The following is a 72,089-nucleotide window of genomic DNA, read 5'->3' as shown; positions in this document are numbered from 1 at the left end:
TGTTATCGGACTGGTGGTATTGTTGGTACTGGGGGGGGATTTTTTTTCCGGCATTAGTATCTGTATCTGTTGGTTTGGAGTGGAGGCCATCGACTGTTTACCTGGAGTTTACCTGGAGAGAGTTTCGGGGGTCAACGCCCCCGCGGCCCGGTCTGTGACCAGGCCTCCTGGTGGATCAGCGCCTGATCAACCAGGCTGTTGCTGCTGGCTGCACGCAAACCAACGTACGAGCCACAGCCCGGCTGATCAGGAACTGACTTTAGTTGCTTGTCCAGTGCCAGCTTGAAGACTGCCAGGGGTCTGTTGGTAATCCCCCTTATGTGTGCTGGGAGGCAGTTGAACAGTCTCGGGCCCCTGACACTTATTGTATGGTCTCTTAACGTGCTAGTGACACCCCTGCTTTTCATTGGGGGGATGGTGCATCGTCTGCCAAGTCTTTTGCTTTCGTAGTGAGTGATTTTCGTGTGCAAGTTTGGTACTAGTCCCTCTAGGATTTTCCAGGTGTATATAATCATGTATCTCTCCCTCCTGCGTTCCAGGGAATACAGGTTTAGAAACCTCAAGCGCTCCCAGTAATTGAGGTGTTTTATCTCCGTTATGCGCGCCGTGAAAGTTCTCTGTACATTTTCTAGGTCGGCAATTTCACCTGCCTTGAAAGGTGCTGTTAGAGTGCAGCAATATTCCAGCCTAGATAGAACAAGTGACCTGAAGAGTGTCATCATGGGCTTGGCCTCCCTAGTTTTGAAGGTTCTCATTATCCATCCTGTCATTTTTCTAGCAGATGCGATTGATACAATGTTATGGTCCTTGAAGGTGAGATCCTCCGACATAATCACTCCTAGGTCTTTGACGTTGGTGTTTCGCTCTATTTTGTGGCCAGAATTTGTTTTGTACTCTGATGAAGATTTAATTTCCTCATGTTTACCATATCTGAGTAATTGAAATTTCTCATCGTTGAACTTCATATTGTTTTCTGCAGCCCACTGAAAGATTTGGTTGATGTCCGCCTGGAGCCTTTCAGTGTCTGCAATGGAAGACACTGTCATGCAGATTCGGGTGTCATCTGCAAAGGAAGACACGGTGCTGTGGCTGACATCCTTGTCTATGTCGGATATGAGGATGAGGAACAAGATGGGAGCTAGTACTGTGCCTTGTGGGACAGAGCTTTTCACCGTAGCTGCCTCGGACTTTACTCTGTTGACGACTACTCTCTGTGTTCTGTTAGTGAGGAAATTATAGATCCATCGACCGACTTTTCCTGTTATTCCTTTAGCGCGCATTTTGTGCGCTATTACGCCATGGTCACACTTGTCGAAGGCTTTTGCAAAGTCTGTATATATTACATCTGCATTCTTTTTGTCTTCTAGTGCATTTAGGACCTTGTCGTAGTGATCCAGTAGTTGAGACAGACAGGAGCGACCTGTTCTAAACCCATGTTGCCCTGGGTTGTGTAACTGATGGGTTTCTAGATGGGTGGTGATCTTGCTTCTTAGGACCCTTTCAAAGATTTTTATGATATGGGATGTTAGTGCTATTGGTCTGTAGTTCTTTGCTGTTGCTTTACTGCCCCCTTTGTGGAGTGGGGCTATGTCTGTTGTTTTTAGTAACTGAGGGACGACCCCCGTGTCCATGCTCCCTCTCCATAGGATGGAAAAGGCTCGTGATAGGGGCTTCTTGCAGTTCTTGATGAACACAGAGTTCCATGAGTCTGGCCCTGGGGCAGAGTGCATGGGCATGTCATTTATCGCCTGTTCGAAGTCATTTGGCGTCAGGATAACATCGGATAGGCTTGTGTTAGTCAAATTTTGTGGCTCTCTCATAAAAAATTCATTTTGGTCTTCGACTCTCAGTCTGGTTAGCGGCTTGCTAAAAACTGAGTCATATTGGGACTTGAGTAGCTCACTCATTTCCTTGCTGTCATCTGTGTAGGACCCATCTTGTTTAAGTAGGGGCCCAATACTGGACGTTGTTCTCGATTTTGATTTGGCATAGGAGAAGAAATACTTTGGGTTTCTTTCGATTTCATTTATGGCTTTTAGTTCTTCCCGCGATTCCTGACTCCTAAAGGATTCTTTTAGCTTAAGTTCGATGCTTGCTATTTCTCTGACCAGTGTCTCCCTGCGCATTTCAGATATATTGACCTCTTTTAGCCGCTCTGTTATTCTTTTCCGTCGCCTGTAAAGGGAGCGCCTGTCTCTTTCTATTTTACATCTACTCCTCCTTTTTCTTAGAGGAATAAGCCTTGTGCATACATCGAGTGCCACCGAGTTAATCTGTTCTAGGCATAAGTTTGGGTCTGTGTTGCTTAGTATATCTTCCCAGCTTATATCGGTTAGGACTTGGTTTACTTGGTCCCACTTTATGTTTTTGTTATTGAAGTTGAATTTGGTGAATGCTCCCTCGTGACTAGTCTCATTTTGTCGGTCTGGGGCTCCATGCATACATGTCTGAACCTCAATTATGTTGTGATCTGAGTATATTGTTTTTGATATGGTGACATTTCTTATCAGATCATCATTGTTAGTGAAGATGAGGTCTAGTGTATTCTCCAGTCTTGTAGGCTCTATTATTTGCTGGTTCCACTCCAGGAATGACTGGATTTGGTGTACGATTTCTGCCATTTCCTGCCAGTTTTTTTTCCTTCCTGGCACTAAAAAACCTCTCCCTCTTGAGTGGCTGTGGCTACCCAGGTTTTCCCATGGCCTGGATGTTTTGTATCTTTTTGTCCCCTTGTGATCTGAGTATATTGTTTTTGATATGGTGACATTTCTTATCAGATCATCATTGTTTGTGAAGATGAGGTCTAGTGTATTCTCCAGTCTAGTTTACCTGGAGTTTACCTGGAGAGAGTTCCGGGGGTCAACGCCCCCGCGGCCCGGTCTGTGACCAGGCCTCCTGGTGGATCAGAGCCTGATCAACCAGGCTGTTGCTGCTGGCTGCACGCAAACCAACGTACGAGCCACAGCCCGGCTGATCAGGAACTGACTTTAGGTGCTTGTCCAGTGCCAGCTTGAAGACTGCCAGGGGTCTGTTGGTAATCCCCCTTATGTGTGCTGGGAGGCAGTTGAACAGTCTCGGGCCCCTGACACTTATTGTATGGTCTCTTAACGTGCTAGTGACACCCCTGCTTTTCATTGGGGGGATGGTGCATCGTCTGCCAAGTCTTTTGCTTTCGTAGTGAGTGATTTTCGTGTGCAAGTTCGGTACTAGTCCCTCTAGGATTTTCCAGGTGTATATAATTATGTATCTCTCCCTCCTGCGTTCCAGGGAATACAGGTTTAGGAACCTCAAGCGCTCCCAATAATTGAGGTGTTTTATCTCCGTTATGCGCGCCGTGAAAGTTCTCTGTACATTTTCTAGGTCGGCAATTTCACTTGCCTTGAAAGGTGCTGTTAGTGTGCAGCAATATTCCAGCCTAGATAGAACAAGTGCTCTAGAACAAGTAGGCTCTATTATTTGCTGGTTTAAATTGAATTTTGTGCAGAGATTTAAAAGCTCGTGTGAGTTTGAGTTTTCATCAGAGCTGCCTCCTGGTGTTATTACTGCAACAATCTTATTTGCTATATTCCTCCATTTTAGGTGCCTTAAGTTGAAATCCCTCCGGAGCAAGATGTTGGGTGCAGGAGCTGGAAGATTTTCCAGACAGTGGTCAATTTTTAACAGCTGTTCCTGGAATTGCTGGGATGTTGCATCCGGAGGCTTGTAGACTACCACAATGCTAGGTTTTGGTTCTCGACCTTTACTGCTAAAACTTCCACTACATCATTTGAGGCATTTAGCAGTTCTGTGCAAACAAGTGACTCTGCAATGTACAAGCCAACCCCCCCCCCCCTTTTGCCTGTTCACTCTGTCACATCTGTATAGGTTGTAACCTGGGATCCATATTTCGTTGTCCAAGTGATCCTTTATGTGGGTCTCATTGAAAGCCGCGAACATTGCCTTTGCCTCTGCAAGCAGTCCACGGATGAAAGGTATTTTGTTGTTTGTTGCTGGCTTTAGACCCTGTATATTTGCAAAGAAGAATGTTATCGGACTGGTGGTATTGTTGGTACTGGGGGGGGGGATTTTTTTTCCGGCATTAGTATCTGTATCTGTTGGTTTGGAGTGGAGGCCATCGACTGTGGTTCCACTCCAGGAATGACTTTATTTGGTGTACGATTTCTGCCATTTCCTGCCAGTTTTTTTTTCCTTCCTGGCACTAAAAAACCTCTCCCTCTTGAGTGGCTGTGGTTACCCAGGTTTTCCCATGGCCTGGATGTTTTGTATCTTTTTGTCCCCTTTAGATGGTGTGCCTGGCAATTTAAGTTATAGCACAGTCCTTCCTGTGCTGAAGAGGTACACATTTCAGGGTGAAAAAGCTTACAGGAAGGGAGTTTGCATTTTCCTGTTGTCATATGGGCATGGCATTTTCTAGGGTGGTCATAGTTGCACGTCCCGTCTGTTTTTCCAGATTTCCCATGTCTGCAGATACCAAGTGCATAGTATGTGCACAGGCTTGGTTTCCGTTTGCCTTGGGTTTCTGTGACTGTATTCCCTGTTGGTGCATGTTTCCCCTGTCTTATTCCTATCCTCCCTAGCACCAACAATGGAGCTCCCACCAGTTGTTTTTGGTAATATATCCTCACTATTGCTAATGGAGTCCTCTTGTTTGTTATTTCCTGTGGTATTTCTAGTTTGCAATATTGGTTTTATCCTATCTTTGACTACACTTGTTTCCCCACTACGGCTCCTGTCCCCAATGAGGTCATTTATATGTATTCCTTCCTGCGTATAATTCCCGACTACCTGGACAAAATCTCCAGCTTCACCATTACTGTCTCCCAGGACAGCACCTCCAGCTCCACCATTACTGTCTCCCAGAACAGCACCTCCAGCTTCACCATTACTGTCTCCCAGGAGAGCACCTCCAGCTTCACCATTACTGTCTCCCAGGACAGCACCTCCAGCTTCACCATTACTGTCTCCCAGGACAGCACCTCCAGCTCCACCATTACTGTCTCCCAGAACAGCACCTCCAGCTTCACCATTACTGTCTCCCAGGACAGCACCTCCAGCTTCACCATTACTGTCTCCCAGGACAGCACTATCAGCCCCACATTTACTGACTACCAGGACATCATCTCCAGCCTTACAGTTTCTGACTACATGGCCAGTATCAAGGGCAGTACCATTCAGTCGAGACTTTTTATGTTCCCATCTGTTGTAGAAAGCTTCCAGGTTGTCTATGAAAGCAGCTTTGGTATATGCAGCTGTTTGCCTACGTTCTTGATCTTGCCGTTGTGAATGCATGGCTTCTTTACTGCCGTGATTGTCAGTCACTAAAAACCAAATGCATGCCACTGAAGCTATTCAGGCTTGAAATTAACAAATCATATAGTTAAATCAGACAAAATATTTTATTACATTCAGTCAATCTATATGTCCTGATTGTAAATTTGTTAATTGTGTATTATGTTCCAATCAAAATCAATTTAAGCGTTATATGATCTGTCACTGCAAGATCCAATGGACAAAAGTTTAGCTGCAGCAACATAAGAACAAGTCCAAAAGGTTCACCAAGTACTTCCAGTGGTGACCCCTCAAGGAAGGTTCCTTGATGTTGGTGAGGGGCTCTTGATTTAGGGAATTGGATCTGTGCTCCAGTTCCCCGAATTAAACCATACCCCCGGCCGGGATTGAACCCGCGGTCATAGTCTCAAAACTCCAGCCTGTCGCGCTAGCAATCGTGTCATTACGATTTCTTAAGCCCCGAATTAAGCCTGAATGCCTTCCACATCCCCCCCCCCAGGCGCTGCATAATCCTCCGGGTTTAACGCTCCCCCCTTGATTATAATAATAATAATTCCGGTGGTGACAGTAATGCTCATGATTTGTCAACCTTGTAATTGCCATCTGCAATGCAGTACCAACATGCAGAAAGGCCTGATAACAGTGTGAAGTTTGATAAATTGCTTGGTCACTGGCCAGTGGTAGGCAAGCTACTTAAATGCAAGTATTGCAGCAAAAAGAAAAATCATGGCACATCCTCAATTTCCTGTGCCATATGCAAAGTAAATCTATGCATCAAGAAGGATAGAAATTGCTTTATAGACTTTCATTGTAGCAATTAATAATCTAGAATGATTGTTCTTTCTCAGGAAACTCAGGAATATGGGACTTAAAAGTTTTATCCCTTTGCAATGTGTCCATGCTGCTATTTGGTTCATTCCTATATATTTTTAATGCTTACAGAATGTTTGGAAACAAGTTCCATTTATGTTTTTGATATTGTCTATTTGTATAATAAATTAAAAAAGTAGTTATTTGGTGTTTTATTAACAATTTCAACTTTGCAATAGTACAATCGGTCCTCGAATATTAGCAATTGATCGAAAACTAACTTTTAGAAATCCATTTATATGGGCGCATTTTCCTTACATTGAGATACTCTATCCAGTCATAGGAAATACATTTCGAAATTTGCATTTTCCTAGGCGTGCCCGGTTAAGGGATTAATTAACATTAAGGAACCTCCCTGGAGGGGGGGGGGGGTCCACCATGATCATAATGCCAATACCCCATCAGAAAATGCTGCCCTGAGCCTCCATCATTCAATAATTTTTCTTCATTGTGGTATAAACCCTGATGCTAAGATACAACACTTAATACCCAAGTTAAACAGCCACATTGTGTGCCTTAGTTAACAACTGTACACACTGCAGTTTGTGCCTTTGTTGGTACACATTCCTCTCATGAGTTATATAAGGATTATTACTCAATTCGTGAAGGTTGTAAAAAAATTCTGATGATTATAATCATACCCATGATTTATAAAGAGGTGGACCGATAAGCCAGTGGAAGGTCTCGATGAGATGACCATTATTATTATAATTAAAAAAGAAGCACTAAACCTTCTAGGGTCTAGGGTCATGGTCAGATGACCATTAGCTCCAACTATGGGTCATCATATGACTAAGACCTGCATCAGGAAACACATGTCCTGTTACCTGACAATATACCTATTTACCTACCAGTTTGTTGCCTAGACAGCGGCTGAGGAGGACACATAATTATAATTATGGGGGAGTGCTAAGCCCATAGGATCATACAGCACATGTTCAGGGAACTGGAGTACAAATCCAATTTCCTAGATCAAGAGCCCGTCACCAGCATCAAGGAACCTTCCTTGAGGGCTGGGGAGGACGTGTGGCTGGAGCTCCTCCAACCTTTCCCCTCAAGGAAGGTTCCTTGATGTTGGTGAGGGGCTCTTGATTTAGGGAATTGGATCTGTGCTCCAGTTCCCCGAATTAAGCCTGAATGCCTTCCACATCCCCCCCCCAGGCGCTGTATAATCCTCCGGGTTTAGCGCTTCCCCCTTGATTATAATAATAATAATCCTCCAACCTTTTAAATGTGTGGTCGGCTAATGTGCACAATGGCATCAGGTTTGAGGAATCCTGTGAACACAGCATTGATGCCAGATGTGACCAATGTGTTGCTGCCAGTCAAAATTGAGAACACACATGGGAGTGAAGACGAGGACCTCTATGGTGTATCCTTGAATAGGAACACAAGGACACCAGTGGAAATAATCACTTTGACTATTTTGAGTTATCCTATGTTCCCTACACATATGCTGCTATGTATGATAATGTAACTGTATTCATGTATGCCTGAATAAACTTACTAATAACACAGCCAGGTACGTGGGCAACTGGTGTGTACACTGGTTTACCTGAGGGAAAGTATGTACTCCTTCAAGATGTCAGTAAAGTATCCGATAATGTCCTATGTTATCTTGCCGGGTTTCAGATCCCAGGTGTTGTCCTATGCTAGACAACGAAGAATGTGTAGGATTTCGCGGATATGGAGTGATCTCGTAGGAAGATCCAGCCGAGTGTGCACGGGGTGGAGGTCTCCATCAGAGGATTATCACGGGGGGAGGGGGGCTAAACCTGTAGGGATTATACAGCGCCTGTGTGTGTGGGGGGGGGGTTGGAAGGCATTCGGGGAAATGGAGCACAGATCTAATTCCCTGGATCAAGAACCCCTCACCAGCAAAAAGGATCCTCCCCTGAGGGGGCCACATCATATGAGAGAGCTTCTAGGCCATGAAGATCTGTATACATAGTCGACCTTAGTGGGTTTAGCTCTTCATTTTGATTATAATACATAATATATAGTCGAGTTATAGGTGCATATAGTTTAGTTTTTGTGGGGTTAAGGTGAATTTGTATTATCAATATTATTTTCAAGTTTAGGTGTGTTTGAACTATGTATGTAGTTTGTTTATAAGTTTTAAATAAAATATAAAAAAATCAGGGTTTTTTAAACTTTTTACAAGTAAAGACCACCAAGAATGTGCCCATACCCCCTTCACCAGACTGTGGAAATCACCAACAGACCTATTAGGTACCAGTATGACTTCAGCCCTGTTAGGTACCAGTATGACTTCAAAAGATGTCAGTATTTTTACTTTATATATGGGTAGCTAGAACCAGAACAGGCAAAAAAAATCATAAGAATTTTATCAGATTTATAGAAAAAATGGCAAATCACAAATACACAACCTAGCTACAACTAGTGTCATTTTTGCTGTTTTGTGCAATCAAAACATGGAATCGAGGTATAGTTACTCATATGTCATCGGACACATCAGGTTGATTTCTCCACTTCGATTTCAAGTTCAATAATGCAGAGAATCCCATTTCAAAGAGATAAATATTTGTGAAGGGAACCAAAACTTTGATTGCTCTCGTCGTCAGGTTAGGGAAAGCTGCGATCTGCTGACACCAAGAGTGCTTGATAATCCAGCCCAGTTAGCTGCATAGGTACCTCAGTCTATATTGATAACAGTATTAGTTTATTCTAAGAACTTTTTTTTTTAATTGTTCGTTGATTAAGTCCCATACCCCACTGAAAAATGGTATGGTGATACTGACAAGATGTGGAAAAAGACACTCATGTATAGTTCAGGACAATTATTAGAGGAAATGTTTTGTCACGAGCGGCTTCATTATTACTGAAGAAGCTACTAGTTGCAAAACGTTCCCATAGTAAATGTTCTTTACTGTACATAAGTGTCTTTTTCCATACCACATTATTTGGTTCCCATACCTTAAGCGGTATGGATGCCCCCCAGTGTCCCGTAGCTCGGTTGGTAGCTCACTTAACTCACACATTGAGGTCCTTGGTTCAGTCCCTTGTACAAGTGGAAACATTTGGGCGTGTTTCCTTAAGACACCTGCTGTCCATGTTCACTTAGTATATAGGTACCTGGGTGTTAGTTGACTGATGTTTGTTAAGTGTATTTGCTATATTCATCATTGTACCATTCAAACAATTATTAGCTGTATGGTGGAATGTTACACTGTAATTTGGGTTACTAATGTACAGTATAGTTAAAAGCTTGCTTTAATGAGTTTAAAATGTTTGGGGTTGAATTTACTCAGTAGTTCTACTCCCAGAGTAAACCCAAACAAATACTCTTCCTTGGTGTGTGTGTGGGTACTGAGCTCTTAGGATATACTGACCTAGTGACCAGCAAGTTGAGTGACCTAGTGACTAACAAGTTGAGGAAAGTTCTGCCTTTCATGTTAACCTGTCAGTTAGGAATGTGTATCATTAATTTACAAGAGTATGGTCCATTTATTATACTGCCAGTGTACGATAAACTACTAACTAAAATTAAGTTATTTTTCATTTTTTTTATTGGCATTTTGTTGTCTTCCATATTATTATTACAATCAGAATGAAGTGGTAAACCAACAAGGATCAAACACACCCATTATTAACTTAAAGGCAGTAATCACCATGAGTGCCTGAAAGTTAGTTTAATATGTTTATTATGCACCCCATACCCATCCTGTGGGCGGTAGTCACCCCATACCCATCCTGTGGGCGGTAGTCAAAAGATTACAGAGGTACATAATTGGTCCAAGGACTGGACTCCAAAGTTTTGATACCTGAGCAAGTTACATAGGTAATGAACTCGCAATTTACAAAGGCAGTCCCTGGACCCATTACGTACCTCTGTAATCTGTAAATACCTTTGTAACTTGTCACGGTTGTGACCAGACCTACCTGGAGTTCATTACCTTTGTAAATAGTGCCTGAAACTGCCTTGAAAGAACATGTCTTGAAGCTATAGTTCCTGTTGGAGGGCCAGAAACCTTCATTTTGCTACAAAGTCTGACAAACGATGGTATACACAGTATTGTATATTGTATCACATTTTTTCCAGTTTTAGGGATCCCCCTTAGACTGGTATTTGATCAAGCCTTTAAATTATTAAGGGAAATATTACAAGAACTATTAAAAATCACATAGTAGAGGAGTTCAGATAAGATTTTTCTTATATTTATTTGCAAAATAAAAACAATAAACCTATCCAAGTGCAAGTTGAAACCAGCTTAAGTTTCACTCATAGAACTGGGCAGTATAAGAGCAAATTGTATTAAGCTGGGATTACATTCATAACAATCAGCATACAGTGTAAAATCATTTTACACAAAGTGAAGGACATATGAGAAAAATGGGTTATGTTCCAAACAACTCAAAAGCTGAACTAATTTTAGGACCTGAAGAGTGTGGGGAAGTGTTGATGTCTGTCCGCTGGGCCAAGATGGATTATTATTTCTAGTTCTATCATTGAGTCAGGTGTCAGTAGTGGAGGGTTGCATTTAAGTGGCCAAGGACTTGGGAGCTACAGCAAGCAGCAACCTAAGCCAACACAGCAATGCCTAAGTGTATGTAATAAGGCAAACAGATTACTGGGATTTATATCAAGAAGTATAAGCAGTAGGCATCCAGAGGTTATACTACAGCTATACACATTAGTAAGGCCTCACTTAGATTATGCAGCTTAATTCTGGTCACCATACTAAAGAATGGATATAAATTCATTAAAGAACATTCAAAGAAGAATGACAAATTTAATCCACTGCTTAAGATTGAGAGCCCTTAATGTATATTATCTTGAAAGGCTTAGAATTATGGGAGACATGAGTGAAGTGTGTTAGTGAAAGATGGGCATAAAGATAAAAGTCTGAGGATATCCCTTCAAGAGAGAACTTTAAATATTGGACTCAAGTTGGTTAAGTTTAGATTTAAAAGGTGTAGGAAAGTACTGGTCTGGAGTAGTCAGTGAGTGGAACAGTCTGCCTAGTAGGGTCACTGAGGCTATTATAACCTTGGGTAGCTTCAAATATAAGTTAGATAAATACACGAGAGTGAGATTTGATTTTAATGGGATTTGAAAGCTTTTTTTTTTTCTTTCAACACGCTGGCTGGCCATCTCCCACCATCATTCACACAATCACCGTCTCTGCAGAGATATGCATTTATTTTTAGCAAGCTATATGGGAACAGGTTACTAGCCCATTGCTCCTGGCATTTTAGTCAACTTTTAAAACACACATTGCTTATGCAGGAAATATTCTTATTCCACTTCCCCAAGAATAAGAAAGGAAAATAATTAGAACAAGGACTATTAAGAAAAAATCAATGAAAACTAAAGATGAGTTTGTATATATAAATGTGTTGTACATGCAGATGTAGTGTGACCTAAGTAAAATATACATGTACCTGGGTTATCAAAGCTTATTCCTTAGATAGCACTGAAAATGGATTTTTGTTGGATGGTTTTGAGAATGAGGGCCAGTAAGTCTGCTGCAGTGTTCCTCCTTTTTTATATTTTGTACTCTGCAAGGTCTGATGTTTTACCCTATAGTACTTTTTGAAACAGTGTCCTATTTCAGAACAGTATCATTTTTGTTAGAAAAAAAATAAATAAAAGGACAGTGTAGTTCTTGCAGTATTAATCATTTATCTTCAGGTGGTTGTACCTCATTATTTCTATCATAGTAAATTTGATTCATTCTCTCAAAAATCTAAAGCACTATCTCCAGGCATATCTAAACATTGCCACTTTACCCATCTTAGATTCACAATCCTCAGCTACTTCTACTTACACTTGGGTCACACTACACATACATTTTTTTTTTTTTTCAACAAGTCGGCCGTCTCCCACCAAGGCAGGGTGACCCAAAAAAGAAAGAAAATCCCCAAAAAGAAAATACTTTCATCATCATTCAACACTTTCACAACACTCGCACATTATCACTGTTTTTGCAGAGGTGCTCAGAATACAACAGTTTAGAAACATACACATATAAAGATACACAACATATCCCTCCAAACTGCCAATATCCCAAACCCCTCCTTTAAAGTGCAGGCATTGTACTTCCCATTTCCAGGACTCAAGTCTGACTATATGAAAACCGGTTTCCCTGAATCCCTTCACTAAATATTACCCTGCTCACATTCCAACAGATCGTCAGGTCCCAAGTACCATTCGTCTCCATTCACTCCTATCTAACACGCTCATGCACGCTTGCTGGAAGTCCAAGACCCTTGCCCACAAAACCTCCTTTACCCCATCTCTCCAACCCTTTCGAGGACGACCCCTACCCCGCCTTCCTTCCCCTATAGATTTATATGCTTTCCATGTCATTCTACTTTTGATCCATTCTCTCTAAATGACCAAACCACCTCAACAACCCCTCTTCTGCCCTCTGACTAATACTTTTATTAACTCCACACCTTTTCCTAATTTCCACACTCCAAATTTTCTGCATAATATTTACACCACACATTGCCCTTAAACAGGACATCTCCACTGCCTCCATCCGTCTCCTCGCTGCTGCATTTACCACCCAAGCTTCACACCCATATAAGAGTGTTGGTACTACTATACTTTCATACATTTCCTTCTTTGCCTCCATAGATAACGTTTTTTGACTCCACATATACCTCAACGCACCACTCACCTTTTTTCCCTCATCAATTCTATGATTAACCTCATCCTTCATAAATCCATCCGCCAACACATCAACTCCCAAGTCTCTGAAAACATTCACTTCTTCCATACTCCTCCTCCCCAATTTGATATCCAATTTTTCTTTATCTAAATCATTTGATACCCTCATCACCTTACTCTTTTCTATGTTCACTTTCAACTTTCTACCTTTACACACATTCTCAAACTCATCCACTAACCTTTGCAATTTTTCTTTAGAATCTCCCATAAGCACAGTATCATCAGCAAAAAGTAACTGTGTCAATTCCCATTTTGAATTTGATTCCCCAAAATTTAATCCCACTCCTCTCCCGAACACCCTAGCATTTACTTCCTTTACAACCCCATCTATAAATATATTAAACAACCATGGTGACATTACACATCCCTAAGATCTACTTTTACTGGGAAGTAGTCTCCCTCTCTTCTACACACCCTAACCTGAGCCTCACTATCCTCATACATGTACACATTTATTTATACACACTCATATGAGTTTTCTTTGATTTTATCTTAATAGTTCTTGGTCTTATTACTTTTCCTTGTATATCCATGGGGAAGTGGAATAAGAATCTTTCCTCCGTAAGCCATGAGTGTTGTAAAAGTCAACTAGAATGCCGGGAACAATGGGCTAGTAACCCCTTTTCCTGTAAAGATTACTAAAAAGAATAAGAAGAAGAAAATTGTCAAAGTGGGAAGTCTGAATGTGCGTGGATGCTGTGCAAATGATAAGAAAGAGATGATTGTGGATGTTATGAATGAGAAGAAGCTGGATGTCCTGGCTTTAAGTGAAACAAAGCTGAAGGGGGTGGGAGAGTTTCAATGGAGAGGAATAAATGGGATTAGGTCAGGGGTTTCAAATAGAGTTAGAGCTAAGGAAGGAGTAGCAATAATGTTGAAGGATAAGCTATGGCAGGAAAAGAGGGACTATAAATGTATTAATTCAAGGATTATGTGGAGTAAAATAAAGATTGGATGTGAAAAGTGGGTTATAATAAGCGTGTATGCACCTGGAGAAGAGAGAAGTGTAGAGGAGAGAGAGAGATTTTGGGAAATGTTGAGTGAATGCGTGGGGAGTTTTGAATCAAGTGCGAGAGTAATGGTGGTTGGGGATTTCAACACTAAAGTGGGTAAAAATGTTATAGAGGGAGTAGTAGGTAAATTTGGGGTGCCAGGGGTAAATGTAAATGGGGAGCCTTTAATTGAGCTATGTGTAGAAAGAGATTTGGTAATAAGTAATACATATTTTATGAAAAAGAGGATAAATAAATATACAAGGTATGATGTAGCACGTAATGAAAGTAGTTTATTAGATTATGTATTGGTGGATAAAAGGTTGATGGGTAGGCTCCAGGATGTACATGTTTATAGAGGGGCAACTGATATATTGGATCATTATTTAGTTGTAAAGTAAAAGGACACAAGTGCAACTAATGTGACATTTATTGTGGCAACGTTTCGCTCCTGGAGAGCAAAACGTTGCCACAATAAATGTCACATTAGTTGCACTTGTGTCCTTTTACTTTACATATTGTCGGTAATTCTACCAACTTTATTACATTATTTAGTTGTAGCTACAGTTAGAGTAAGAGGTAGATGGGAAAAGAGGAAAGTGGCAACAACAAGTAAGAGGCAGGTGAAAGTGTATAAACTAAGGGAGGAGGAAGTTCAGGCGAGATATAAGCGACTATTGGCAGAAAGGTGGGCTAGTGCAAAGATGAGTAGTGGGGGGGTTGAAGAGGGTTGGAATAGTTTTAAAAATGCAGTATTAGAATGTGGGGCAGAAGTTTGTGGTTATAGAAGGGTGGGGGCAGGAGGAAAGAGGAGTGATTGGTGGAATGATGAAGTTAAGGGTGTGATAAAAGAGAAAAAGGTGGCTTATGAGAGGTTTTTACAAAGCAGAAGTGTTATAAGAAGAGCAGAGTATATGGAGAGTAAAAGAAAGGTAAAGAGAGTGGTGAGAGAGTGCAAAAGGAGAGCAGATGAAAGAGTGGTAGAGGCACTGTCAAGAAATTTTAATGAAAATAAGAAAAAAATTTGGAGTTAAACAAGTTAAGAAAGCCTAGGGAAAGTATGGATTTGTCAGTTAAAAACAGAGTAGGGAAGTTAGTAGATGGGGAGAGGGAGGTATTAGGTAGATGGCGAGAATATTTTGAGGAACTTTTAAATGTTAAGGAAGAAAGAGAGGAAGTAATTTCATGCACTGGCCAGGGAGGTATACCATCTTTTAGGAGTGAAGAAGAGCAGAATGTAAGTGTGGTGGAGGTACGTGAGGCATTACGTAGAATGAAAGGGGGTAAAGCAGCTGGAACTGATGGGATCATGACAGAAATGTTAAAAGCAGGGGGGGATATAGTGTTGGAGTGGTTGGTACTTTTGTTTAATAAATGTATGAAAGAGGGGAAGGTACCTAGGGATTGGCAGAGAGCATGTATAGTCCCTTTATATAAAGGGAAAGGGGACAAAAGAGACAGTAAACTTATTCCTCTATAATTTTTACAGAGTATACCAGGAAAAGTGTACGGTAGGGTTATAATTGAAAGAATTAGAGGCAAGACAGAATGTAGGATTGCGGATGAGCAAGGAGGTTTCAGAGTGGGTAGGGGATGTGTAGATCAAGCGTTTACATTGAAGCATATATGTGAACAGTATTTAGATAAAGGTAGGGAAGTTTTTATTGCATTTATGGATTTAGAAAAGGCATATGATAGAGTGGATAGAGGAGCAATGTGGCAGATGTTGCAAGTATATGGAATAGGTGGTAAGTTATTAAATGCTGTAAGGAGTTTTTATGAGGATAGTGAGGCTCAGGTTAGGGTGTGTAGAAGAGAGGGAGACTACTTCCCGGTAAAAGTAGGTCTTAGACAGGGATGTGTAATGTCACCATGGTTGTTTAGTATATTTATAGATGGGGTTGTAAAGGAAATAAATGCTAGGGTGTTCGGGAGAGGGGTGGGATTAAATTTTGGGGAAAAATTCAAAATGGGAATTGACAGTTACTTCTTGCTGATGATACTGTGCTTATGGGAGATTCTAAAGAAAAATTGCAAAGGTTAGTGGATGAGTTTGGGAATGTGTGTAAAGGTAGAAAGTTGAAAGTGAACATAGAAAAGAGTAAGGTGATGAGGGTATCAAATGATTTAGATAAAGAAAAATTGGATATCAAATTGGGGAGGAGTAGTATGGAAGAAGTGAATGTTTTCAGAGACTTGGGAGTTGATGTGTCGGCGGATGGATTTATGAAGGATGAGGTTAATCATAGAATTGACGAGGGAAAAAAGCCGAGTGGTGCGTTGAGGTATATGTGGAGTCAAAAAACGTTATCTATGGAGGCAAAGAACGGAATGTATGAAAGCATAGTAGTACCAACACTTATATAGGTGTGAAGCTTGGGTGGTAAATGCAACAGCGAGGAGACGGTTGGAGGCAGTGGAGATGTCCTGTTTAAGGGCAATGTGTGATGTAAATATTATGCAGAAAATTCAGAGTGTGGAAATTAGGAAAAGGTGTGGAGTTAATAAGAGTATTAGTCAAGAGGGCAGAAGAGGGGTTGTTGAGGTGGTTTAGTCATTTAGAGAGAATGGATCAAAGTAGAATGACATGGAAAGCATATAAATCTATAGGGGAAGGAAGGCGGGGTAGGGGTCATCCTTGAAAGGGTTGGAGAGAGGGGGTAAAGGAGGTTTTGTGGGCAAGGGGCTTGGACTTTCAGCAAGCATGCATGAGCGTGTTAGGAGTGAATGGTACTTGGGACCTGACGATCTGTTGGAGTGTGAGCAGGGTAATATTTAGTGAAGGGATTCAGGGAAACCAGTTATTTTCATATAGTCGGACTTTAGTCCTGGAAATGGGAAGTACAATGCCTGCACTTTAAAGGAGGGGTTTGGGATATTCGCAGTTTGGAGGGATGTGTTGTGTATCTTTATATGTGTATGCTTCTAAACTGTTGTGTTCTGAGCACCTCTGCAAAAACAGTGATAATGTGTGAGTGTGGTGAAAGTGTTGAATGATGATGAAAGTATTTTCTTTTTGGGGATTTTTTCTTTTTTGGGTCACCCTGCCTTGGTGGAAGACGGCCGACTGGTTTGGGGGGGGGGAATTATTATAATCAAAAAGAAGCACTAAGCCACAAAGGCTATACAGCAGATAGAATGAAGAGGGAAAGTTTAGGTGGCATGTTGAGCAACATATTACACTGCACTTAGGGAAAATGTAACGTATTCAGGTTGTATTTAGAGAATGCTCATCTATAGAAAGATGATTATATTCAGGCAAGAGGTGGCTAATTTATCTGGGGCACCAACAGAACCCCACATCCTTGTGTTGTACATAGAGATCAGATGAACACTCCATCTTTTGCATCACACACAGTGGCATACTGGGCCAGGGCAAACGAAGCACATTGGGAGCCTAGAGTAATCCAAAATTAAACTGCCAGCTGAAGCTTTTACCAGGAATCACAGCAGTCACTGCTACCCTAATACTCGTTCGTTAGTTAAAACTCATCCCTGAAGCATTAACGGTCTTCCTTGATGCAATCTGCAATTGGTGCTGCTGCTTTTTTCTGGCAAGGCAGCAATAATTTATAACGGTATAATTTTATCAATTTTTCGGAGGCAGCTGGTTTAAAAAACTGCATACATTTATGGGTGAATGCTAAACTTTAAGGGTTGCTATCTGCAATATAGGCCATCAAGTTCAATCCAAGGAAGGACATAGGGTTTTCCCTTTAAGGTTTTGCAGGCATAAGAACCCCTTCACATGTTTATTTTACAATTTTAATAATAATGCATCAATTATATCCCTAAAAGAAAATAAAAGCCATTACAAGTGCTTTAAAGTTTATTGTAAAAATAGATGTTCAAAAAGCACATTTTTTATGTGGATGATGATCTCCACATATCATGGACGTTGGTGGTGTCCACATGCTGCCCTGCACTATTCAGCCAATATTACCTGATGCTACCAATTGTATAATCTGCAAGGGCAGTGTTGAGATGGAATCCTGATCAGTTTTATTTCCAATATTTATAGCTCTTCATACATTAAGAATTTAACCCTAACCAATTTAACTATTACATTGTAATCAACTGGACAATTCAATGAAAGTGGTAAGTAACCTAATAAATTTAACTACAGGATCCTCTCAAAAAAATTAAAATAAATAAAAAGTATCATTGTCTCAAGTTGAACTGCATTAAAAAAAATACTGATTTTTTCCGCAGCAGGTGAAGCTGTAAGGTATTCGTGTAGTTTTCCTTTTTGATCACAACTTTCACTTCAGACCTCCTTGGCCTCTTATACGAGGTACCAACCTACACGTCTATACTGGCAGGCTCCAGTATTATCTAATGCTTCTATCACTCGTAACAGGAGGGTCCTATTTGTACATTTTTTATACTGATTATGTTCCATTTGCCGGACAAAAAGGAACTGCATATGAATGTCATAGCATAACAATGGCTTCCAATCATCACAGTCAGCCATTTGGTAAAAAAATTTCCTTGCACCTAGAGAAGACTAACATAATGCTGCTGGTTTGTAACCAACACCCAGAATCACCATTTAAAGAAAACCTGTTCAATAAATCCAATCATCACTTGCTTATCTTATTCACTCTTTTCCAGTCTTTTCCATTCCTCTTGCCAAGTAACACCAATTTATTCTCTAACCAAATCACTCCAGAGCCTTTCTATCCAGTACAGTCTTTCCAGGAACTGAACAGGTCAGGTCTTCTCTTGACAATGTGGACCAAGTAAATGTCTCTTTTTACACTATCTGCCAACAGATATTCACAAGCATTCATCTTGCTCCAAGAAAAAAAAAAAGTTCCCCAGAAGGTTAATCTTTGAACCAAAATACTCAATTTAATACTTTCTAACTTCGAGTTAGAACTTTCGAGTCTATTTTACTTTCTTAGTTTCAGCACCTTTCACAATCTAATTTCACCCAAAGTGTCAAACACCAAGAGAAGTAAAGATCCAGTTGCATTGATTAAAGCTTTAAATTATCTCCTTACCTAGGAACAGTCACCCTACAATAATTTATTTTTGTTTTTTTACACATTTTTTCATATTCTCAACCTTCATCCTGATCCTAGGTAGGTGCAGTATTGTGCATCACACTATTACTTGGCCTGTGTAGCATTCCGAACTGCAGATGCATACGAGCTACCAGCTCCACCGCCACCTCTTGACATTCCGTTCACGTTTACTATACCGCCTCTTCCCCCACCACCACCTCTGCCTCCACGAAAGACACCACTACCAGACCTGTAGGATGGATGCACTAGCTTTTAATTCCATAAAATTATGAAAAACTGTTAGTGAAAAATTTCAGTCCTGTAAAATAAAGCAATTAAAAATTATACAGGAATACACAAGAAATTATTGAAACTGGAAACATATACAGTGGACCCCCGGCTTACGATATTATTTCATTCCAGAAGTATGTTCCGGTGCCATTACTGAACGAATTTGGTCCCAAAAAGGAATATTGTGATTAGATTAGTCTATTTCAGACGCCCAAACATACACGTACAAACGCACTTGCATAATTGGTCGCATTGGGAGCCGATCGTAAACCGGGGGTCCACTGTACTAATCATCTACGAGAAGAATCACGATACTGTATATTTATTGTGAATGAAAATTCAAAGTGGAAAGCAAGTGTTATACAGGAGATTCCTGGGAATATAAGTAATGAACAGGAAATGTTTTAGTGCCAGTTATATCTAAATTGTTTATTCTGGACCCTATTTTTTAATTGTGTGAAATTGGCCAAATTACCAATTTGTTACTATTGGGTAATTTAAATAATTAAATAGGCAGTTTCTTGTACTCAATAGAATGGAAGGCATACTAGTGAAATAGCTAAGAGTCTGGTCGACAAACAGCAGAATTGGCCTAAAATAAGCCTCAGTGGCGACAGCGCCTATGCGTAAATATCGCCAAAACTGCCAAGTTCGAAAAATCATAATTCTACAAGTTCTCAATCAAATTTTGTACTTTTGATGTCATTACCTCCAGGAAGTTCCTCTATCATTTCATAAGAATTTTTTAAACCTTTAAATCCTGAGAGTCACTTTTAGATTGGGGTCTGGATCCTGAAAGGGTTAAATAGGTTTGGTAGATTTTCAAGAGCTCCGTTGTAATGATTGCCATAGCATTGAAAAGTAAAAGTTTAGTTTCTATATAAAAAAAGTATGCTCGAAAATTCACACTTTCCCCAAAATCAATTTTATGTATTACAGAAATTCAATGATACACATACCTGTAATACCCTTGGTTATAATTATACGTGCGATAGTAACCTCCACGGTAGTAACCACCTCGACCACGAGGGTAATATCCTCTTCTGGCTGAGCTCACACCAAAAGTTTCCACATTAATCTTGCGTTCATGCCTCCAGTCAGGACGTTGGCTATTCCTGAAAAGATGGAGCATTTAGGAAATTACCTGAACACTAAAGTGTCAAATGACAATATTTAGTGTTTTAAAGAAAATGAAAGGTCCTGAATATGGCACTATGTATCCAGCAGGGAACATTTACAGTACTGTTAATTAACCTTATCAAGATTTAAATCATTTTATTTATTATTTTTTATTATCACACTGGCCGATTCCCACCAAGGCAGGGTGGCCCGAAAAAGAAAAACTTTCACCATCATTCACTCCATCACTGTCTTGCCAGAAGGGTGCTTTACACTACAGTTTTTAAACTGCAACATTAACACCCCTCCTTCAGAGTGCAGGCACTGTACTTCCCATCTCCAGGACTCAAGTCCGGCCTGCCGGTTTCCCTGAATCCCTTCATAAATGTTACTTTGCTCACACTCCAACAGCACGTCAAGTATTAAAAACCATTTGTCTCCATTCACTCCTATCAAACACGCTCACGCATGCCTGCTGGAAGTCCAAGCCCCTCGCACACAAAACCTCCTTTACCCCCTCTCTCCAACCTTTCCTAGGCCAACCCCTACCCCGCCTTCCTTCCACTACAGACTGATACACTCTTGAAGTCATTCTGTTTCGCTCCATTCTCTCTACATGTCCGAACCACCTCAACAATCCTTCCTCAGCCCTCTGGACAACAGTTTTGGTAATCCCGCACCTCCTCCTAACTTCCAAACTACGAATTCTCTGCATTATATTCACACCACACATTGCTCTCAGACATGACATCTCCACTGCCTCCAGCCTTCTCCTCGCTGCAACATTCATCACCCATGCTTCACACCTATATAAGAGCGTTGGTAAAACTATACTCTCATACATTCCCCTCTTTGCCTCCAAGGACAAAGTTCTTTGTCTCCACAGACTCCAAAGTGCACCACTCACTCTTTTCCCCTCATCAATTCTATGATTCACCTCATCTTTCATAGACCCATCCGCTGACACGTCCACTCCCAAATATCTGAATACATTCACCTCCTCCATACTCTCTCCCTCCAATCTGATATCCAATCTTTCATCACCTAATCTTTTTGTTATCCTCATAACCTTACTCTTTCCTGTATTCACCTTTAATTTTCTTCTTTTGCACACCCTACCAAATTCATCCACCAATCTCTGCAACTTCTCTTCAGAATCTCCCAAGAGCACAGTGTCATCATATTTACACAAATTCAAACTGGAGATTCCTAATTATGGAATTCTTATAAACACCCTACACTAGGGCCCTACTTCAATTCCCCACATCAAGCAGAAAGCAGACAATTGAAGGCAAAAATGCATTGATCAAAGAAGTGCTAAACTTACGATGGTCGGCAAAAATATAAACAAGGCTAAATGTGTGGTACACAAACAAATGGTAATGATAACAGGTATAAAGATGTGGGTACACATCACAAAACTTGGTAGGCTCCTTGACGCTGGTGGGAGGCTCTTGAACTAGGGAACTGGATCTCTGCTCCAATTTCCTGAATTAAGCCTGAAGGCCATCCACCCTCTCTCCCCCAAATTGAAAAAAACCCAATTCTATCAAATCTTTCAGATTATTTTTTGGGGGTAAATTTTAACAAGAGTGGATCAACACCAGACACTTCATAAGACATGCAGAAAAAAATCCAAAATTTTTTTACCATTCTCAGTCAAAAATCAGTTTGTTGCAATCCCTAGGAAAATAAGTTTTTAAGGAAGATCACAATGAGTTCATCAATGTAAATAAAATACAAAACAAAGGTAATACTAAATGAAAGTAACTGCCAGCAATGCTTGGGGATGCAATTCCTGCAAATCTGAAGGGAGCACTATACTGTCCTGTACTATACATGCAGTCTTATTTTTGTTAAGCATTTATGTCTTGAGTCTGATTTTTTCCTCACCCCAACCTACAAACTTACCCTTGACTGCGCTCAATTGACTCGCACGAAATGCTGTCAAAGAAAGACTTGCTCTTATCATAACATGTTGACTGAGTCTCCACATCATCCCCAGCATTGGTTTCATGCCCCGAATCATCCTTCTTGTCTCCATTCTCAGTGATCTTTGTTTTTGCAAGTTGACTTCTAACTTCCTCAAACTCCTCATTTGCTTGCTCAAAGTCAAAGTCTTTTTCAAATAACTGCCGATCCTGGAACTGTCTTTGTCTGGTTCCTTGATTAAAGATCTGTCCCCTGCCACGCTGCCCTGAAGGTCTTCTACTGCCCCGGCCACGGTTCATGCCGCCTCCACCTCTGCCTTGATACTGCTGCTGCTGGCGATACGCATAGTACTGATTATTGTACTGTTGCTGCTGCTGTTGCTGTTGCTGCTGCTGTGGCTGGTTTTGACTCTGTTGAGGCTGTTGTTGACTCTGTTGCTGTACTTGTTGAGTCATTTGCTGTTGTGGTACCTGCTGAGTATTGCGTCTACTTTGGCCACCCTGGTTACTACTCCTCTGAGATCTGAAAAAACACAAAGGTCAGACTCATCCACAATAAAATGAATTTTAATAAACTTTTACAACTTAGTACTCAACAAAAAATTGAAAAATCCAATTGTATGAATTTTGAGTGGCAATTTTACACGCAAATAAGAGGCAACAGGACAAATATTTCTTAGGTTGTAAACTGCTAAAATAGAATGTAAGAAATACTTGTGCATATTGCTATTTGAAACTTCAAAAGTCAAATTCATACTTTGAGAATTCAAGTCTACAGTGCTTGTTATTACCAAATAGTTTTGGACTAATAAAATTTTAGCACTTCAAAATTAAGGCAATTAAAATTTTGATGGAAAATTATATTCTCCATTTACCTGTCTTGTGACTGCCGCTGTGGCTGTGGTGGAGGCTTCTTTTTCTCCTCCCTGGTGGGAGGTGGGGACACTTGAACACCAGCATCAGAGACTGGGGACTTGCGAGTAGTGGGTGTGGACGATCTTGATCCTACTAGTAGGTCTGATACAAAACGTTATCCTGTTACTTTGTAATGAGTTTTATTCAGATCTTGCATCAATCATAAGAAATATCCACTTTCCAGAGCCAGCTATTACTCAATTACACTGCTAAATACATAGGTCAGAGCTTGGGGAGTGGTAGTTAACAAGGTCTGATCCCAAAGGGAAGGGCAGCTCCAATTCCTTGTATGAAGATCTTTTTATCAGCATTAAGGCTTCCCCTTTATGGGATTAACTACTGTGGGCCACAATACTTTACTCACTCTTCAAGAAGGTACATTATCTAGGATTGTTTTAAAAGGCTAGTAATATGGAATTTAATATGGCATTTGAACTAGTTACCATGGGACTATAATTTATACCTAGAAAATATTGAAGTACAGTGCCTGCACTCTGAAGGAGGGGTGTTAATGTTGCAGTTTAAAAACTGTAGTGTAAAGCACCCTTCTGGCAAGACAGTGATGGAGTGAATGATGGTGAAAGTTTTTCTTTTTCGGGCCACCCTGCCTTGGTGGGAATCGGCCAGTGTGATAATAAAAAATAAATAAAAAATATTGGAGACCTTAGTTTCAAGTCAAGACAAATACCTCAAGAGACCGAGAGGTACTGAATTACATTCACTGAAGGAGTGGTAAACCCAAAGGGATAAAATAAGGCATTCAGGTTTTATTCAAGGAATTGGAGCATTGGTCCACGAGGTACTGAAGACAGTGCAAATAAACCTTGTATCATAAAATCTTTATATTCACCAATATTTAACAATGATAATGTAAGGGAAATTAACAAAATAGCTTTTTCAACAGATACTGAAATTCCTACAAACAGTTTCTGACCAACCAGAGTGTTTTGCCTATGGGTGAAGTTTAATTTACTTAATGCCTAATATCTGCTACATTTAAGGCTCTTGGCACATTTGTACTCCAAGATGTTTAACTGTCCACTTTCTGTAAGTGTTCCTCCACTTTCACCTACTGTACTGTCCGTTACGTACATTACACATCTCCCACGACAGTACTTCCATTATGTGCAACTTTCAACAAAAACAAATTCAAATATTACTAAAGTACTTTTATTAGTGTAAACTTGTATGTACATGTGCAGAAAGGCCAATTCAGAAACAGATCAGCCTCAACATTTTAGTCTATCATGGGGAAATGCAGGGTCACACACTCCATGCATTTCCCAATTTTGATGGTCTAGGTATGTGAATACAGTAGTGAATTAAATGTTAATGGTAAGGCAACTTTACAATTAATTAAAACTATTGTATACTCACATGCATATTTAAATTCATTACTAATGTGGTAAAAATATTTAATAAACAATTTTCTACAGTGACTAAAAATAGTGCATTACTGTCACCAACTAAAACAAAGGAACAAATGCCAAAAGACTAATGCAGCAGTAAAAATGTTTTTGTACAAGGCTGAAAAGCTAATCAAAATAATACAATAGAGAATGAGACTTTTGTACATCCACACATGAACAAAAGTCCAAACAAAAGTGTTACAAACACTTGTCAATGGCACAAAGATGAAAAAATAGAAGAGTACAGCACTATATTCAGAATATCACAGGGACCCTTTTCAGGCTTTAACATTTATGTTGTCAACTAACCAAGCAATAAGGGCTTTAAACCATACTCATGTTTCCTAACAAGTTGATAGTGAGACAAGCCAATGGCTCAATAACTGCAAGAGATCACTGGCTAATAAGGGATGAACTCTGTTCAGAATGGAGAAAGCACACTGGAACAAAGTTCTTGTAGACCACAACTTTAGACAGTACAGTATTATTATTATTATAATCAAAAAGAAGCGCTAAGCCACAAGGGCTATACAGCGCTGCAGGGTAGGGAAGGAAGCAAGGGAATTGGATGGCAGAAGGGAGGGGGGATGATCAGCAGGTTACAGAAAACAGCGGGGCAGGGGATAGTACGGGGGTAGAGGGTAGCAAGAGATTCAAGTAGAAAGGGCTGAAAGTATCAGAATTTGTGAAGTCAGTCAGTCGTTGTCAAAAAGTCAATGAGAGAGTCCGGATGAAAGGTGGGTCCATCAGCGAGAAGGGAAGGTAAAGAGAGAGCAGCGGGGCGAAGACGACGACAGAGGTAAATTCTGCGTGCTCGTTGATAAAGTGGGCAGTCCAACAGAATGTGGCTGACTGATAATGGAGCTTGGCAATTCTCACAGAGAGGAGCAAGACGCCTCTCCATGAGATATCCATGAGTAAGACGAGTATGGCCAATGCGAAGACGGGAGAGAGTAGTCTCCCAACCTCGACACTGGTGATAAGAAGACGGCCAGTAACCTATACTCGGTTTAATAGACTGAAGTTTGTTGCCGAGCATAGTAGACCAACGTTGTTGCCAACGGGTGTGAAGGTGGGAAGATATTACAGCAAAATAGTCCGTACATGGAATACCTCTATAAGAAACTGGTAGGTAATGTACTGCTGACCGCGCAGCAGTGTCTGCCTGTTCATTGCCCTGTACGTCAACATGACCAGGGACCCAACAAAAAACAATATCTTTATGCTTAGTAAAGATGCGGCGTAGCCAAAGTTGGATACGGAGGACTAAGGGGTGAGGTGTATCAAATTTTTGTATAGCCTGTAAAGCACTAAGGGAGTCTGAGACAACCACAAATGATGACACAGGCATAGATGCAATACGGATAAGTGCTGTAAGGATGGCATATAATTCAGCAGTAAAAATACTAGCTGAAGATAGTAAATGCCCTTGTACGACGCTGTCCGGAAACACTGCTGCGAATCCTACGCCGTCAGAAGACTTAGAGCCATCTGTGTACACAGCAATGGCATGAGAATGAGAGTGAAAGTGGTCAAGAAAAAGAGAGCGGGAAGCGACCGTAGACAGTTGGGCTTTCGAGCAAGGGAGGGAGAAAGAACAGACTCGAACAGCTGGAACTTCCCAGTGGGGTAGAGAAAAGTGAGATGCTACATGTACATAGAAAGGTGGTAGTTGAAGAGAAGACAAGAGCGAATGAAGGCGAAGAGAGAAGGGACGGAGTAAGCAGGGGCGGCGAACAAATAATGTCTACTAATATCAGTGACCATTCTATAAATGGAAGGATTGCGGAGATCATGAGAGCGTACATAGTAGCGCAGGCAATGGGCATCACGGCGATCGGATAAGGATGGAACGTTCGCTTCTGCATAGAGGCTTTCGACAGGGGAAGAGCGAAAAGCACCAAGGCATAAACGTAATCCTTGGTGATGAATGGGGTTAAGACTAGAGAGAGTAGCAGGAGATGCCGCTGAATAGATCTGGTCACCATAATCAAGTTTCGATAAAATAAGGGTGGAATGTAGGTGAAGGAGGGTTCGACGATCAGCTCCCCACGAAAGATGAGCAAGGGTTTTAAGAAGGTTCAGCCGGCTGTGACAAGTTGCCTTCAGAGAGGTAATGTGAGGTTTCCAGGATAACCTACGATCAAAGAGGAGGCCCAGAAACTTGACTATCACGTTCAGGGATACGGGAGCCATAGAGGTACAAAGGATGATCGGAGATGACAGAGCGTCTAGTGAAAGTGATTTGGTGGGTTTTAGTGCTGGAAAATTTAAACCCATGTGTGGTGGCCCAATTGGAAACACGGTCGACTGCATGCTGGAGAGAAACTGTAAGGAGGTGACAGTCAGCGCCTGCACAGGCAATAGCGAAGTCATCAACATAGAGTGATGACCAAATATTTGATGGAAGACTAGAGGCCAAATCATTAATAGCAAGGAGAAAAAGTGTTGTGCTCAGAACACATCCCTGGGGGACACCTTCAGCTTGGATAAAGTCCGGGGAGAGCACATTATTAACCCGAACACGGAAATGCCTGTCAGTTAAAAAGTTCTTAAGGAAGGATGGTAGATTGCCTCGAAGGCCTAAGGAGTGGGCTTGGGCTAAAATATTATACCTCCAAGTTGTGTCATATGCCTTCTCAAGGTCAAAAAATATGGCAATAACTGAGTGGTTATTCGCAAAGGCATTACGAACATACGTATCCAAGCGCAGTAAGGGGTCTATGGTAGAACGTCCCTTACGAAAGCCATATTGACGAGTGGAGAGACTGTTGTGTGTCTCTAAATACCACACTAAACGTCTATTTACTAGACGTTCCATTACTTTGCAAACTGCACTGGTAAGAGCAATGGGACGATAGTGGGAGGTTTCATGTCCCGTAGTGCCTGGTTTGCGGAAAGGGAGAACAATGGCGGATTTCCACAGCTGTGGAAGAACTCCTTGTGACCAAATAAGATTGTAAAGGCGTAATAGGACTGCAAGGGCTGACTGATGTAAATGTTGTAGCATACGAATATGAATGTCGTCGGGCCCAGCTGCCGATGATCGACAAGCTGAGAGTGTTGCCTCCAGTTCTTGAAGTGTAAAAGGCACATTATACTGTTCTTCTCTGAGAGAAGAAAAGTCCAAGGGTGCTAACTCTCTGGCAGACTTTGAGGAAAGAAATGAGGGGCATAGATGGAGTCCCTGAGAAATACGGACCAGATGATTGCCAATTTCATTGGCAACATCTAGTGGGTTTGCTATATCAACACCGGCAACCCGCAGAACAGGAGCCGGGTCAGGAGAATATTTACCACTCAGTTTTCGTACTTTTTTCCAGACTGCACTCATAGAGGAAGCAGAGGTGATGGTGGAGACAATCTCGCCAGCAAGTGCGTTTAGCGTCACGGATGACACGGCGAGCGATCGCACGCTTCTGTTTAAAATCAAGGAGTCGCTCTGTGGTTCTATTGTACCGGTACCTGCCCCATGCAGCGCGTTTCAAACGTACTGCACGAGCACAAGCAGGAGACCACCAAGGCACGCATTTCTGAGAATGCCTGCCCGAAGTTTGGGGTATAGAATGAGAAGCTGCGGTGAAAACGGAGGACGAGAAGAGGTGTAAAAGCTCATCGATGGAGGACGAAGAAGGAACCTCTTTAAAAACAGTCAGGTATGAGTAAAGGTTCCAATTTGCCCGATTAAATTGCCAGCATGGGGTGCGAAGAGGTGGCGAATATGAAGGGGAAGTAAGAATGATTGGGAAATGATCACTGTCATGTAAGTCCGGGAGAACAGACCAAGTGAAGTCTAATGCGGCGGAGGAAGAGCAAACTGAGAGATCGATGCAAGAGAGAGTATGAGTCCGAGGATCAAAATGGGTGTGAGTACCTGTATTTAAAACGTGGAGGGGGTGGGTGGCAAGAAAAGCCTCTAACTGAATTCCACGGGAATCACAGTGAGACCCCCCCCAGAGGAAATGGTGGGCATTAAAATCACCAAGTAACAGAATCGGTGGCGGTAATGACGAAACAAGGAAGGCAAAATCCGGAATAGATAATGCCCGAGAAGGAGAGAGATATAAAGAACAGAGCGTATACCACCTATGTAAGTGGATACGGGCTGCTGTGTAATGCAGCAAAGTATGAACAAATAGCTGATGGTACGGAATATCAGTGCGGAGAAGAAGGGCACTTTCATTAAAGGTCCCATCAGGAAAAGGATCTGAAGAATACAATAAATTATAGCCTGAGATGTGAGAAATAACAGCAGAGTGTAATTTTGGTTCCTGTAAGCAAACACCAACAGGGGCAAACTGGGAGAGTAACATCTGAAGCTCACCCCGATTACCCCTGAGGCCGCGTATATTCCACTGTAAAAAGGCCATGATTGGCAATGATAAAGATACTTGAAATCCGCAGGTAAGGGTTCCTACGGACTAGAAGGGTTAGAAAAGTCCACATGCGGAGGCAGTGGAAAATGTTCAAGCAGCGAAGGAACGGTGCGCTGTGAAGAAAGGAGTTGCGCAGATGGAGCAGAGGAGAGAGAAAGAGCGGAAGGTGGATCAGTGTCCATTGATGGTTTGGTCTCTGCAATATATTCAGAGATTGCTTCAAGTGTTTCGGAATTCAGAGATGTCGTATGGGAGACAATATTGGGAATGGTAGGGGGAGGATGAGTAAAGATTGGAACTGTATTGGACTGTACCAAGGTAGGGGGGGGGGGCGAAAGGGTGGAGGGAACTGGAGAAGCGTGGCAGGGGACAGAAGAGACAGGAACCTGGGAGGTGGCAGAAGAGGAAGAAACTTGGGAGGGAACAGGGGAGGAAGGTACATTACGAGGAGGAGGGTGAACCTCTGCACTTGTAACTGAGCCAGTGAGAGGGGAAGAACTAGGGACAGAGACAGGGAGGGTAAAATGAGGAGGTGGAAGATGGGTAGGAGGTGTTACCGGACCTTTTTTTGACTTTTGAGAAGTAGAGGGACGATTGGGAAGAGGTGTCGTACGAGGTCTCGTCGATACTGAGGCTTGTAAGAGAACTCGAAGAAGCGAGATTAGACTGAGGCGTTGAAGTAGGGACGTCTGAGCCGAGGACAGCAAAAGGATTAGATACAGGAGTGATTATGGGAGAGGTAACCACAGAGGTGGGTGTAGAAGATGGGATACCAGAAGTGGGGGGACGTTTTGAAACACGGGAATAAGAAACACGTGGGAGTCTCCCTTGGAGGCGGAGATGAGAAACTGCCATGGCATAAGGGAGACCTTCTGTCTCTTTGAGGTAACGGATTTCCCGCTCGTTTAAATAGACCTGACAACGGCGAGAGTACGAAGGGTGAGCCTCATGACAGTTAAGGCAAGAGGGAGATCGATTGCAACACGTATTAGAATGGTCATCGGCACCACAGACTGGGCATTCGGAGATACCTGGAGACCTGGAGTTTACCTGGAGAGAGTTCCGGGGGTCAACGCCCCCGCGGCCCGGTCTGAGACCAGGCCTCCTGGTGGATCAGAGCCTGATCAACCAGGCTGTTGCTGCTGGCTGCACGCAAACCAACATACGAGCCACAGCCCGGCAATATTTCGCTGGATGGGCAAATCGCCAGCAATTTCTACACTGTTGTGGTGTAGGGATCACCTTTCGAACTTGTAACCGATGTCCTGCTATTGGGCCGTGCGGACGTGCTGCGCAGTAGCTCCTGACTGAGTTGGCATTTGCGCAGTGTTGACGTGTACTTGGCTCTGTGAAGACCTGTTTGCGCGCTCTCTAGAATTGAAGCAAGATGCCCTCCATCAAGCAACTTTACCAACAGCTTAAGGAAGAATTGAGGTTGGCGAATTTGGAAATTCGGCGATTGACCGAGGAAAACAAGAAGATTCGTAGCAGTCCTCCTGTGTTGAGTCCTCAGGTCAAGAAGGGAAACTGGTCAGTGGCTGGACAGCAGGGAAAGAAGTTGACGATCAAGAAGACGAATGGAAAGGTAGAAACGATGAAGAAGAAAGAGACTGCCGTGGAAACTGTTGTGGAAACATCCAATACATTCTCAGTGCTACCGGACGAATGTGAGTTGACTACTGGGAACGACATGACGAAAGACATTAAGGAAGGTAAGAATATTGTTGTTGTTGGGGATAGCCAAGTTAGGTATATGGATAGGGCGTTCTGCTTGAAGGACAGGAGTAGGAGACAGAGAGTTTGCTTTCCTGGGGCTGGGATGGAGGATATTGTTAGCCGTCTGGATGACATCATGAGAGGTAATGGGAGCAATCCTATTATCTGTCTCAGTGCTGGAGGCAACGATGTTGGCAGACGTAGGAGTGAGGACCTGATTAGCAGGTATAGGTCAGCAATAGAAATAATAAGAAGTAAGGGTGGGAACCCTCTCATATGTGGTATTTTGCCAAGGAGGGGAGTTGGAAGTGAATGGTTGTCCAGGGCAATTGGTGTCAATTGCTGGCTGGACAAATACTGTAAGGAAAATGCGGTAACATTCATTGACAACTGGGACCTCTTCTATGGCAGAAATGACATGTATGCTAGGGATGGGGTTCACTTATCTAGGTGTGGGGTGGGAGCACTGGCAACTGCAGTGGAGGGAGCAGTTAGGACTTTAAACTAGGAATAGTTAGTGGTATGGGTTTTGGCAGGAAAACAGTGAAGTCCCAGTGTAGTAATATTACGAGTTCTAGGGGAACTAGTAATAATAAGAACGAGATAGATATTGAAAAGCCAGGGACCTTGGGTGATAAGGACAATAATAGGTTTAGTAGAAAAATAGAAATGAGCAGGAAGGGTAAAGAGAAAGGAGAGTCTTTCAATGTTTATTATGCTAATTGCCGTAGTGCTAGGAATAAGATGGACGAGTTGAGATTAGTTGCTAGTGTAGGTAACATTGATGTATTTGCCTTAACTGAGACGTGGTTTAATTCAAAAAGTCGGGACATGCCTGCGGAATGTCATATTCAGGGTTTTAAATTGTTCCAAGAAGATAGAAGTATTGGGAGGGGGGGTGGGGTGGCATTGTATGTCCGAGATCGCTTGAACTGTTGCATAAAAACGGGTATTAAGTCTGAAGTAACACATACAGAGTCTGTTTGGATAGAATTTTCAGAGGGGCATGAAAAACTGATTTTAGGAGTGATATACCGTCCCCCTAACTTAGATAGGGACCAAGGGAAACTACTATGGGAGGAAATTGTTAAGGCCACAAGGCACGATAATGTAGTAATTCTAGGAGACTTTAACTTTAGTCATGTTGATTGGAATTTCTTGACTGGGAATTTAGAATCGTACGACTTCTTAGAAGTATTTCAGGATTGTTTTTTGAAGCAGTTTGTGACAGAACCTACAAGGGGAAATAACCTGCTTGACTTAGTCAGGGCAAACAATGAATCCCTTGTTAATAATTTAGAAATTTCAGAGGAACTGGGTGCTAGCGACCACAAATCAATTACATTTAGCATTGAATGGAAGTACGATAGTAGCGATAACTCAGTAACAGTCCCAGATTTTCGCTTAGCAGATTACGATGGGCTTAGAGAACACTTATCATCTGTTGACTGGGGTAACGAAGAGAGCTATCAATATGACAGTTTTCTGAACACTATACATGCTGCTCAAAGAGCGTTTATCCCATATAAAGAAATTAGATCAAATAGAAATGACCCAAAATGGATGAATAATAGGCTCAAATATCTACTAGGGCATAAGAAAGGAATTTATAGGCGTATCAAAAGAGGTGAGGGTCATCTTATGAATCAGTATATTGACATTAAGAGGGACATTAAAAAGGGGATAAGAAAAGCTAAAAGGGACTATGAAATTAAAGTTGCTAGGGATTCTAAAACTAACCCAAAAAGTTTTTTCCAGGTCTATAGAACAAAAGTTAGAGATAAGATAGGTCCCCTTAAAAATAACTATGGGCACCTTACTGACAATGAGAATGAAATGTGCTTGATTTTGAATAATTATTTTCTCTCAGTTTTTACACAGGAAGACACTAACAATATTCCAGTAATTAATTTTTACAGTGGGCTAGAAGAAGATAAATTATGTAACATCACAGTCACTAGTGAGATGGTTGTGAGGCAGATAGACTGAAGCAAAATAAGTCGCCGGGTCCTGATGAGGTTTTTTCAAGAGTTCTTAAGGAATGCAAAATGGAACTCTGTGAACCATTAACTAATATTTTTAATTTATCTCTTCAAACAGGTGTAGTGTCCGATATGTGGAAGATGGCTAATGTAACTCCTATTTTTAAAACAGGGGACAAGTCGTTACCGTCAAATTACCGCCCAATAAGCCTGACCTCAATTGTAGGCAAATTACTAGAGTCAATTATAGCTGAGATTATAAGAAGCCATCTCGATAAGCATAGCTTGATAAATGATACTCAGCATGGATTCACAAGAGGCCAGTCTTGTCTAACTAATTTATTAACTTTCTTCAGTAAAGCTTTTGAGGCTGTTGACCACAATAAAGAATTTGATATTATTTACTTAGATTTTAGTAAGGCTTTTGATAGAGTTCCGCACCAAAGACTGTTAAAGAAAGTGGCAGCTCATGGCATTGGGGGAAAAGTGCTCTCGTGGATCGAGTCATGGCTCACTGACAGGAAGCAGAGAGTGTCCATAAATGGGGTTAAATCCGAGTGGGGATCTGTAACAAGTGGCGTTCCACAGGGATCAGTCTTGGGCCCGTTGTCGTTTATAATATATATCAATGATCTTGATGAGGGAATTACTAGTGATATGAGCAAATTCGCCGATGACACAAAGATAGGTAGGATAATTGATTCAAACGTAGATGTTAGGGAACTTCAGGAGGATTTAAACAAACTCTATTCTTGGTCAGAAAAGTGGCAGATGCAGTTCAATGTAGATAAATGCAAGGTTCTGAAGCTTGGGAGTGCCCATAACCCTAGTACTTATAAATTAAATGATGTAGAACTTAGCCATACAGATTGCGAAAAGGACTTGGGGGTTATGGTGAGCAGCAACCTTAAACCAAGACAGCAATGCCTAAGCGTACGTAATAAGGCAAATAGATTACTGGGATTTATATCAAGAAGTGTAAGCAACAGAAGTCCAGAGGTCATACTGCAGCTTTATACATCATTAGTAAGGCCTCACCTTGATTATGCAGCTCAGTTCTGGTCTCCGTATTACAAAATGGACATAAATTCGTTAGAAAACATTCAGCGTAGGATGACTAAATTAATACATAGCATTAGAAATCTTCCTTATGAAGAAAGATTGAAGACTCTTAAGTTACATTCACTTGTTAGACGAAGAATGAGGGGAGACCTGATCGAAGTGTATAAGTGGAAGATAGGTATTAATAAAGGGGATATTAATAAGGTCTTGAGGATGTCTCTCCAAGAGAGAACGCGCAGTAATGGATTTAAATTAGATAAGTTTAGATTTAGAAAGGACATAGGAAAGTATTGGTTTGGAAATAGGGTAGTTGATGAGTGGAACAGTCTACCTAGTTGGGTTATTGAGGCTGGGACTTTGGGTAGTTTCAAATCTAGGTTGGATAAGTACATGAGTGGGAGGGGTTGGATTTGAGTGGGACTTTCACATCAGAGCTTATTTCTTGGGTGGCATTGAAAATTGGGTTGGGCAAATGTTTTGTTAGTGGGATGAATTGTAAAGGACCTGCCTAGTATGGGCCAGCAGGCCTGCTGCAGTGTTCCTCCTTTCTTATGTTCTTATGATGGGAGTCTCGGCTGTCAAAAGTTAAACGAGCCACATTGCTAGGGTATCGTCTCCGCCCACGGGCAGGAAGAACGTAAGTGTCTACCTTGAGGACTGGAAGATCTTGGAGTTCCAGCTGTTCTAGAATGTCGGTGCCACATGTCTGGAAATTTTGTTGAACTATGGTATGGGGCAGAATGACGGTACCACTACAAGAATTGAGGGAATGATGTTTTTCAAGGGTGACAGGAACAGTATCTATATGGGAAAGACGAGAGAGCTCACGAGCCTGGGTAGCATTCTGTACGGTAATGATGCGCGTACCGCTCTTAAGAGCATGAAAAGAAATATCTTTACCAACATGGCGTAGGAGTGCCTTGCCAATACTATGGTCAGAAAGATAGGCAGTAGAGGAAGTTGGTCGTAAAGTGAAGAATTTAGTCCACTGTTCAGTCTGAAACTGAGCGTGGAAAGGTAGTGAAGGACGTGTCGATCGTTTCTGAGAAGAACGAGAAGGTGAAGGTGGAGAAGTATCATCAGCAGGTAATTGTCGTTGACGTTTAGGCGTGGGACCAGAGTTGGTCCGACGTGGAACGGGTCGGCGATTTGAAAATTGCCGCACCGTAGAGGGAGAGGCCGGAAGCATAGTCAGAGGAGAGTGAAGGTCTGATAAATCGAAGGAGTCAGTCGAGGCCTCAGTACCTGAAGCGGGTGAGAAAACAGCACCGGCAATAGGTACAGAGGCATGAGGAATGTCTGAAGAATGGTCCAAAGACGAGGCGGGGTCAGAACGGGGTGCGGTATCAAGAAGGGGCCCGGGGGTACCAGGTTCATGGACTAGGGCTGCCATGGTTAGGTTACTTCTTTCTTTTTGTTTTTAAGAAAAAAAAAGAAAGAAAAGAAAATAAAAATAAAAAAAAAAGAAAAAAAAGGGGGGACCGGGGAGGGATAGTTCCTAGGAGGAATGAAAGGGCCAGAAATCTCCCTCCGCGCCCAAGAGGACCTCAGCACCGCAAGTAGCGCAGATGCAGCATGGAACCCATGCCATACCCTACCCATCATGCTAGTAAACTAACAATCCGGGATAGCAACCTCACATCTGCCGAGCTACCTCGGTGGACAAAAGAGAGGGCGGCCGGATATCCGCCACAAAGCGTACCTCCTTCGGCCACCACCCCCGGAATCCGAAAGGTGGCTTCCAGAGATACACTCGTCGCCCGAAAGACACCCAAAGCTACTCCGGGATACCGGAGAGGGATCGGGACATCCCCAGGCGATCCAGATTCCACGGCAAACTACGCCACCGCTAAGAACCTCAACGGAATGGGATGGACCCCGGTATCCTTTCTCCTACCCAGGAACTAGCGCGCCTGTGGGAGAAATCCCAAAGGACAAAAAGAGGAAGGGCAAAAGGGAGGAGTGGGGAGGAGGAGGAGGAAAGGAAAAAGGGGAGGATGGGATAGGGGAGGGGAGATTGGGGGGTAATTAGGTTCGGTCTGAGGAAGAAGACCGATAGGTCTAATTCCTCAGACCAAGAGCCTCTTCACCACGCCAAGGAGCCCCCCTTGAAGAGGAGACAGTACAGTAGTTATTTGTGATGTACAACTTCCTATGCATGAAATCACAACACTTTTCTAGTCACACATTTATATACACATTTCCAATTGATAATGATTTGTCAGCAACATGGTTGCAGTATAGTCTGCTCACCCTCACTGGTCCTCTACAAACACTGGAATAATGCGACTCAAAATCCTAAAACTATCTTTGGCAACTAACAAAACATCTAATGGGTTTGAACCCCTTGCAGCAAGCCAGTCCTAATAATAAAACAAAATTCATTTCTACACACACAAGCAGCCTTGTACAAATGCATAGGCCCATACCAACTTCCCATATACAGAAACACCTAGTTGGGTGAATCTTGTTAGGCTAGCACTGAATGGTTGCCTGAACTGGGCCTGCCAGTTTAAGGACTCGTGCCATGGGTTCCACCACAAACCAATTGTAGTTACTGGGGTAGTAACAAATAACCAAGATCAAAATTATCAGTGCTCAGTATAAGGCAGAAAGGTTTATGGCACTTATGACTTGGAATAATGAAGGGACCATGTGATACAGTACACCAAGAAAATCTATCAGTAAATAGAACAGTGAAAGAGTTACCTTTCCTGGATATAACCATTAATTGGAGGATATAATCATAAATTTAACATTCAGCTAATTATTTTGTCAATATTCTTACTAGATTAAAATTAGCATAAAGACTTTCTACATGCACAAAGTCACAATACAAGCAAAAATACCAGCCCCATCACTGGACGAATCAAACTACTGGTTCATACTAGTCAACAATAAGAATGATTCATAAACTTTGAGAAGTATTTACCAGGCATTTCAGCTCCCCCTGCCTTTGGACAAGAAAAACTGCTTCCAATGCATACAAAAATTCAAATGTACAAAAACTAAATAATGTATTCTGATACGAATGCATCATTACCCAATTTCTGCTTCTCGCAAGACCTATGGTTGTTTGTTCCTAGCCTGACCTTAATTCATATCCACATGTTTATACATTACCCTTGTACCTCAGGGAAGCAGTAATGTGCAGTATTTTTCTATTTCATCTTCATGGGATTTGTGCCACCAACCACTCATTACACTTTGTATTTAAGATATTTATTTTTACATACAGTACATACTATCTCAACCCCTCCCAATACATTAAAACTAAATTAAGATTTACGTGGCACTTGCTCCTACCTGTTTGGTGAAGTGCATGTGTACCAGACTGGGGTGGAGGACCAATTGGGGCTGGCACTGCCACAGGGACAGTGCCAGACTGCTGATCCAGGCTACCACCACCACCACCAACACTACTACCCACACCACCACCACCTGCCACAGTATTCAACTCACTGGGCTGAGTTGTCGAGCCCATAGGAAAACCTCCCGCCCCTGGGATACCCTGCTGTGTCATTGACTGGCCATATGCACTGTAGGACAGACCCAGGCCTCCACCAATTGGACCAAGGGATTGACGTGAGAACGGTGCTGCCTGGAAAGATGATGGAACTGCTGGGGCCGAATGCTGAAAGATGAAAGATTGTGAATAGCACAAAATAATTCATTATTATTATTGTAATCAAAAAGAAGCGCTAAGCCACAAGGGATATACAGCACAAAATAGTTTAAATTATGTTGCTATTAGCATACAAACTACCAATATCACTAAGCTTTGCAACAGTAAAATAAATTTCTGAAATTACCAAAGTGAACATCGAAACTCGTGTTTCTTCCATTTACATTTAGTAATTTATACAGAAAGGTTACTGGCCCTTGCTCCCATCATTTTAGTTGCTTCTTACAACATGCATGGCTTACAGAGGAAGGATTCTTCTCCATTATCACGACAACACGCTACAAAAAATTATGTAGGATCTAAATCACACCTGGACAATTGCAGGGTCATTGTGAAGTAGGGTGGGTTGCTTAGGCGTATCACAAACTTCTATCTTCTTGATGTCTGTTCCTCTGAAAATAATGTATTCATAAACTTCATCCCTTGCAGGAACTGGCATCTCTGTTGGGCGGTCTTCTGTCCCAAACGATCGCACTAAAAAGAAAATTTAATTGGGTGAATTAAGATTTAGTACATAATGGCAAAGTATTCTGTATTTGGGAAAGAATAAGAACCTTACTTGAGAAATATTAAGATTAAAACATTGATTTAACAAGATAACTAAGGAAAGGTTGTCCAGTAATGGCAATTACCAATAGAACCAAAGAATTTTTCCTAGGTAGTAAGAAGCATGGATAATTTTGGAAAGTGCCTGCTCAGATCAGTTACAGTATAAGTCTTAAATTGAGGTTTTACTGTTAGACCAGGGCTAAGCCCATCTGTCAAATTTTTTTTTATAACAATCTTTTCTCCAAGGCAGGATGTCCCAATAAAAGGAAACGACCATTACGCGTTCAACAGCCGTCTTGCCAGAGGTGTACAAACATTGCTAGTCTAGATACTGGAGTAAAGCCCTGGAATTAGTTTGTGCTTATTCTCAGCTCAATACTTCAATAAAATTGCAAGACTAATGTATTTTATGCCTAGTTTAGTCACCAGTAACCTTTATCAATATTAATTTTTTTTTATCTTTTTTGAGGGGGGGAAAAAAAAAATCTACAAACAAGGGATCCCATATTCAGCCCTCTTCCCCATGGAATGCCATCTGAGTGGTCACCACTAATTTCACCTCTTGTGTCAACTAGTGCCTATGATCAGTCATATCCCAATAAAGAGTAACAAACCAGTCATGCACAAAACCACGACAGGCCTCTCTGAAGTCCACAAAAGACTAGCCATATCTCAAGCAAGCATTTCAGAAAACCATGAACTTTGCATTACAAGAAGCCCTCATGAAACAAAAAGTTCAATTTATCATGATACTCATTGTTCAGATTTATTGACCAAGTGAAGCTATGAGTTTTATGATTACGATAATTTTCCCATTGGGAAGGTGATGAATAGAAAGTGAAGAATTAGTTTCCTGCTTTTAAAGAGGCATAATTTAGTGGTTTGAGGGAGAGGGTAAAGGTTTAAGAGCACTAAGGGCTTCACTATCCTGAAATCTAGTCTAATGGTGTCAGGTACGAACAAGTGGATAACAGCGGGTTTTTATGGTTTGACATGCTGTTTGTGAGAGAAATGTACCATGGAAAGGATTCAGAGACACCCGTTAGCAGGGAGTTTTAGCAGTGCCAAGTACAGTGCACTCTGAAGTACAGATGGGGATGTAACTCAAAGGATCATTTAAACTATCATGTTTGCTCAATTCTGGCAAGAAAGCTTTTTAATTTTTTATTTTAAGGTCACACTGCCTTGGTGGATGACTGCTGGTTTTTAAAACAAAAAGGATATGTCTGGCATGACACCATTCATGTTGAATAAGTCATGTACCTAATAGTTCTCTGCTAAATTTCTTAAGAACCCCTGGAAAGTGGTAATCAGAGCCCAGTGACTCACTTTAATCTGTCTTGTCTGATAACCACATTAGTAACTGATCTTGCTCATATGTATTCATGTCTATTATTAATGTTTGACTCTTTGTAGCTTAGTAAAGAGACATGCACTGTGTTTAAAACACAGTATTTCCATTAAAACAACCAGAGTATCTTCTCCCAAATCATAGTCCTATACATAAACTACCTTAAAACTATTTGTCAGATACCCCTCACAAGCCAAATTTCAAATGCAAGGGAATTTTTAATAGTACCTTTCAAGTCTTAAAATTTAGCATTTGACTTGACAGGTGATATCTTAATGCACTAGTATACTGTTTCCATTATATTCAATCTTTTGGTACTGCATTTATCCATAAAGCTTATCTATCCAACTGCAGAAACTTACATATGCTCTCAGTGTATCACACTGGGAAGAATCTTCTCAAGTGTCAGACTGACCTGGTAATGATCTCGAGCCAGTTCACTTAATTCAACACTAGCTAGGAGGTCCCTTAATCTTAGTCCACATTGCAAAAGTAACCTCAACTTCCATATTTTATGACATCGAAAGTACTTAGTTTGCTTTTGTTTTTAAATTTCTCAACTAATTAGACAAGATAATGAGACATTTAAGTATAAAATTATTTTAACACTAACCCAAGATATCCCAATCAAGCCACTAGCTATGTGTAATTATCACCAAGGCATTTTGACTGTCTTCCCCAGGATGCCACCTAAAATAGCCTCCAGTCCCTGGTAGCTGCTGCCAGTCCCTGGTAGCTGCTGCCAGTCCCTGGTAGCTGCTGCCAGTCCCTGGTAGCTGCTGCCAGTCCCTGGTAGCTGCTGCCAGTCCCTGGTAGCTGCTGCCAGTCCCTGGTAGCTGCTGCCAGTCCCTGGTAGCTGCTGCCAGTCCCTGGTAGCTGCTGCCAGTCCCTGGTAGCTGCTGCCAGTCCCTGGTAGCTGCTGCCAGTCCCTGGTAGCTGCTGCCAGTCCCTGGTAGCTGCTGCCAGTCCCTGGTGGCTGCTGCCAGTCCCTGGTAGCTGCTGCCAGTCCCTGGTGGCTGCTGCCAGTCCCTGGTGGCTGCTGCCAGTCCCTGGTAGCTGCTGCCAGTCCCTGGTAGCTGCTGCCAGTCCCTGGTAGCTGCTGCCAGTCCCTGGTAGCTGCTGCCAGTCCCTGGTAGCTGCTGCCAGTCCCTGGTAGCTGCTGCCAGTCCCTGGTAGCTGCTGCCAGTCCCTGGTAGCTGCTGCCAGTCCCTGGTAGCTGCTGCCAGTCCCTGGTAGCTGCTGCCAGTCCCTGGTAGCTGCTGCCAGTCCCTGGTAGCTGCTGCCAGTCCCTGGTAGCTGCTGCCAGTCCCTGGTAGCTGCTGCCAGTCCCTGGTAGCTGCTGCCAGTCCCTGGTAGCTGCTGCCAGTCCCTGGTAGCTGCTGCCAGTCCCTGGTAGCTGCTGCCAGTCCCTGGTAGCTGCTGCCAGTCCCTGGTAGCTGCTGCCAGTCCCTGGTAGCTGCTGCCAGTCCCTGGTAGCTGCTGCCAGTCCCTGGTAGCTGCTGCCAGTCCCTGGTAGCTGCTGCCAGTCCCTGGTAGCTGCTGCCAGTCCCTGGTAGCTGCTGCCAGTCCCTGGTAGCTGCTGCCAGTCCCTGGTAGCTGCTGCCAGTCCCTGGTAGCTGCTGCCAGTCCCTGGTAGCTGCTGCCAGTCCCTGGTAGCTGCTGCCAGTCCCTGGTAGCTGCTGCCAGTCCCTGGTAGCTGCTGCCAGTCCCTGGTGGCTGCTGCCAGTCCCTGGTGGCTGCTGCCAGTCCCTGGTGGCTGCTGCCAGTCCCTGGTGGCTGCTGCCAGTCCCTGGTGGCTGCTGCCAGTCCCTGGTGGCTGCTGCCAGTCCCTGGTGGCTGCTGCCAGTCCCTGGTAGCTGCTGCAAGTGCCTGCCAGTCCCTGGTACTCTCCTTCCTTTAAGTTCCTACAAGTCCCAGGTATTAATCTTGCTTCGACTGTTTATGGGTTATCCCAGGTAATTTACACCATAACAGTACAAGTGTACCAAAATAAACTACCAGTCCCTAGTACTTGCCACTGATTCAAGGCATTTATTGGTATAAACTAGAGTTTACTGTCTTTCATAACCTTTCTCAAGTAGGCAGAAATGTGGCTTACAAATGATATAAACTATATTAAGGGGGAAACACTAAACCCATAGGGAAACAGGTGATATTCAAGTCTGATACATGGGAAGAGCCCCACTCCCTTGGATCTGAAGCCCTAAACAGGCAACAAGGTACCTGCCTAGTTTATCATAATACAAATTAGTGTCTAACGAGTCATTTTAAGTAATAATCAGCTGACTTAAGTCACGTGATTGTAAAATATTAGTAGCTAATAATTTACTACATATGTCATAGATAACAATGGCCATTTAATGCTGATAAAAGGTTCTTGATGTGAGGAATGTCTGCTAGTCTCTCCTTCCTCGGATCAAACTAGTTAGCTCAAATGACAGTAAGCTTGACCACCCGTACGGATTTAACGCCTACCTAATAGTTAACACTAAACCCGCGTCATTTATTACGCCATTTAAAGTAATTCCGTCGTAAAACCAAATTATCTTAAATTAAAAAAATGGTCATTTTTATAGCACAAAATTAAAACAATATTAAGTTTACAAAGACATTTCCGCGTCATTTTAGAAAGTGCGACTGAAAGTATAAACCAAAACTCAAAATTAAACCAAAATGGGTGAGGGAGCGAGTTGCTTCACTCACTGACGGGGGAAAATTAAGTTAAAAATGGAAGGTAGAGCCATAAAGGTTAAGTTTATTCATAGAGGTCCAGCTTTTGTTATTGTAAACAAACAAAACTTACCCTTGGCCAGGGCGATAATCGACTCCTGAGCGTCAATGGTGTACAAAATGCCCTCATATCGAATTTCTGATTTGGATATCAGGCTTATTTTACTGCCCAGGAAGGGTATAGGCCCACTCATTGCTGTGGTTCACTTTTAACCAATTAATAACACCGATGGCTTTGGATATTTGCTAAGATTTGAGCGACCTCTCACTCATTCTCTTCCATGAAGGTTACCGGTCTGTGACGTCACGGGTCAACCACCGCAATAACTACATTTATATTAACTTTTCAGCCTCCATACTGCTCTCTCTACGAAAAAAATATTATTTTCTTCTTCAGTCAATCATGTTTTAAATTTTTATAATTTATATATGCCGTTGTTGGATTTTTTGAATATTTGCAAAGTCTTTGAAAGGTTGATCTACAGGCGGGAAGTTCCAATACTTTTAGAAATTGCGAAGAACGCACTTTTATCTTTGTAATCCATTATAAACCTCTATAACAAATTATAAAATATTTATATTAGCATTATATTCAAAACTATATATTTTATCTGTCCAAAAAGTAATAATTTAACATATAAATTATTTTGTGCGCTATGAAATGCAAGAGAAGGTTTATATATTGAAGCAACATAAAGCTCTATATATTTATATATTTACTTTACTTTATAAAAACATATAAAATCATAATTACATATAAATATTTTTGTATTAGAAGTCTTTGTTGATTTGTTACTAAACAGCTGATAGTTTTAGAAGACAAAACACGGCAAATGTAAGTGAAACACATCATTGTCATATTATTTCAACTAAACAAGCCGCAAATATATACAAACCAATTAGAAAAATATAAATTATTTTAAAATACTTGAGTAGAGTAGTTTGTTGAATAATAATATGGAATAATAATAATAAAATGAAAATAAAACATCGATTAGTCTCGCCAGTCTTCACTTTCCAAGATGGCCGGCACTGCCACCCGAGTTGCCCGAGCCGGTTTATTAAAGGCTTCTGTGCCATGGCTTGCTTTGCAGGTAAATATCGCCTGTCATTCTACCCATTTACCTTGAAGTGCTACCTGTATGTCAGTGTGTGTTATAATGTTGCTGCTCGAGGTTCTGGTCAGTAGAAAAACATTTATGTTGCAACCGTACAAGTTTGTTTATATCAATACTCCACATATTTATAACATATTTCTTATTACAAGTTTTGATTTGGAGATCTTATATACTTCCAAATTTTCACAGTGGTTTTATATAGTGAATAACATGAAGTTTAACCTTGGCTGACCAAATGAATGGAAGTTTCCACTGAGACTTCGTGTAGGAAATATTTTATACCTCAAGGGAGGGGATCTTGATCCAAGGAACTGGACTTTGTGTTAAAACCCTCAAGGGAGGCTCCATGATGCTAGTGAGGGGGCTCTTGATCCAAGGAATTGTCTGTTCTTGGATTGAACCTGAAGTCTCCCATTCCCAGACACTGACCCCTCAGGGTTTAGTGCTTATCAAAATATAATTTGTATATTGCAAGAAGCAACAATGTTTGTGTTAAATGTTTGATTAAACCATAAATATTAATTGTAATGGTTTCTAAATATGTGGTGACAGTTATGTCTGTCAAGGATATATGAACGAGGCTAATGAAGCTCTCTTGTAGGCCTATTGACAGAGATAAGATAAGATTTCGTTCGGATTTTTAACCCCGGAGGGTTAGCCACCCAGGATAACCCAAGAAAGTCAGTGCGTCATCGAGGACTGTCTAACTTATTTCCATTGTGGTTTGGTAATAGAGTTGTGGATGAGTGGAACAAACTCCCAAGTACAGTTATAGAGGCCAGAACGTTGTGTAGCTTTAAAAATAGGTTGGATAAATACATGAGTAGATGTGGGTGGGTGTGAGTTAGACCTGATAGCTTGTGCTAACAGGTCAGTTGCCGTGTTCCTCCCTTAAGTCAATGTGACCTGACCTGACTAGGTTGGGTGCATTGGCTTAAGCCGGTAGGAGACTTGGACCTGCCTCGCATGGGCCAGTAGGCCTTCTGCAGTGTTCCTTCGTTCTTATGTTCTTATGTTCTTAATCTTGTCCCCCAGGATGCCACCCACACCAGTCCACTAACACCCAGGATACCACCCACACCAGTCCACTAACACCCAGGATGCCACCCACACCAGTCGACTAACACCCAGGATGCCACCCACACCAGTCCACTAACACCCAGGATGCCACCCACACCAGTCCACTAACACCCAGGATGCCACCCACACCAGTCCACTAACACCCAGGATGCCACCCACACCAGTCCACTAACACCCAGGATGCCACCCACACCAGTCCACTAACACCCAGGATGCCACCCACACCAGTCCACTAACACCCAGGATGCCACCCACACCAGTCCACTAACACCCAGGATGCCACCCACACCAGTCCACTAACACCCAGGATGCCACCCACACCAGTCCACTAACACCCAGGATGCCACCCACACCAGTCCACTAACACCCAGGTACCTATTTGCTGCTAGGTGAACAGGACAACAGGTGTAAGGAAACGTGTCGAATGTTTCCACCTGCCGTTTCCACCCATGCTAGACAGGTCTAACTCGCCCACTCGTGTCTTCATCCAACGTATATGAAAAAGATACGATACCGTGATGCATGTACAGTACCGTCTACACATGCTGCGATGTATGATAGTCTGTGTAACTGTATGCAGTGCTGTATAGCCCTTGTGGTTTAGCACTTCTTTTATAATAATAATAATGTGTAACTGTATTTGTGCATACCTGAATAAACTTGCTAGATAACCCGCGCATAGGAGAATGACACCTATGATGACGTTTTGGTCCAACCTGGGTCTTTAAGGTTGTCATAAGTTCCATTCTCCTATGTGTGGGTTATTAGTGTACAACCTATATTAAGTGCTGTATGACCTGGAGGGTGTTATGGGGGTCAACACCCCGGCAGCTCGGTTCATGACCAGGTCTTGTGGTGGGTCAAGACCTCGTCAACCAGGTCATTAATACTGGCCTCACGTAAACTGACGTATGAACCACAGTCCGGCTGGTCAGGTACTGACTTGGTGTCTGTCCAGTGCCTTCTTGAAGACAGTCAGGGGTCTATTGGTAATCCCTCTTATGTATGCTGGGAGGCAGTTGAACAGTTTTGGGCCCCTGACACTTACCGTGTTGTCTCTTAGCATACTCGTGACACTTCTGCTTTTCATTGGGGGATGTTGCATCTCCTATTGAGTCGTTTGCTTTAGTAGAGTGATTTCCGAGTGCAGATTTGGGACTAGCCCCTCTAGGATTTCCAGGTGTATATTATCATGTATCTTTCTCGCCTGTGTTCCAAGGAGTACAGGTCAAGGGATTTTCACAGTTACCAGTTATTTACGTGCTTTATTGTATTTACATGTGCAGTTAAAATTCTCTAAATTGTCCAGACCAGCAATTTCACCTGCCTTGAAAGGGGCAGTTAGTGTACAGCAATATTCCAGCCTAGAGAGTACAAGCAATTTGAAGAGAATCATCATTTGCTTGGCATCCCTAGTTTTGAATGTTTTTTTATCCATCCTATCATTTTCCTAACAGATGTGGTAGATACACTGTTGTAATCTTTGAAAGTGAGATTCTTTGACATTATCACTCCCAGATCCTTCAGATTAGTTTTCCATTAAAGGTTTCGCATTTCCTGCCGAATAATTTAAGCAACGTTCTTGCATCGCATACTGAGTATCCATGATTCAATCCTCAACAGAGTAGAAACATTGGGCATGTTTTCTTACACCTGCTGTCCCTGTTCACCTAGCAGTAAGTAGATACCTGGGTGTCAGTTGACTGGTGTGGGTGGCATCCTGGGGGGAAGAGAAGTCAAGAGCGAGTGAAGGCAAGGAGAAAAGGGACAGTAAACAGGGGTAACAAACAAATAATGGCCCTCTACTGACATTCTTTTCTATCCTGTGTGTAGAAGGATCGTGAAAGTCACGAGAACAGACAAAATAACTGAAGCAGTGGGCATGACATGATTGAAGGACCACAATAGAAATAAGACAGACCTGGATGACACGCTGAATTTCATTGGTGGCTAACACTCAGGGTTAAAAATCTGAATAAATCTTATACCTGGGAAAGGTAATCATGAATGAGAAAAAAAACCCTACCATTATACCTAGGTAAACATATTGAAATAAATTTTACATTTTCCTGTATGCATGATAGTCTTATCTCATTATGTTCCTAGGCAATATCTTATTTGTCATTTTTACATTCAATTTTAAAGTTTTACACTGGAAATGAGGGGGGGGGGTTGAAATTTTGTTTTTTAAAGGTAATAGTTTTATAATGGTTATATACTTACTAGTAATATTTATTACTTTTTTCAGCCAACAGCCAAGTTCTCAACACTAAGAGACATGACAACTACAAGGAAAGCTGTAAGTATGATGTGATTTTTTAAAGTATTTTTCTTCAGTTTTGTTTTAGTTACGTATTGTATATACAACATTGTGTTTTTATTCTTGCATGTTTAGCTTCTTCAGTGTTTCTTTGTAATTTATCATTTTATAAAAAAAAATAATCGGTATTTTTTTCTTTTTAAACAACATCTAAGTAATGCATAACTGATAAACAATTCATTGTTCAGGTGCTTGGTGTTATGGGTGTGCTAGGAGGAGGAGCTGCAGGTATGGTTTATGCTCTTAATGAGTCTGTGAAGGCCTCGGAGTTGGAATTGCACTGTACCACATTCCCCTGGCCTCACAATGGTTATTTTTCATCCTTCGACCATGCATCCATCCGCCGTGGATACGAGGTTAGTAGTATCTCAGTCAGGTGTTGTTTATTTTTTATTGTGAACTTCTGCTATTTTAACTTAAGTTTATTTATGTGGTTGCTTTTTTATTTTCTAGGATTAGTCTTTGCCTTCAGGAATGTAGTATATGTGACAGCTGTGTTGAATTGCCCCCATGGCTACAAGTAACTATGTATTTGTAGCCACAGGAGCAAAACTGTGCTCGTGGTGTCCTGCATTCAATGATTTGTTTACTCTACATATATTGAACATTAAAATGGTATAAAATACCGACAGGTTGTTAGGTAAGACACATATGCAACAGTTAGGTATCTTTATTTCGAAACGTTTCGCCTACACAGTAGGCTTCTTCAGTCGAGTACAGACTGAGGGACTGACCACCTCAAAACTTTAAGGGTGATGGACTGATTACATCGTCTTCAAGTCTCCTCTGCTTCTATCAACTTTTCTGTACTCGACTGAAGAAGCCTACTGTGTAGGCGAAACGTTTCGAAATAAAGATACCTAACTGTTGCATGTGTCTTATCTACGTATGTTTTTTAAATTTCCTGTAATTGAAGCACTTGGTCTCCTCTTGTAATTCATTCTGTTTATCTACCACTCTATGAAGATAAATTTCCTGTATCCCTCAATTCCACTTTCTCAGTTTACAACTGTGTCTGATTGTTAGCCCTTTAGCAGGTGCAAGAAAATCCTGTCTAATTGTTCATGTCCTTTTATGGCCTTAAATGTGGTTGTCGTATTACCCCTCCTCCAATCAACCAGAAAGGTCATGTTTTTACCGCTTTCATCCTTTAACCTTTTCACTGTCCAGACTCCAGAAATTAATGTTGCTCCCAGTGTCCACTTTTTTTAAATGTTGGAGAATCTTTTTCTTAGGGTAATGATACCAGAAGTACGACATTTGATGGAAAACATAACACAATTATGCAGGTGCAGTTAGCTGTCTGCACAATTTAAGCATTGCTGACTTTGAGTCCTATTTTAAGTCAGTTTTGTTGTTCCTTTTGACCAGATTCTTGGCTGTTTCACTAATATGCCTTCTTTTCCATTGATTGAGCACAAGAACTTGCCCATTCAAAAGTATACAGAAGTTGGTAATTTGAGTAATTTTATACAATTCAAAAAATATCAATTTAAAAAGTGAAAAATAAACAGTTTAGACATTCCTGGCTCTAAAACATTTTCTGTTCATTAGTCAAATTGCCAGGCCTTTTGGATATTACACTTACCTTCCATTATGAATTCATATTCACACAAATTTAGATGTTTTACTCTGCTTCCCAGATATTAAAACATAACCAGGAATGATCGTGGTTTACAGCATTCGATTAATCTAATCAAACCACCTATTCAAAATCCATAAAACATACTGAGGGTGTAGGGGCCTTACCTGTCCTCAGAACCAAATGCAGAAATCAAATATTTCTGCTACTTCCAGTCCTGAAACCAAACAAAATCATCTGTACAGTGGACCCCCGCTTAACGATCACCTCCCAATGCGACCAATTATATAAGTGTATTTATGTAAGTGCATTTGTACGTGTATGTTTGGGGGTCTGAAATGGACTAATCTACTTCACAATATTCCTTATGGGAACAAATTCGGTCAGTACTGGCACCTGAAATGGAAAAAATATCGTTAACCGGGGGTCCACTGTATTTCATTAGTATGTCGTCCATTCTGCCACATGATACCAAGAAACCCAATAAAACCATAAAAACCATCCTAGTAAACAACTATTGCTATTTTAAACCAAACATAGTCGTAGTTTTGCTTTTCCCATCAAACACTCTGTGGGGAAGGTTTTTTTTTTTTTTTTTTTTTTATGTATACTGTGCACACTCACCGTGCAGACCCATTCTCTCATATCCAGGCTAAAACTTCCCACTCACAGCTTATATGAATAAACCGAGCTCATGACATTGAACTATGTGAGGGACCCTGGCCTCAGTGACGTGGTTCTATCTGATGGCCTACTGAAAGGGTTAATCATAACTCGTATTTTAATTGATAACTGTTTTGTAGCTGCTCTTTGGAACTTTAAATGTATCCAAGCAGTGGGCACAACTCCACTGCTACATATTCCAATTTTGACTTTGTGTATGCCGTCTTTTAGACATTTTCCCGTTCCTATAATTAAAAAAGTTTTATAATTCACAGAAGTATTGTAGCACACAAGTTTCTGGCAGTTATGTCTATGATCTTCCAGTGACAATTTTTTAACTCCCATATCCATTTATCTGTCTGGCACTAAATATTTTATCAATCTTTCTTTCTGTAGCCTTGTTTCACCCTTTCTCATTTCTTTTACATGGCATTTATCTACATTAAATTCCATCATCTGTTTATCACTCCTTTTACTACATTTACTCGGTCATCCTTAAGAGACCAGCATTTTTATTTATTGCACCTAATGTTTCTGCATCAAATGCTAACATCTCTCCATAATTTTATTTATTTCCTGATAACTCATTTTTCTGTCATTCTTCCATTTTAGTAATTTAATTTTTTATTCCTCCTAGGTTCTGAGGCTTCCAAATTAATATCATGAAGAACTTTTATCAAGAGCTTATTTAAAATCTAGGTAAATACAGTTTGCCCATCCATTTAATCCTTGAAACTATTGCTGAGAGTGTCATCATAGTTTAATAGTATACTGTGCATTAGTTTCCAGACTGATCGCTGAATTGTTTACTAGTCAGTAGGTTATGAGAGGGAATTGATCATGCCAGCAGCAAGTTGAAAATGATAGTGTACATTTGATAACGCTTGATAGGATGTTGGTATAGCTGTATGACCAAACTGCTCTAGTGCTTTGTGAATGTAATAGAGGAACAAACTTTACTATTATGGAGTTCACTGTGCATTATGTTCACCATGAAACAAACTGAGAGTAACAAGTTAATCACCCCCCACATTCTTCAAGTGAATTTTCACATGTTCAGGATTAACTGAAAAATCTTCCAGTTCATATTTATATTTTGTGGAATTGATTCAGTTCCACATCTCAATGCTGCTGTGAATGTTTATTGAATCATGACCTTCTCCTATGTATGTGATAGGCTATTCTAAGAGATGGCAGTTCTCAAATGAAAGTAACTCTAGCTATGCTGGAAGGAAATCTTTGAAACTCCTGTAGCTGATGAACCGTTGCTGGAATGCTTGACAGTATCCTCATTACCATACTGAAATCTCCCAACTCAGGCTGACAAGATTTCAACACCTTGTATGAGCCCCATCCTCTGTGATGAAATATGACAGGGAAACATGACTGACTACTGTTTCCAGTGTAATTAGTATTTTTTTATTATTATCACACTGGCCGATTCCCACCAAGGCAGGGTGGCCCGAAAAAGAAAAACTTTCACCATCATTCACTCCATCACTGTCTTGCCAGAAGGGTGCTTTACACTACAGTTTTTAAACTGCAACATTAACACCCCTCCTTCAGAGTGCAGGCACTGTACTTCCCATCTCCAGGACTCAAGTCCGGCCTGCCGGTTTCCCTGAATCCCTTCATAAATGTTACTTTGCTCACACTCCAACAGCACGTCAAGTATTAAAAACCATTTGTCTCCATTCACTCCTATCAAACACGCTCACGCATGCCTGCTGGAAGTCCAAGCCCCTCGCACACAAAACCTCCTTTACCCCCTCCCTCCAACCTTTCCTAGGCCGACCCCTACCCCGCCTTCCTTCCACTACAGACTGATATACTCTTGAAGTCATTCTGTTTCGCTCCATTCTCTCTACATGTCCGAACCACCTCAACAACCCTTCCTCAGCCCTCTGGACAACAGTTTTGGTAATCCCGCACCTCCTTCTAACTTCCAAACTACGAATTCTCTGCATTATATTCACACCACACATTGCCCTCAGACATGACATCTCCACTGCCTCCAGCCTTCTCCTCGCTGCAACATTCATCACCCACGCTTCACACCCATATAAGAGCGTTGGTAAAACTATACTCTCATACATTCCCCTCTTTGCCTCCAAGGACAAAGTTCTTTGTCTCCACAGAATCCTAAGTGCACCACTCTTTTTCCCTCATCAATTCTATGATTCACCTCATCTTTCATAGACCCATCCGCTGACACGTCCACTCCCAAATATCTGAATACGTTCACCTCCTCCATACTATCTCCCTCCAATCTGATATCCAATCTTTCATCACCTAATCTTTTTGTTATCCTCATAACCTTACTCTTTCCTGTATTCACCTTTAATTTTCTTCTTTTGCACACCCTACCAAATTCATCCACCAATCTCTGCAACTTCTCTTCAGAATCTCCCAAGAGCACAGTGTCATCAGCAAAGAGCAGCTGTGACAACTCCCACTTTGTGTGAGATTCTTTATCTTTTAACTCCACGCCTCTTGCCAAGACCCTCGCATTTACTTCTCTTACAACCCCATCTATAAATATATTAAACAACCACGGTGACATCACACATCCTTGTCTAAGGCCTACTTTTACTGGGAAAAAATTTCCCTCTTTCCTACATACTCTAACTTGAGCCTCACTATCCTCGTAAAAACTCTTCACTGCTTTCAGTAACCTACCTCCTACACCATACACTTGCAACATCTGCCACATTGCCCCCCTATCCACCCTGTCATACGCCTTTTCCAAATCCATAAATGCCACAAAGACCTCTTTAGCCTTATCTAAATACTGTTCACTTATATGTTTCACTGTAAACACCTGGACCACACACCCCCTACCTTTCCTAAAGCCTCCTTGTTCATCTGCTATCCTATTCTCCGTCTTACTCTTAATTCTTTCAATTATAACTCTACCATACACTTTACCAGGTATACTCAACAGACTTATCCCCCTATAATTTTTGCACTCTCTTTTATCCCCTTTGCCTTTATACAAAGGAACTATGCATGCTCTCTGCCAATCCCTAGGTACCTTACCCTCTTCCATACATTTATTAAATAATTGCACCAACCACTCCAAAACTATATCTCCACCTGCTTTTAACATTTCTATCTTTATCCCATCAATCCCAGCTGCCTTACCCCCTTTCATTTTACCTACTGCCTCACGAACTTCCCCCACACTCACAACTGGCTCTTCCTCACTCCTACAAGATGTTATTCCTCCTTGCCCCATACACGTAATCACAGCTTCCCTATCTTCATCAACATTTAACAATTCCTCAAAATATTCCCTCCATCTTCCCAATACCTCTAACTCTCCATTTAATAACACTCCTCTCCTATTTTTAACTGACAAATCCATTTTTTCTCTAGGCTTCCTTAACTTGTTAATCTCACTCCAAAACTTTTTCTTATTTTCAACAAAATTTGTTGATAACATCTCACCCACTCTCTCATTTGCTCTCTTTTTACATTGCTTCACCACTCTCTTAACCCCTCTCTTTTTCTCCATATACTCTTCCCTCCTTGCATCACTTCTACTTTGTAAAAACTTCTCATATGCTAACTTTTTCTCCCTTACTACTCTCTTTACATCATCATTCCACCAATCGCTCCTCTTCCCTCCTGCACCCACTTTCCTGTAACCACAAACTTCTGCTGAACACTCTAACACTACATTTTTAAACCTACCCCATACCTCTTCGACCCCATTGCCTATGCTCTCATTAGCCCATCTATCCTCCAATAGCTGTTTATATCTTACCCTAACTGCCTCCTCTTTTAGTTTATAAACCTTCACCTCTCTCTTCCCTGATGCTTCTATTCTCCTTGTATCCCATCTACCTTTTACTCTCAGTGTAGCTACAACTAGAAAGTGATCTGATATATCTGTGGCCCCTCTATAAACATGTACATCCTGAAGTCTACTCAACAGTCTTTTATCTACCAATACATAATCCAACAAACTACTGTCATTTCGCCCTACATCATATCTTGTATACTTATTTATCCTCTTTTTCTTAAAATATGTATTACCTATAACTAAACCCCTTTCTATACAAAGTTCAATCAAAGGGCTCCCATTATCATTTACACCTGGCACCCCAAACTTACCTACCACACCCTCTCTAAAAGTTTCTCCTACTTTAGCATTCAGGTCCCCTACCACAATTACTCTCTCACTTGGTTCAAAGGCTCCTATACATTTACTTCTCCCAAAATCTCTCTCTCTCCTCTGCATTCCTCTCTTCTCCAGGTGCATACACCCTTATTATGACCCACTTCTCGCATCCAACCTTTACTTTAATCCACATAATTCTTGAATTTACACATTCATATTCTCTTTTCTCCTTCCATAACTGATCATTTAACATTACTGCTACCCCTTCCTTTGCTCTAACTCTCTGATACTCCAGATTTAATCCCATTTATTTCCCCCCACTGAAACTCTCCTACCCCCTTCAGCTTTGTTTCGCTTAGGGCCAGGACATCCAACTTCTTTTCATTCATAACAACAGCAATCATCTGTTTCTTGTCATCCGCACTACATCCACGCACATTTAAGCATCCCAGTTTTATAAAGTTTTTCTTCTTCTCTTTTTTAGTAAATGTCTACAGGAGAAGGGGTTACTAGCCCATTGCTCCCGGCATTTTAGTCGCCTCATACGACACGCATGGCTTACGGAGGAAAGATTCTTTTCCACTTCCCCATGGACAATAGAAGAAATAAAGAGGAACAAGAGCTATTTAGAAAAAGGAGAGAAACCTAGATGTATGTATATATATATGCATGTACGTGTCTGTGAAGTGTGACCAAAGTGTAAGTAGGAGTAGCAAGATATCCCTGTTATCTAGCATGTTTATGAGACAGAAAAAGAAACCAGCAATCTTACCATCATGCAAAACAGTTAGAGGTTTCTGTTTCACAGTCATCTGGCAGGACGGTAGTACTTCCCTGGGTGGTTGCTGTCTACCAACCTACTACCTACTGTAATTAGTATATGCATTAGAATAGGGTAGCAGCACACTGCTAATGTATCAAGTTTTCTTAAAAAAAAAAAATTGGTTATCTCCACTTACCCCATTTCCCAGGTACTGCATTTTCTTTATGGGTTCCTCTCTTCTCCATGACCGAAATAATGACATTGAATCATAAATTTGTGTGTTTTTACTAACCACTGCTCGGCTATTATTTTGTGAAAGAATATTAAACCCGAAGTTTTTTTTTTTTATTTTTGTCTTGGAACTCTTAAGCTTAATTTATCGTGTAAAATTTAAACTAGGCGAATACTGCCATGGAACAGGTTTTCATATACACATATACTATTGTAATTTATTTATTTCATAGGGCAGGGGTGGGCAACCTTTGTAAATGTGTGTGCCAAAGTTGGCCATATCTTTGATACAAAATCTTTGGGAACATAGGGGACTGTTTCCCTGCTTTTCTTGGAATGGATACATGATAAATTTTTTTTTTTTTTTTTTTTTTTTTTTTTTTTGAGATGAGTCCAGAGGTTAGCATGCCGGAAAGAGTTGTTGGCATGCCAGGTTTGGCACGCATGCTAAGGCTAGTTTATTGTTTACCCCATATCCATCCTGTGGATGGTAGCATGAGAGCATATGGACACAAAAAGCCTAGGAACTAGGCCCCAAAAGGGTTAACAGGAGTACATATAGATTTATATATACAGTTCACCTATCTGTTACAAGCATTTTCCCTGTATATATATATATTACAGATTTCAGGTACATCTTGCTACTTCTACTCACACTTAGGTCACACTATACGTACATGTACAAGCATACATATATACAAACCCCTCTGGGTTTTTTTCTATTTTCTTTCTAGTTCTTGTTCTTGTTTATTTCCTCTTATCTTCATGGGGAAGTGGAACAGAATTCTTCCTCCGTAAGCCATGTGTGTTGTAAGAGGCAACTAAAATGCCAGGAGCAAGGGGCTAGTAACCTCTTCTCCTGTATATATTGCTAAATTTGAAAAGAGAAACTTATGTTTTTCTTTTTGGGCCACCCTGCCTCGGTGGGATACGGCCGGTGTGTTGAAAGATAAAGAAGAATGTATATTACAATTTAAGTTTGCCAACTTGGTTAAAAATTAATATGGAAGGTGTTCCTGAGCAGTAGTTAATCAAGCAAATGAAAACTGCATTTTTATGCTTCACCCTTTGTCAGTGTTCACAGTTTGTCTTTGTAAAATAATGAATTTTACATTATTCACATGCTTTCAGGTGTACAAGAATGTGTGCGCTGCATGCCATTCCTTGAAGTACGTTGCTTTCCGTAACCTGATTGGAGTGTCCCACACTGAAGCAGAAGCCAAGGAAGAAGCTGAGAGTGTACAGGTATGTTTAAGTTACGTCTGTCTTACGTTTAGGAAGTATTTAGCATAATCATTATAATTATGCAGTATATTGTTACAATAAGATCACAGTAAACAGGAGATATCACAATATGGAAAAAAACCTCTGAAAAAAAGTGAAATTCCCAGTGGTTTGTCACATTATCAAGGAATAGTAAAAATAATAGGGAAAATCAGGAATCCTAGTAAAAATCAGGATCCTAGTGAAAGGTTGAAAAAGCAGCACTGAGCTGTAAGTCTATTTTTCTTCTTCTTTTCTTTCAACACATCGGCTGTATCCCACCAAGGCAGGGTGGCCCAAAAGGAAAAACAAAAGTTTCTCCTTTCACATTTAGTAATATATACAGGAGAAGGGGTTACTAGCCCCTTGCTCCTGGCATTTTAGTCGCCTCTTACAACACGCATAGCTTACGGAGGAAGAATTCTGTTCCACTTCCCCATGGAGATAAGAGGAAATAAACAAGAACAAGAGCTAGTAAGAAAATAGAAGAAAACCCAGAGCGGTGTGTATACATATGCTTGTACATGTATGTGTTGTGTGACCTAAGTGTAAGTAGAAGTAGCAAGACATACCTGAAATCTTGCATGTTCATGAGACAGAAAAAAGGACACCAGCAATCCTACCATCATGTAAAACAATTACAGGCTTTCGTTTTACACTCACTTGGCAGGACGGTAGTACCTCCCTGGGCGGTTGCTGTCTACCAACCTACTACCTAAAAAGTCTATTTTTATGCTAGGTAAATGGACACGGCTGTGACTAATGTGCCATTTTATTGTAGCAAAGCTTTGTTCTCCAGGAACTTTATCAAGCCATTATGGCTTGACATTATGGCCATTACGGAGAGTGAAATGTTGCCACAATAAAATGTCAAATTAGTTGCATTTGTGTCCATTTACCTAATATTTTCTTGGGTTGGTAATAATGGTAAAATTACCTAGTTTAACGTTGTAATATTTTATTTGCAGATAACCGATGGACCTAATGAAGAGGGTCACATGTTTCAGAGGCCAGGCAAATTGTCTGACTATTTCCCAAATCCCTATCCTAACGATGAAGCTGCTCGTGCTGCCAACAATGGTGCCCTTCCTCCAGATTTTTCTTACATAACAGCAGCCCGACATGGAGGAGAGGTATGTATTACTTGCCCGGTCACAGCCAATTCAATTTGGGGAGGACACTCTGGAAGACATTTCTGGCTTAAATGTCTTTTTATATTTTTGTTCCTAATTGATTGTTGGTTAAAGATTTTTCTTGACAGTATTGTGACTTTTGCATTCACCTGCGTTAGTGTTGCAGTCTTCTAAATGGGTTACACACTGTTCCTTTATTGGAAATGTGATAATAGTTGCACTGAACAAAAAACTTTAAATTGTCAGTTATATTTGTCTGTTTCATAATAATTTGATAAAAATTTCATCTTGCCAAACCATACCATGGAGGTTTTGAACTCATGGCTAGTTATAAAATTCCGGGCTTACTTGCCACGAGTTCAATCCCCGCCTGTGGTGTGGTTTGTTTGCAATCGTGTCAGTACAGTTTCATGATTCAGTTTAACCCCTTTTTGTCTGACATTAATTTGTGAACACGATGGTGAGTTTTGTATTTACTATGGTACATTTTATAGGTCAGTTATCCTTCGTAATGTAAAAGCTGGGCATTTACATTAAGCATCAGTGATAAATTATGGGTACTATAACATACTTTTTTGCATGGGCCATTAAGTGAATATTGAGCAGTACCATTATTGTGAAGACATATTGTATAACAAGCTTTTGGCATCCCCCACGAATGCTTGTTATGTGATGTCTTCTCTTCAATACACAAATAACCTGCACATAGGAGAGAGTAGCTTAAGACGACGTTTCAGTCCGACTTGGACCATTTACAAAGTCACACTAACAGAAAGGAGTGGGAGTGTATATAAGCCAGCAGACAGGGAGGGGACAAGAGAGGTAGTAGAGGAAGATGAGAAGTAGTGGTAGAGGTAGGAGTAGCAGAGTCAGTTAGACTAAGAAAGAGGAGCACTGCAAGGGAGCTAGGAGCCCACGAAAGGTAGGAACAAGAACACAGAGGAGGGAAAAATAATAAAGGACCCAATACTCAAGGCAGAAGAAAAAAAACCCAAAGGAGAAAGAGGAAAGAAGAGAGAGAAGGGGAGAATCAAGAATCAGGTTAAGTCACGGTGTTCTGAGGTTTGGAGCATTTTACATTGTATGGGAGAAGACATCTACAGAGACAAAGCCAGGACTAAGATTCATACAGGGAAAGTTTTGTATAAGGGAGGATTCAACCAGACGGCGACTGTGAAAGTTAAACGTAGGGTAGACAGATTTAGCAGAAGACCAGTCAGTAGGATGACTGTGATCTCTAGACATGACAGAAAAGAGCATTGTTGGTGTTGGCAAGCCTGACACTACTTTTGTGCTCCCTGAGTCTGTCAGAAAGAGAATGGCCAGTGTTCCTCTTTCTTAGTCTTTAACTGACTCCAGTACTACTACTACTACCTCTAACACTACTTATCATTTTCCTCTATTACCTCTCTTGTCCTGTCCCTGTCTGCTGGCCTACATAAACTCCCTCCTTCTCTACTTTCTGTTAGTGTGACTATGTAAATGGTCCAAGTAGGACCGAAACGTTGTCATTAGCTCCTCTGTCCTATGTGCAGGTTATTTGTGTATTGTTCCAGTAATGGTATTGTGCCATTTTATTATTTGTCTTCTCTTCAAGTTCTTGACAGTTTACCATGGGAAATCCGTCATGGTTTAGTCTGTACGAGTTGTTGAATAAAATGCACATAGGCTGTGAATAAAGGGTTCACAAAAACTGACAAGTTGATAAATGAGACACTAGTGCAACATTTGGGTATCTTTATTCTGGAAACGTTTTCCCACACAGTGGCTTCTTCAGTCCTATGCAGAGAAAAGTGGAAGATGAGTAGTAGTTGGGGGTAATCAGTCCCTCAGCCTGAAGTTGATGTGTTCAGTCCATCAGTCTTGACAAAAGTGCAGCATATTTGAGTAGATGGAGGAGGTTGAGCAGTGGTAGGCAGTCACCAGTGGACATAACCATGAGTGGAAGTAGGTCGTGCCTATATTATTATTATTATTATTATAATCAAAAAGAAGCACTAAGCCACAAGGGCTATATAGGTCGTGCCTATAGACATGACCTACTTCCACTAGCGAAGAAGCCACTGTGGTGAAACGTTTCCAGAATAAAGATACCAAAATGTTGCACAAGTGTCTTGTTCATCATGCACATAGGTTATTGACATAATTTTTTTTTCAGAATTTTGAAGACTTGTTTCTCTTGAGATAAAATGAAATTGTATATAGTTCATTATTTAAGAAAGACAAATCACTAATATACATAGAAAAATTAACCCAAACTCCAATGGTAACTTGATTGTTAACATAGCAGTTAACCAGCCTTGAACAAAAAATTTTGCATTTTATGTAATTTGTAGTCTTTAGAAACTGAAGTTACATTACACATGATTGAGGAAATCGGAAAAAAATCACCTTATGTTCTTATTTTTATTTCAGAATTACATTTTCTCTTTGTTGACTGGGTACTGTGACCCTCCTGCTGGTGTACAATTACGTGAAGGTCTCTACTACAACCCTTACTTCCCCGGTGGGGCTATTGCTATGGCCCAAGCCCTTTACAATGAGGTGAGAGAGATGTTATTATTTTAAGATTGGAGATGGTATAACACATCTGTGTTATTTACAGTAGTCTACCTGGTAGACAGTAGGACAAGCAAACAAGCTGAGATAAAAACACTGGTAGCAGATAATCTTCTTCAATACAATGTTTCACCCAAGGCTATACTTCAGAAAGTATAGTAAAACAGACAAATACACTGCCTTACAAGGAGGTACACTGGACCCCTGGTATTCGATAAATTCGGTATTCGATGCATTTTAATGCAAAAATTTCGCCTTCGTATCCGATTGAAAACCCAGTATTCGATGCAATTCGTACGAGACGTGTCCACATGTGGCCTGAACTGCCCCGTGTGTGTCAGTGTTTACAAGCCAGCCAATGTGCGCGCATCTAAGGATACATTCGGTACATTCCATATTATCACTGTTTTTGGTGCTTGTTTCTGCAAAATAAGTCACCATGGGCCCCAAGAAAGCTTCTAGTGCCAACCCTGTGGTAAAAAGGGTGAGAATTAGTATGGAAATTAAGATTTTGAAGGGTTTGGGGTTAACCCTGAGAAGCCTATGCCAGTTGTGGAATCCATTGTGCCTACTTCAAAAATTAAGGAAATGTGTGCACAGTGGATTGAACTGCAAACCTTTATCGATGAAAATCACCCTAACACAGCTATTGAAAGCCGTGCTGGTGACTATTACAAAGACAATGTTGTGGCCCATTTTAGACAAATCGTAAAATAACGGGAGGTACAGAGCTCTATGGACAGATTTGTTGTGCGACAGAGGTCCAGTGACTCTCAAGCTGGTCCTAGTGGCATTAAAAGAAGGGAAGTAACCCCGGAAAAGGACTTGCTACCTCAAGTCCTAATGAAAGGGGATTCCCCTTCTAAACACTAACACCATCCACACACTCCTCTCCCATCCCATCAATCATCACCAGATCTTCATTCAAGGTAAGTGTCACTTATTCTATTGTTTTTGTAATTATTCTATTGCATTAAGCTTAATATTTCATGTGGTAAAATATTTTTTTTCATACTTTTGGGTGTCTTGCACGGATTAATTTGATTTCCATTATTTCTTAGGAGGAAAATTTATTCGCTTTTCAATATTTTCGGTATTCGATGAGCTCTCAGGAACGGATTAATATCGAATGCTGGGGGTCCACTGTATATTGCTCATTCCTGTTTACTTAATAGAACCCAGCCTATATTTTTTTTTATATATAGCATTGCTGATCCTCTAGTTCAGTTGCTCACTCTTGTACTTGATTTTGCTCAGAGCCTAGAAGGAACAAAAGCTACTCTCCCCTTTGAATCAAACCTGATAATCAAGAATATTCATCAAGAATATTCTTAATAATTTAGGTAATGAAGCACCAAGGCTTCATTTAGTTGGTAAATGTAACAGGGAAAAGGTGATCTGTTAATTAATATTAGAATTTAAAGAGTTTACTAAAGTTGTGTTTCACAAATAAGTCACTCCAGAGAGGCAACTTTAGATAACATTTCAGTTCACTGGAAATTTGCCTTTAAAAGTGTGGGTTATTTGTGAAATGTTCCAGCCATGATATTGTAACTTAATCATTTTGTTTGACAGGATTGGAAAGTTTTGCCGAAGTATGATACAGGTGTATGTTTTGAAAGCCCAAAAAGGTTTTTTCCTGCATTATGGTATATTGCTTTCACCCCGACACCTTTCCTATTGCATTCTGCTCACTCGTATTACAGCCTTAAGTGTTACAGAATACTTTTTTCAATAATCAGAAATTCCTCCACCTACTAAGATCTTGTGTTGACACTGTTATTAGTAATAAATCCTACTAGACAACCTCATAATTATGAAATGGGCTCTAACTATCAGCACAACTTGGCCTTCTTTATACAGTTAATTCATCCTGTTCTTGACAGGTGGACTTGGGTAGATAAGTGATCTTTGTATGTGGTAGTGTGCTCTCAAGTATGATTCAGTATAATACCTAGCCTCACCCATTTCCAGAATCTTAGGGATAAGCTCTCATTAGGCTGCAGGATCATCCTCAGTTTCTCTCTCTCCCCCCCCCCCTTCCCCTGCTGCACGTGCTCACTCTCAGACGCCTAGGATTTGGCATTGCATTAGGGCATTTGGAACACCCCTCAAGCTTTTTGTCTATTCTGGATCTTTGCCATGAGAGGAAGAGCCTGTGCTACCTAGTCTAAGTTTGGTACATGTATAGCAACTCATGACTTGCATTATAACTCTTGCAACATAGGGAAGAAGGACCCATCAGCCACTGAAAGAAGACTTTCCTTTAGGGCTCTTCATCTCAGTAATGGAGCTATTTCTCCTCTCTGTACTCACCTAGTTGAGGTTGCAGGGGTCGAGTCCAAGCTCCTGGCCCCGCCTCTTCACTGGTCGCTACTAGGTCACTCTCCCTGAACCGTGAGCTTTATCATACCTCTGCTTAAAGCTATGTATGGATCCTGTATGTGTGTGAGTGTGAGTGAGAAGAGAGAACATTTTATTTTTGACATTTGTAATTGTTTATACACGTACCTGACAGGTGATGGAATACAGTGATGGGACTCCAGCTACGGCTTCGCAAATGGCCAAAGATGTGTCGACCTTCCTTCGATGGGCCTCAGAACCTGAGCATGATCAACGCAAAAAAATGGCCTTGAAGGCCCTAATGATCTTTCCTTTACTCATTGCTATATCATATTACATAAAGAGGCACAAGTGGATAGTAATTAAGAGTAGGAAATTTGCTTTCAAACCTTCCTCCAAGTAACAAGTTGTATTATACCCTTGAGAGATTGTCATTCACTGTAATAATAAATACTGCCATATTAATAATTTGACAGTTGTCTGCCAATTCCCATGACTGGATTGGAATAGTTTTAACGAATTTAAACATTCAATTTCTCTTGTTAAGATTCTGTGCCCATCCTTGGGAAATGGTAAGTTGATTGTCACCAGTTGAGACAAGGTCATATGGTTGCTATCAAACAATAGAAGACAAAGCATTTAGTAATATTTCATGATTTTTAAGGGTATATTTCTACAATGTAGGAATTTATAGAAGAAAACTCGGTGACTTGCAGGAAGAGGGAGAGCTCCCTTTTGGCAGACAAACCAGTGTACATAGTTATATTTATTTGGCAATAAGAGTAAGTTGTTCTAGCATTGCCAAGCTTCGTGTACATTACCAGGAAGTTATAAGAAATACATTAAACATTTTTTGCTAGCTATTATTACCCTTTAAATAAGGCCATAGTTAGTAAGACTTAAAAATGTACATTTATTCCAGCAAGTGTATAACTTGTTTCATACAAACTGGCCAACGTAAATTACTTCACGAGTGAACTGTATATTTTGTCAGAAAAGGTGTGTATATACTTGTTTCAATTTTTTTTTTTTTTCAACAAGTTGGACGTCTCCTACCGAGGCAGGGTGACCCAGAAAGAAAGAAAATCCCCAAAAATACGTTTCATCATTCAACACATTCATCTCACTCATACAGATATTGTTTCAATTATCCCTTATATTCTCTGCATGCAGTAACCCCTTGGAGATTCCATGATGCAATTGAGAGTTTTTGATATAGGAAATTTGACCTGACTTCTCCTTTGAATTATTTAACTCATTTCCTCCCGCTCCCCAAGCCGATGTGTGTATTATGTAGGTTTAGTGCTGCTTTCTCTATGTAGTGAGTCACAAATTTAGAAATATTCAAGTATACCTGGAGAGGGTTTCAGGGGTCAATACCCTGCAGCTTGGTCTGAGACCAGGCCTCGTGGTGGATCATGGTCTGATCAACCAGGCTGTTGCTGCTGGCCGCACGCAAACTGACGTACGAACCACAGCCCGGCTGGTCAGGTACTGACTTTAGGTGCCTGTCCTGTGCCTTCTTGAAGACAGCCAGGGGTCTATTGGTAATCCCCCTTATGTTTGCTGGGAGGCAGTTGAACAGTCTTGGGCCCCCTGACACTTATTGTGTCTCTCTCTGTACTCGTGGCACCCCATACTTTTCATTGGGGGAATGTTGCATCTCCTGCCGAGTCTTTTGCTTTCATGGTGATTTTCGTGTGCAAGTTTGGTACTAATCCCTCTAGGATTTTCCAAGTGTATATTATCATGTTAGCGCTCTCGCCTGCATTCCAGGGAGTACTTTAGGTGCCTTATCATGCTTGTGTGCTGTGAAAGCTCACTGCATGCTATCCAGGTCAGCAATTTTGCCTGCCTTGAAGGGGGGCAGTTATTGCAAAGCAGTATTCCAGAGAGCAAGCGATTTGAAGAGACTCATCATGGGCTTAGCATCAGTAATTTTGAAGGTTCTAATTATCCCTCTTATCATTTTCCTAGCAGATGTAGTAGATACATTGTTGTGGTCTTTGAAGGAAAGATCCTCTGACATTATCACTCCCAGGTCCTTCACATTACTTTTTTGCTCTATTGTATGGTTAGAATTTGTTGTATACCCTGATAGTTTTAATTTCCTCAGGTTTTCTATGTCTGGGTAGTTGAAATTTCTCTTCATTGAACTTCAGATTGTTTTGAGTGGCCCATTTGAAGATTTGAGTGATGTCCGCTTGGAGTCTTGCAGTGTCTTCAATGGAGGACACTGTCATGGCAATTAGGGTGTCATCAGCAAAGGAAGACACGGAGCTATGGCTTACATCTGTCAGATATGAGAATGAGGAATAGGATGGGAGTGAGTACTGTGCCTTGTGGAACAGAGCTTTTCACTGTAGCTGCCTCGGACTTTATTATTACTCTGTGTTCTGTTTGTCAGGAAGTTATAGATCCATCTGCTAACTTCTCTGTTATTCCTTTATTGCGCATTTTGTGCACTATTACACCATGGTCACACTTTTCGAAGGCTTTTGCAAAGTCTGTGTATACTACATCCGCATTTTGTTTATCCTCTATAGCATCCAGGACCTTATCATAGTGGTGCAGTAGCGACCCGCTTTAAACCTGTGTTACCCTGGGTTGTGTAATTGGTGGGTATCTAGGTGGTTGGTGATCTTGCTTCTTAGAACCCTTTCAAAGATATTTACAATATGGGATGTTAGTGCTATTGATCTGTAGCTCTTTGCAATTGCTTTACTGCCATCTTTGTAGAGAGAGGCTATGTTGTTTTTAGTGAGTATGGGATGACTCATGTCCAATGTCCCTCTCCTTAGAATGCTGAAGGCACAAGTTAATTTCATAATGAATGCCCATTGACTTGTTACCATTTTCTTGGCTCAGGAATGAAATATGAGTACAGTAAAAATAAGAATTTGCAGCTCACTGTATTCTTGCCTTCATCATCATGGTGACGAAGACTGTAGGAGTGCACACACTGGAACGACATTCTCATTCCATTTTCCTGTCTTGTGTCTCACCCTTCAAGAGGGGATACCCTGTAAGATTTCTTCTAGCTGAGGATTGAACTTGAGTGCCTCCCCTTCCCTAGGCATTGTATGTATGACCCTTATGAGTTTAACTTTCTCCTCAACATACTAATTCTAGAGGGGGTTACACAAATAACCCGCACATAAGAGAGAGAAGCTTACGACGACGTTTTGGTCCGACTTGGACCATTGACAAAGTCACACTGGTCCAAGTCGGACCGAAACGTCGTCGTAAGCTTCTCTCTTTTATGTGCGGGTTATTTGTGTATCGTTCCAGTCACGGTATTGTGCCTTTTTGTTATTTATTTCTAGAGGGGGTGCTTTGATCTTGGCAAAGGGCTCTTTACAAGGAAGAGGAAACACTTTGCATCAAAACTGATTGCCATTCAAAACTTATTACCATCCTCCCACCTTGCCCGTGGGTCAGAGTATATCTTTTTTAGATTTCCTAATGTCTTAAAATGAACGATAAAACTAATGACTTGAAGGCATGTGCTTTCCAGGAGGGAGAAAATTAAGGATTTGGGCTGTCAACTAGTAGGTTGAGGTTATAAATGTAAAAAGTAACTGAAATTCATTACCTTACGACAAGATGAACATTAAAATGGTATAAAATACCGACAGATTGTTAGGTAAGACACATATGCAACAGTTAGGTATCTTTATTTTGAAACGTTTCGCCTACACAGTAGGCTTCTTCAGTCGAGTACAGAAAAGTTGATAGAAGCAGAAGATACTTGAAGACGATGTAATCAGTCCATCACCCTTAAAGTTTTGAGGTGGTCAGTCCCTCAGTCTGGAGAAGAGCATTGTTCGGTTGTCTGAAACAATATGAAGTTGAAGTGACAGAATCGGGCCTTATATAGTGCCAGGAGGTGAGACGTAGGTTGATTTGGGAGGGCAGGTCCTTCTCAAACCCAGCCGTTCTCACTAGTAGAGGTTGTCGAAGTAGATGGTCTGTACCAAGATACCCTTGTGTTGCAGTGTCTGACAGAATGAACATTAAAATGGTATAAAATACCGACAGATTGTTAGGTAAGACACATATGCAACAGTTAGGTATCTTTATTTTGAAACGTTTCGCCTACACAGTAGGCTTCTTCAGTCGAGTACAGAAAAGTTGATAGAAGCAGAAGATACTTGAAGACGATGTAATCAGTCCATCACCCTTAAAGTTTTGAGGTGGTCAGTCCCTCAGTCTGGAGAAGAGCATTGTTCCGTTGTCTGAAACAATATGAAGTTGAAGTGACAGAATCGGGCCTTATATAGTGCCAGGAGGTGAGTCGTAGGTTGATTTGGGAGGGCAGGTCTCCAGACTGAGGGACTGACCACCTCAAAACTTTAAGGGTGATGGACTGATTACATCGTCTTCAAGTATCTTCTGCTTCTATCAACTTTTCTGTACTCGACTGAAGAAGCCTACTGTGTAGGCGAAACGTTTCAAAATAAAGATACCTAACTGTTGCATATGTGTCTTACCTAACAATCTGTCGGTATTTTATACCATTTTAATGTTCATTCTGTCAGACACTGCAACACAAGGGTATCTTGGTACAGACCATCTACTTCGACAACCTCTACTAGTGAGAACGGCTGGGTTTGAGAAGGACCTGCCCTCCCAAATCAACCTACGTCTCACCTCCTGGCACTATATAAGGCCCGATTCTGTCACTTCAACTTCATATTGTTTCAGACAACGGAACAATGCTCTTCTCCAGACTGAGGGACTGACCACCTCAAAACTTTAAGGGGGATGAACTGATTACATCGTCTTCAAGTATCTTCTGCTTCTATCAACTTTTCTGTACTCGACTGAAGAAGCCTACTGTGTAGGCGAAACGTTTCAAAATAAAGATACCTAACTGTTGCATATGTGTCTTACCTAACACCTTACGACAAGATTGACAGTCACTCCACCCACCATCATTTTGTCATGCAAGTGGAACCACATGTCTGGCACATCTGTCAACACCAGACACTGGTACAGCTACTACCCAGCTGCAGGTGAGTACATTTTGTGATGGTATAATAATTTTTTTTTTCCCAACAAGTTGGTCGTCTCCCACCGAGGCAGGGTGACCCAAAAAAGAAAGAAAATACTTTCATCATCATTCAACACTTTCACCACACTCAAACATTATCACTGCTTTTGCAGAGGTGCTCAGAATACAACAGTTTAGAAGCATATACGTATAAAGATACACAACATATCCCTCCAAACTGCCAATATCCCAAACTCCTCCTTTAAAGTGCAGGCATTGTACTTCCCATTTCCAGGACTCAAGTCCGACTATAAGAAAATAACCGGTTTCCCTGAATCCCTTCACTAAATATTACCCTGCTCACACTCCAACAGATCGTCAGGTCCCAAGTATCATTCGTCTCCATTCACTCCTATCTAACACGCTCATGCACGCTTGCTGGAAGTCCAAGCCCCTCGCCCACAAAAACCTCCTTTACCCCCTCTTTCCAACCCTTTCGAGGACGACCCCTACCCCTCTTTCCTTCCCCTATAGATTTATATGCTTTCCATGTCATTCTACTTTGATCCATTCTCTCTAAATGACCAAACCACCTCAACAACCCCTCTTCTGCCCTCTGACTAATGCTTTTATTAACTCCACACCTTCTCCTAATTTCCACACTCCGAATTTTCTGCATAATATTTACACCACACATTGCCCTTAGTCAGGACATCTCCACTGCCTCCAACCGTCTCCTCGCTGCTGCATTTACCACCCAAGCTTCACATCCATATAAGAGTGTTGGTACTACTATACTTTCGTACATTCCCTTCTTTGCCTCCATAGATAACGTTTTTTGACTCCACATATACCTCAACGCACCACTCACCTTTTTTCCCTCATCAATTCTATGATTAACCTCATCCTTCATAAATCCATCCGCCGACACGTCAACTCCCAAGTATCTGAAAACATTCACTTCTTCCATACTCCTCCCCAATTTGATATCCAGTTTTTCTTTATCTAAATTATTTGATACCCTCATCACCTTACTCTATTCTATGTTCACTTTCAACTTTCTACCTTTACACACACTCCCAAACTCATCCACTAACCTTTGCAATTTTTCTTTAGAATCTCCCATAAGCACAGTATCATCAGCAAAAAGTAACTGTGTCAATTCCCATTTTGAATTTGATTCCCCATAATTTAATCCCACCCCTCTCCCGAACACCCTAGCATTTACTTCTTTTACAACCCCATCTATAAATATATTAAACAACCATGGTGACATTACACATCCCTGTCTAAGACCTACTTTTACCGGGAAATATTCTCCCTCTCTTCTACACACCCTAACCTGAGCCTCACTATCCTCATAAAAGCTCTTTACAGCATTTAGTAACTTACCACCTATTCCATAAACTTGCAACATCTGCCACATTGCTCCTCTATCCACTCTATCATATGCCTTTTCTAAATCCATAAATGCAATAAAAACTTCCCTACCTTTATCTAAATACTGTTCACATATATGCTTCAATGTAAACACTTGATCTACACATCCCCTACCCACTCTGAAGCCTCCTTGCTCATCCGCAATCCTACATTCTGTCTTACCTCTAATTCTTTCAATTATAACTCTACTGTATACTTTTCCTGGTATACTCAGTAAACTTATTCCTCTATAATTTTTACAATCTCTTTTGTCCCCTTTCCCTTTATATAAAGGGACTATACATGCTCTCCGCCAATCCCTAGGTACCTTCCCCTCTTTCATACATTTATTAAACAAAAGTACCAACCACTCCAACACTATATCCCCCCCTGCTTTTAACATTTCTGTCATGATCCCATCAGTTCCAGCTGCTTTACCCCCTTTCATTCTACGTAATGCCTCACGTACCTCCACCACACTTACATTCTGCTCTTCACTCCTAAAAGATGGTATACCTCCCTGGCCAGTGCATGAAATTACCGCCTCCCTTTCTTCCTCAACATTTAAAAGTTCCTCAAAATATTCTCGCCATCTACCTAATACCTCCCTCTCCCCATCTACTAACTCCCCTACTCTGTTTTTAACGGACAAATCCATACTTTCCCTAGGCTTTCTTAACTTGTTTAACTCACTCCAAATTTTTTTCTTATTTTCATTAAAATTTCTTGACAGTGCCTCTCCCACTCTATCATCTGCTCTCCTTTTGCACTCTCTCACCACTCTCTTTACCTTTCTTTTACTCTCCATATATTCTGCTCTTCTTATAACACTTCTGCTTTGTAAAAACCTCTCATAAGCTACCTTTTTCTCTTTTATCACACCCTTTACTTCATCATTCCACCAATCACTCCTCTTTCCTCCTGCACCCACCCTCCTATAACCACAAACTTCTGCCCCACATTCTAATACTGCATTTTTAAAACTATTCCAACCCTCTTCAACCCCCCCATTACTCATCTTTGCACTATCCCACCTTTCTGCCAATAGTCGCTTATATCTCACCCGAACTTCCTCCTCCCTTAGTTTATACACTTTCACCTCCCTCTTACTTGTTGTTGCCACCTTCCTCTTTTCCCATCTACCTCTTACTCTAACTGTAGCTACAACTAAATAATGATCCGATATATCAGTTGCCCCTCTATAAACATGTACATCCTGGAGCCTACCCATCAACCTTTTATCCACCAATACATAATCTAACAAACTACTTTCATTACGTGCTACAATTTACCTTGTATATTTATTTATCCTCTTTTTCATAAAATATGTATTACTTATTACCAAATCTCTTTCTACACATAGCTCAATTAAAGGCTCCCCATTTACATTTACCCCTGGCACCCCAAATTTACCTACTACTTCCTCCATAACATTTTTACCCACTTTAGCATTGAAATCCCCAACCACCATTACTCTCACACTTGATTCAAAACTCCCCACGCATTCACTCAACATTTCCCAAAATCTCTCTCTCTCTCCTCTACACTTCTCTTCTCCAGGTGCATACACACTTATTATAACCCACTTTTCACATCCAATCTTTATTTTGCTCCACATAATCCTTGAATTAATACATTTATAGTCCCTCTTTTCCTGCCATAGCTTATCCTTCAACATTATTTCTACTCCTCCTTTAGCACAAATTTTCACTGCCTGCACAAACTGTCAAGCACCCAAATTACCAAGAACATGACCGTTTAATGGTAATCCTTGGAACAAGTGATTGAAGTAAATTATAACTTGTACCTGAAAAGCTACACTGTATGACCTGGTGGGTTTAGTGCATAAGATTATAATTATTCATACATTCCCCTCTTTGCCTCCAAGGACAAAGTTCTCTGTCTCCACAGACTCCTAAGTGCACCACTCACTCTTTTTCCCTCATCAATTCTATGATTCACCTCATCTTTCATAGACCCATCCGCTGACACGTCCACTCCCAAATATCTGAATACGTTCACCTCCTCCATACTCTCTCCCTCCAATCTGATATTCAATCTTTCATCACCTAATCTTTTTGTTATCCTCATAACCTTACTCTTTCCTGTATTCACCTTTAATTTTCTTCTTTTGCACACCCTACCAAATTCATCCACCAATCTCTGCAGCTTCTCTTCAGAATCTCCCAAGAGCACAGTGTCATCAGCAAAGAGCAGCTGTGACAACTCCCACCCTGTGTGTGATTCTTTATCTTTTAACTCCACGCCTCTTGCCAAGACCCTCGCATTTACTTCTCTTACAACCCCATCTATAAATATATTAAACAACCACGGTGACATTCTCTGCACCTAAAAGAGTTTGGGATTCAAACCAGATTTGCATGCCAAAATTACATTTACAAATGCAAGAGGCTTGGCAGACAGTGCAAAACACTAATAGTGTAAACCATGGACCCCATTATATACCGTTTCATCTTTTTGGTTACTGCCCTTCAGATAGTTTTAGTATGGACTCGCCTCTATCAAACTAAAGTTGTAATGTGAACTTATTTTTTAATATTACAGCAATCGTCCTTGTGAAGACGAATGCAACACTTATAACATTTAATTAAATATTTTGCCCATGGGGGCTTCTTAAAATCCAATATGTCCCCTTGAGGAGCATTCCTTAAATAATAATATAATCAAAAGTGCTAAAATGCTCCTTAATGCTGATTAGAAGCTCTTGATCCAGGTAATTTGGTCTGACCTTCTCTTGGAATGATATTTATTGTCATCCATTCCCACAAGTGTTTGTGCTTTTCCATCACTAATAATAGTTTGATCAAATACGGCATCTGATATTTTAGAAACAGTTAGCATACAGGGAAACTTCTGTACCTTCCGATTATTATTATTCAGAGCAGACAATTACTAGTGGAACTTCGAAATGTATTTTTTGTGGATGGAGATAAAGTAACTCAATATTTATATAAACAATGTAGCACCCCCACGTAAGTGCTGGTATAATCTTACTTAAATGGAGATACTATACTATAGTAATTAATTTTTAAATTTCTTCAGTAAACTCTTAGAGAAAATATTTGGAATTTACTAAATCAAACCATTACTTCCCCTCCAATTTGTTTACTCACAATAAACTTCACAAATATACACAAATGTTGAGTCTGGAATGTCTAGTTGAGAAGCAAAAATTTCTTACACAGCACAGATAGTACATAGTAAGTTGCGCTTGCACACACTCACTACCTATATTTTGGAAATGGAGACTAAAGCCCCCATGCCCAGTCTCTATTATACATTTATGAAATAAAAAAATAAACATCCAGTCCCAATGCAAGTCAACTCACTTCCTTAGCTAACAAATCAAGAGAGAATAGTTTTTATACTCGATAACTTATTTTAACAACAATCTCGTATGACTGTACAAAAAAATTACTCTCTCTACTATATAAATACTAAGTAAAATCTATACAAGGCCCCACATGATTCACAAAAGGGCAAGCACAAAATCTGACTGCCCAGCGATTTTCTGGGCAGTGGAATGACCAAGGATGATGCACCAAGAGGACATCTTCCCTTCTACTCTTACAACTTACCAACATAATGTGCACTGAATATTCAAAATTTATTTGTTCACGAGTGTGAATCTCGTCAGCGATATAGTGAATTTGAGCTGAACAACATATCAGGTACAGTGCATCAATACATTAATGAATTGTAAAATTAGTAAGATAAGTGCATCTATGTAACCTGTCATCATATTTAATCTTCTAAATTCCTAAAAGCCTGCTGAATGTTTTCATATAATTCATCAAAATCTCTCTGTACTTTGGCCTCTCCATCCTTAAGTGTGTCTTTGAACTTCATGGAAGATAGCTCATACAATATCTGGCCCATTGAGTCACGAATAATTTGCCAAGTTACCTGTGAATAGAAAATATACAGATTAAATCTTAAATATTATAACTATTATATTTAAAGGGTAGTGAACAACCATTAGGAGTCAGTCTCCAAGGAATGAGAGGTAATCAGGATTGATCTGAGGAATGAAAGGGGTAGCTCTGATTAACGACGAAATTTAAGCCATTAAAATTTGAAAATTCAGATGATGCAACTAAAATACATATTACATGGTACTGAAACATTTTAGGTACATTTGTTTTGTTGTCAGTATGTATGCGGTGTCACAAATTAGCTTTTGTGATTCTAAAATGCTAGTACATTCATCCTACCCAGTGAAACAAACCATGGGTTCAGATCCCACCCATTCAAAGGTATATCCATGTGTATTTCCAATCAGGTTATTACGATTCTGCGAGTCATTCTACTCAGTGGTATCACCAGAAGCTGAGGACTATTAAAAAAAAAAAAAAATCTCTGCACTGATAGTTGCAATGTTTTATGAATTTTTAAACCATGGTTTAGGAAAAGGTAGCCCACTTAACTACCAAATAAACCGATAGTGAAATATGAAGGTTCTCGCTTATTTAGCCAGATATTTTGTAAAGTTTGGA

The 72,089-nt window shown here is 40.9% G+C and overlaps 3 protein-coding genes across 5 annotated transcripts in view; 1 reads left to right on the top strand and 2 right to left on the bottom strand.

The window, feature by feature from the left end:
- Window positions 1–17,667: 17,667 nt before the first annotated feature.
- Window positions 17,668–42,287, bottom strand: tral (trailer hitch). Of its 2 annotated transcripts, none has more exons than XM_053800211.2 (7): window positions 42,050–42,287; window positions 37,657–37,820; window positions 36,968–37,295; window positions 23,077–23,218; window positions 22,182–22,724; window positions 20,111–20,266; window positions 17,668–19,110 (listed from the first exon to the last, which is right to left on the bottom strand). In XM_053800211.2, the coding sequence occupies exons 1-7, from the start codon at window positions 42,168–42,170 to the stop codon at window positions 18,966–18,968; spliced, it is 1,599 nt and encodes a 532-aa protein (XP_053656186.1). In that variant the 5' UTR covers window positions 42,171–42,287; the 3' UTR covers window positions 17,668–18,965. The 2 variants fall into 2 exon arrangements, with proteins under 2 accessions (XP_053656186.1, XP_053656187.1); XM_053800212.2 differs by having other exon boundaries at window positions 18,823–19,110; window positions 37,124–37,295; window positions 42,050–42,286.
- Window positions 42,288–42,963: 676 nt separating this feature from the next.
- Window positions 42,964–62,011, top strand: Cyt-c1 (Cytochrome c1). 2 transcript variants are annotated; one of them, XM_053800213.2, is made up of 7 exons: window positions 42,964–43,070; window positions 46,423–46,473; window positions 46,683–46,850; window positions 54,991–55,104; window positions 56,091–56,255; window positions 58,671–58,799; window positions 61,333–62,011. In XM_053800213.2, the coding sequence occupies exons 1-7, from the start codon at window positions 42,999–43,001 to the stop codon at window positions 61,558–61,560; spliced, it is 927 nt and encodes a 308-aa protein (XP_053656188.2). In that variant the 5' UTR covers window positions 42,964–42,998; the 3' UTR covers window positions 61,561–62,011. The 2 variants fall into 2 exon arrangements, with proteins under 2 accessions (XP_053656188.2, XP_053656189.2); XM_053800214.2 differs by lacking the exon at window positions 42,964–43,070 and adding an exon at window positions 43,075–43,157.
- Window positions 62,012–70,682: 8,671 nt separating this feature from the next.
- Window positions 70,683–72,089, bottom strand: part of LOC128704998 (V-type proton ATPase catalytic subunit A) — a gene marked incomplete at its 5' end in the record, with an annotated part of 9,404 nt that continues 7,997 nt past the window's right edge. The window contains 1 exon segment of the mRNA XM_053800216.2: window positions 70,683–71,499. Coding sequence (XP_053656191.1) covers window positions 71,338–71,499 — 162 coding nt within the window.

Source organism: Cherax quadricarinatus, chromosome 97 (genome assembly GCF_038502225.1).
Source record: "Cherax quadricarinatus isolate ZL_2023a chromosome 97, ASM3850222v1, whole genome shotgun sequence".
Taxonomy (NCBI): domain Eukaryota; kingdom Metazoa; phylum Arthropoda; class Malacostraca; order Decapoda; family Parastacidae; genus Cherax; species Cherax quadricarinatus.
The sequence above is the reverse complement of the archived record's forward strand: the minus strand, read 5'-3'. Positions and strand labels throughout refer to the sequence as shown.

Excerpts from the sequence above, each read along its gene's own strand:
- tral (XM_053800211.2), bottom strand. The coding sequence starts at position 42,170 with ATGAGTGGGCCTATACCCTTCCTGGGCAGTAAAATAAGCCTGATATCC. Across the intron at positions 37,296-37,656 it reads ATGACCCTGCAATTGTCCAG|CATTCGGCCCCAGCAGTTCC; the intron begins GTGTGATTTAGA and ends TTCATCTTTCAG. Across the intron at positions 23,219-36,967 it reads ACATGCACTTCACCAAACAG|ACCTACTAGTAGGATCAAGA; the intron begins GTAGGAGCAAGT and ends GTTTTGTATCAG.
- Cyt-c1 (XM_053800213.2), top strand. The coding sequence starts at position 42,999 with ATGGCCGGCACTGCCACCCGAGTTGCCCGAGCCGGTTTATTAAAGGCT. Across the intron at positions 46,851-54,990 it reads CCATCCGCCGTGGATACGAG|GTGTACAAGAATGTGTGCGC; the intron begins GTTAGTAGTATC and ends ACATGCTTTCAG. Across the intron at positions 56,256-58,670 it reads CAGCCCGACATGGAGGAGAG|AATTACATTTTCTCTTTGTT; the intron begins GTATGTATTACT and ends TTTTTATTTCAG.